The sequence below is a fragment of the Myotis brandtii genome, unplaced genomic scaffold, assembly GCF_000412655.1.
Source record: "Myotis brandtii unplaced genomic scaffold, ASM41265v1 scaffold927, whole genome shotgun sequence".
NCBI classification, from domain to species: Eukaryota; Metazoa; Chordata; class Mammalia; order Chiroptera; family Vespertilionidae; genus Myotis; species Myotis brandtii.
In genome coordinates this window covers 2,178,812-2,250,900 of record NW_005371823.1, presented here as the reverse complement: position 1 = coordinate 2,250,900, position 72,089 = coordinate 2,178,812, and positions in this window count along the sequence as shown.

Here is a 72,089-nt window from a genome sequence, read left to right as displayed (position 1 = left end):
TACTATGCACTATTCTAATCAACTTCTTTAATATTATATCTTTACTCATTCTAGTATCCCTGTGAGGTAGGTAATCTCATACCCATTTTCAGATAGGGAAACTGAGGCATAGAGGTGTTAACTAAACACATTACTAATAAATGGCAGACCGGGGAGTTGAGCCCAGGCCGTCATACCACCAGGTCCACAGTGTACATACTTAAATTGACTTCTATACACACAGAGAATTAGCTAACACTTAGCCTCAGAAATGAGCCAAGTATATCTGAACAACAGTGAGAAGACCAGCAATTCAGAGGGATGGTCATTTGGGTCTCTTCTCATGGCTATGGAAACAATATCCAGAAAGCTGGTAGGCAGTGCTGTGCTCACCAAGAGGTCAAGTTCCGGCCAGACCCAGGCAACCACTGCCTGAACTTCCAGGGAAATGATACGGTCATCCCAGAAAACTGAATTATTCCCCAAAGGCTACCCAAGCCCAATCCTCTCAACAGCTTGTGGTTCACAGTTTTACACGATTTACCGAGGACTGATTTTATATCTACGTCTGATTCTCTCCTGCTTTGAAACATTTTTCATAGACCATATTACAGATCTTATTTAAAACTAACAACGCATTTGAAAACACACACACCATCAAACGATTGCCATTTTGGCCTTGAGAAGCAGCAGGCCCAGGCTTCAGTCTGTTTACTGTGCATTTCCTGATGCAAAGAAAAGCCAGCCCCGTCGAGAAAACATCACAAAGCATTGTATGACGACAGCTCGTGTACTTCAGAAGAGAAATGGATACATTAGGGAAAGTTTTCTCCCTTTGATGTAGAATACACTATCTTTTTTTTGGTATTAAAATGGGAGTTAACTTTAAATAAATAAAATTCAGCCCGTAGGCGTCAGAAAACGAATGTTGTATTTTGACAGTGTCATTTCTCTGATCCCTGAACGCATCATGGCCGTTAACTTGGGCCTTCATCATGATTTTCCTTTATGGCATGGAGAGCACATTATTTTTTCATCTCTGTTTTATTGATTTCCCCTCGCTTCCTCCCACATTTTCTCTTTGCCAGCTGTTAACTCAGCCCCTTCTGCTCCCCACGCGCTATGGGGGCAGGGAGAGAGTTTCTCCTGCCTTTGACAGCGGCGGTCCAGGCACTGGCCCGGGCTCCGTCCTCTTCTCTGCATGGTTTCAAAAGGAAGATAAGTCAAGGGCATTGGACCTGCCTTCAAGAAGAGATCAGAATGAGCCTCCTGTCCCTGATATGAAGCAATGAAGACCGTGCGGTTTGTAGTTATCTGGACTTGAACATGTGCCCCTTCGTTTGGAACACAGAGAGCGTGAGCCGGGCAGACGGATGAAACTGCTGTTTTCTTTCATGGTTTTTATTTTCCCGAAAGAGCACTGAGTAGTCAAATAGCAGGTGCTGTGAGCCACCTAGAATTTGGTAATAAAATGAAGCTTTTTTGTTTCCTAAACAAAATTACTTTTAGGTAAATGAATACGTAGAAACCTCAAATAATGTGTGCTTTGTAACATGAGAAAAAAACACTGATGACGGGTGTCTTTAGCCTTGTCATTTTCATTTTGGCCATCCTTAGGGTTCTAGGAATTGTTTCTAAAATGTATTTTATTTAAAAGAGATAAGCCCTGGCTTGTGTAACTCAGATGGTTGGAGCATCATCCCATGCACCAAAAGGTTGCGGGTCCGATTCCCTGTCAGGGCACAGACCCAGGTTGTGAGTTTGATTCCTGGTCAGGGCACATTCACAAGGCAACCTGATGGATGTTTCTCTCTCACATTGATGTTTCTCTCTCACCCTCCCTTCCTCTGTCTCTCAAATCAATAAGAACATATCCCTGGGTGAGGATTAAAAAGAAGAAGGAAAGAAAGATATAAGACTACAATTGTAGAAAAAATTCTTTAATATAAAAATGTTGCCATGATTAAAGACTTTTTCAGAATTTCTTGGGCATTAAAAATTTTTTTGGAAACTTATAGTTTCAAGAGCTTAAGTTTTCAAACAGCAGTCATGTTTCTGTGTAAGGGAGGTGGAGAGTCAACAAATTACATGCAAATTTGTGTGTGCATGTGCATGTTTGTGTTCTGGAGAGAGGCTTCCTAGCTTTAGTCAATTCTCAGGAGGGTTCATGACAGGAAGAATTCCCAGTTTGCCTGTCTCACTTTTCTTTCTCTTGTTGCTGCTCTGCAGTCAGCAGCGCTCTCTCACGCCAGCTTCCTAGTTATCCCCTCCCAGGTGAATTGTTCTTTTTGTTTTCTGATCAAGCAAGGCTGAGCCGGGGAACTCTGGAGCTGGTCCTCTGATGGTGGTGGTGGCAGGAAGATGGCAAGAGTGCTGGGAGTGCTGCAGTGAGTGACCTCTGAGGGAGCTCCTAGGAGGATGGACACGTGGACGGTGCCTTCTTGACCCACCCTAGGAGGGGAATGGGAGAACCAAGATGTCACCCTTGTGGTAAGATTTCCAGGATAAGTTGAAAGAGACTGTCAAGGGGAAAACCTGAATTGGGAATAGCTTTCCCTGAACACTTCACTGTTATCTATTTTCTCCATTCAGTTTTTTTAAAATATATTTTTATTGATTTCAGAGAGGAAGGGAGAGGGAGAAAGAGATAGAAACATCAGTGATGAGAGAGAATCATTGATCGGCCTCCTGCACACCCCCTACTGGGGATCGAACCAGCAACCCGGGCATGTGCCCTGACTGGGAATTGAAACGAGACCTCCTGGTTCATAGGTCAATGGCCAACCACTGAGCCACACCAGCCAGGCTATTCAGTTGTTGTTGTTTTTTGTTTTGGGGGGATTTATTCTTTTTTTTCTCTCTCTCTCTTTCCTTAGTTTCTATACCCCTTCCAACATCCTAACATTCTAATGAGCTGTCTATGGGACAAACAGGAGGTCTTGCTTCTGGCAGGATAGGATTTTCTGTCCTGTTGATTGATGGGTTAATTTTTATTGAGCACAGTGTGCTACCAGCAGAACCAAAACTCCAAGACACAATTCCAGCTCTAGGAGTTTATGTTCTAATGAAAAGTGAGACAGATAATATATTCAAGCCTCCCCATCTCTTTCTCTTACCAGTATTCCCTTCTATTTCTCTCCTTTCAGACAAGTCTACTACATAAGCAAAAAGTGGATATTGAAACAACTAGACAGATAATTTAGGGCCCAGAAACAGGCTATTTAAAAAAGAGAGAGAGAGAGAAAGAGAGAGAGAGAGCGCCCTGGTTGGTGTGGCTCATATGGTTGGGCATTTCCTGTGCACTGAAAGGTTGTTGGTTCAATTCCGGGTCAGGACTTATGCCTGGGTTGCGGGCTCCATCCTCAGTAGGGGGTGTGTAGAAGGCAGCTGACTGATGTTTCACTATTACATGGATGTTTCTCTCTCTTTCTCCCTCTCCCATCCTCTCTCTCTAAAAAAAATCAATAAAAATTAATTTTAAAAAGAGAAAGAGACAGCCAATTGGGTCGGGCAGCCTGTTGGGTGATAGTTTCATTGGAAGTACTTCAGTAATAATATTCAAAACTGGATTTTAGAAGACTCAAACATTTCTCCAGATTCTTTCGGTTATGTCTTTATGATAAGTTAGATTAAATTACATCAAATTAGATTAAAGAAAGTAACATTCTTGGACTATGTAGTCGCTTAACCCCACACGGAAATACCTTCACTGGAAGACAGCTCAATACAATGCGACTTAATTTTGTGACGGGCCAGTGGTTTTTACACAGTCATTTGAACAATGTTTCATTGTTCCTCCATGGCCATGATGTAAGGATCCAAACGATCATTTCTTTAATAAATCATTGGCCCCCAAAGAAGTCTGCCTTTCCAAACTATTCTCTTTCCTTTTATCAAGCCCTCGAGGCTAAGTAACCCAGGGTATTGTCCAATTTGCTCTGAGCAATATGTAGTGCTCAGATGAACTAATTGTTTCATCTCTGGGTCAGTCACAATATATCTGAGCCACCATCTCCTCATTTATAAAATGAAGTGGAGTAGAGATGATGATCCTTCCAGCTCTGAACTGGGTGGCCCAGTACAAGCAAACACACACACACACACACTTTCTTATATGATTTCTGATCTCATTCATATCCTCATTTAATTACAACAGAAGCTGTATAAGAACATGGCCCATGTCTGTCTTGTTCACCCAGGCACCCCTACTTCCTATCACACAGAATGCACTAAAATATATCTTGAATGAAAAATTACCCTATGTTCATAGTAATGTGTGTTTTGCTACATGATGCCTCGAATCCTTCTTTGGAAGAAAGTAGAGTCCATATTATCAATTCTCATGTTTTATTTGCATACAATTCTTACACCATATTTAAAACTCTAACATTTACTCTGCTGTGTAGCTAACATTTTGCCATTTCCTTCTCCTCCTTTTTCTCTTTTTGAACACATTCTCTTGCATACTTTTTCATGAAAGGCCCCAATTTAGAAATAAGGCTAAAACATATAACAGGAAACTTGCATGCAGGTGGCGAGAACCTGGGCTGTTTAGAAAGAAGCCAGCAAGTTCCCACAAAGGCCAGGTCTGCTGCCACCAAACCTACCAGCTGACACTCAGTCTAACACCACATGAAAGGAACAAAGCTCCTTGCTCTGTAGGCTAAAAATGTTCCACAGCTCCCCCAATACTGGGTCTGATCTTAAAGAACTAGGCAGAAGGAGCCAACCACCACCCTCAGGGGACCCAGAGACTCCCATTGTTGCCCACTGAAAGAGTCAGTGAGGGGTAGGGTCAGTGAGGGGTAGAGTCAATGAGGTTAAAAGTGCTGACTTTATTTTCCCCTAATGAATCAGATGTTTTTCTCTAAACATAAGCTTAGCCTGAACACTGAGGCTATTTGTGAAGAGGTAGATGGCAGGGAGTTAAGGTGTGGATTATGGGGAAGATGGGGAAGACAGAGGAACAGAAAACAGAGACTGGAGAATAGATGGACCTGTGGGATTGATGTTCTCCCTCTAAACCTCTGCCCACAGCATGGTCCTTGGGCACATTTGATAGGCAATGCTGCTATCTAGTGGCCAGAGGGATGAGCAGCACAGGTTCCAAATAAACTCCAGTAAAATTTTTTGTTTTGTTTTGTTTTGTTTTGTTTTGTTGGGGGTTGGGGGGTCATATTCAGTTTAAGATTACTTCATTTATTTATGTATTTATTTAGACTTACTAGATTTCCAGTTTATTATAAAAGGATCTAACTCAGGAGCAACCAGATGGAAGAGATGCATAGAGCAGGGTATGGGGAAAGGGCTTGGAGCTTCCCTGCTCTCTCCTAGCAGGATGCTCTTCCCAAATTCCCAGGTGCTCACCCACCCCGAAGCTCTCCAAACCTGCTCCTTTTGAGTTTTTATGGAGATTTCATTACACAGGCATGATCGGTGACCCAAGATTACCATGGTTGTGTGTGTGTTTTTTTAATTAAAAAAAATGAAAAAATAGACATTTTATCAAAGAATTCATGTGACTTCTCTCATCTTCCTTTCTTTCCTTAATTTCCCATGATGTTCCCTTATAGGCAGTTTTGGGTCCTCCCCATAAACCACTTGGCCCTGGCCCTAGAAATGGCCTAAGGAAAATTGGCATCTCTCTTACGTCTGAGATGCTGACTGTTTGAGGACCATGGGAAAAGCATGGGGTGCACTACTGCCCCTTTGATGTGGAAGGCTCTGCCCTTCCTTCCTCACATGGGTGGTCAGTTCTTTCCCATCACTTAGCTCAGCTCAGAGGCCACCTGGTGGAGCTGCCCCACTCCACAACCCCCTCCCAGGTGTCAATCTCCAGCACATTACAATTCTGCTGGCTTCATATAGCTCATCACTTGGCAGAATTGTGTTGTTTGCTTGTTTCCTTATTTACTGTCTCTCTCCCCCATCGCAATATAAGCTTTATAACATCAGGGACCTTATCTATTTTTTTTTCCACTGATATATCTCCAAACACTAGAAAACGTTGCAGGTGCTTGCCACACAGCAGGCTCTCAATAAATATTTTTGAATAAATGAATGATAGAGAATATTTATCCCTTCAGCCTTCTCTTCCAATAGCTATATTTTTGTCTAGCATTACCATCTCCAGTATTAGAAAAGTGAGACATGGAGATAGATGCAGAATTTCACTAGGAAACTGTAGGTATGAAATCTCTGGCCATGTGTCAGTGGAGGTAGTAGATTAGGATTGCAAATTACTAGTAGTAGGTTTGATTTAATTTTTTTTAAAGTCCAACGATGTCTATCCTTGTCTACTCAGCAAAAAAGTCCTAATGTATGCAGGTACAGTTTTCTAAAACAATAGCAATACACAGAAAAGCTAGAAAAAAAATGGATGATAAAATTCTCACAGGCTTGTTAGTAATCAAATGTCAGTTGGTGGTATGATTTAATTTAACCAATTTTAAGAAGAGACATAAATGTAAGGATATACAATCCCATTGCACTGGGACAGTTTTTAAGAGCACTCTTCCCTTTCTTGGAAATACCAGTATATACTATGTTGTAGCGACCACCATAACTGCCTCCATTATAGTATCTTTTAAAGCAAACCTTTCAGTTTCCTGAATGGCAGACCCATATGTACAAGACCTGTTTTGATAGTCTACTCCTATAAGGACATTTTTTCTTTCATTTTTCCTTGCTTCTTTTTCCCATATAAAATATAACCTAAGGGCATAAAAAATTCTGAGCTGCCCTAACTGGTTTGGCTCAGTGGATAGAGTGTCGGCCTGCGGACTGAAGGGTCCCAGGTTCAATTCTGGTCAAGGGCATGTACCTTGGTTGTGGGCACATCCCCAGTAGGGGGTGTGCAGGAGGCAGCTGATCGATGTTTCTCTCTCAGCAATGTTTCTAACTCTTTATCCCTCTCCCTTCCTCTCTACAAAAAATCAATAAAATACATTTTTTTAAAAAAATTTCTGAGCTGCTGAGTCCTGCCCAGTGAGCGTCTTCCACAGCTCTGTTCTCCCTCTCCCACCCGCCTCTCATTGTGAAAACCACTGAGCTCCTTCTGTGGGGCTCTGGGGCTCCTGAAAACACACAGAAACCAACCGACATAGACCATATCTATTGTGATCCCAATACTTTTTAAAATTATTCAAATATCCTATTATTAATCCTGGCTAAAGAGCAGCACTTATGAAACAAGTTAAAGTGTGATTTTTATACATTTGCTCATTCAGTCAACATTGTGGGTTGTGATCATACCATGTGTCAGGCTCTGCTAAGTACAGGGAGTACCTATGAAACAGACAGGGCCCCTGCTTCAGAGCTCAGCTTAGTGGGAGATACTGATATATAAACAGACGATTATAATACATCACAGCAAATGTGATGATTGGGGAAATACATAGGGGGGCATATGGGAGCATGTCCAACAGGAGCTTTGCAGATCAGGGAAGGCTTCTTGGAGGCAGAGATATGGGTAGAAGAGGGGGGAGTTTGGAGAGCAGTTTTCCACCCAAGAGGACAAATACACAGGCCCAGTCTGGGAAAGAGCATGGCTAATGTGAGGAACCGGAAGAAGCTCTATTTAGTGGAGCATCAAGTGTTTGGGGACAGAACGGGGAGAGGAGGCATGGAGGAGGCTGGAGAGGTGAGCAGAGCCCACATCACAAAGGGTCTCATTAAGTCATTGTCAAAAGCCTGGACTTCAGCTGGGGAGCAATGTAAACTTGTTGAAATGATGTGATCAATTTAGCTGTGGTGTGAAGAATGGCAACAAGACTGGTCCAGGAGATGGATGAGAATGTTGTAATCAAGATTAGAGATGATGGTGGTCTGGTTCCAAAAAGGCCACTGAGATGGAGAAGACAGATGGATTTAAGAGGTAGAATCAGCCAAAACCGGTTTGGCTCAGTGGATAGAGCGATGGCCTGCGGACTGAAAGGTTCCAGGTTCGATCCGGTCAAGGGCGTGTACCTTGGTTGCGGGCACATCCCCAGTAGGAGATGTGCAGGAGGCAGCTGATCGATGTTTCTCTCTCATCGATGTTTCTGACTCTCTGTCTCTCTCTCCCTGCCTCTCTGTAAAAAATCAATAAAATATATTAAAAAAAAAAAGAGGTAGAATCAACAAGACCTGCTTGGCTGAATATGGCGGATGTGGACAAAAGGAGCCTTTTTATGTGAACAGGCACTAGGGCAGGGGTGGGCAAACTTTTTGACTTGAGGGCCACAATGGGTTCTTAAACTGGACCGGAGGGCCGGAACAAAAGCATGGATGGAGTGTTTGTGTGAACTAATATAAATTCAAAGTAAACATCATTACATAAAAGGGTACGGTCTTTTTTTTTAGTTTTATTCATTTCAAACGGGCCAGATCCGGCCCGCGGGCCATAGTTTGCCCATGGCTGGACTAGGGGAAAGAAAAGAAAAAAATGATGTGCACGTTTCTGACTTGGGCCACTGACTGAATGGTGATTCCATTACAAAAATAGGGAAACTAATGCAGAAAATGAGGTTTGAAGCTCAGAGAAAATGTGGGCTAAAGATCCTGATTCAGGGGTCATCTGCATATGTGGTAGGTGGTAATTAGTGACATGAAAATACATAAAATATCCAGATTTTGCAGACAAAGGAAGAGAGGCTCTATCCTAAGACCCTGTGGGACAACAACCCTTGTGAGGGGCGAGCAGAAGAAGAGGGTCCCACAGGGAAGAGAAGATACAAGGAGGCAAAAGGCGAATTCTTGGAAGCCAACAGAAGTGAGTATTTCAAGAAGGAGAGAATTGTGGGCTATGTTGGATTTCTCTGAGAGGTAACAGAGACATGTTCTTTGGATTTAGCCAGAAGGTGGTCACTGGTGATCTTAGTGAAAAATCTCAGTGTAAATTATAAGAGTAGAAGTCACATTCTTAGGAAGATGGGGAAGTAGAGGTAAGCATGAGACAATTCTTGGGAAACTTTGCTCTGAAAGAAAAGTCAGAGATATGTTGATAACTGAATAGAAATATGAGGTCAAAGGAGCTTCTTTAGTTCAGTTTTATGTAGAAATACTGATGAAAAGAAAACTATTATCATTTCCATTTTATAAAGAATCAAAGATGTTTAGCAATTTGCCCAAAGTCATGCAACCAGCAGAGCTAGGATCCAAACCTGGGTCTGTCTGGCGCCAAAGTCCTTGTTCTTAACTATAAAATGTAGAGAATACAGCTCAATTCTAGCTACTGGCTTCCCAATAGAATTTACTAGATCAGAATCGTATTCCAATTAGTACCGGGGCAGGGGGAGCATGTGTCACATACCCCAGCCCTATTTAGCAAACCAAAAAACTGAAGCTAAAAGTGTTGACTGAAGTTTGCACAGCTCACTCACAAGTAACAAATCTCAGCTTTGGAGGAGTTCAATGTTCTTTGTCTCCTTTTATTCTAACTCTCATAGCATTTCCATCTGGTTTAAAAACAACAGATTTGGAGTTGGAGAATAAAGTGTAAAGTATCTTGACATGACAACCGATTGGGCTGTGATATTTAGATTTGCCACATGAATATCTGTGTCACTCTATGTGAGGCTAAAATGGTCTCTAAAAACTCTGCTAAGCATGCTAGCATAAATAACTAGAATTCTGGAGATATATACTGAACCTCCCATATATTATATTTCTAATAACAGTTATCAAAATCAGTGCTTTTTAATTCTTTCTCAGTTGGTGATATTCATCTGGTTAAACAAGTGTATAACTATTGCCAGAGTTATGCTCAGGGGAATAAATGTATCATTTTTGCATTCCTTGTTTGGTTTACCCAAAAGTTGTGTTAAGTACAGATTGGATAATTAAGGAAACTTTTGAAAATGGGAGACATAAAACCATAATAAAATAGAAAACAACTATATGCTAAATTGTACAGTAGAAGTGGTCAACCTTTTGTAACACAAAACTCTTAAATCTATGCCTGGATCACATTCAGTTCAGTGAATGGTTTAGAATATGGAAATTAATAAGTAGCTAAGGGGTGCCAATCCAGACAGGATAATCCCTTAGTGCCTACCCAAGTACCTCTCTTTTTATTATACAACTCTATAAATTTATTTTAAAATCATTAAATTGTACATTTAAAATGGATAGATCTTATGGTATGTCAATTATACTTAAATAAAATTCTTTTAAAAGCATGCTTATTGTTATTTACCTCATGAGATGATCTCCATATCAACAGTGGCATTCGGAAGGTCTGGAGGATATCATAATCAGGCTGTGGTCTTGGAATTGCCAAGTACCTCTTAAATAAGGAGGTACTATTTCAGATTCAGCTTTCCGGTGATCTAAACTGAAACACAGTTTATGCAGAGCACCTGTTCTGGAATCAGATTGCTTAGTGCAAATGCTATTCTTACATGTGCTAATTTGTGACCTTAATCAAGTTACTTAATCAGACTCTCTAAGTCTCAGTTTACTCATTATAATATAGGGATATTCCCAATATCTATTTTGGTGAGAAGTTCTCCTCAAGTCTCACATTTCTCTACATATCTTGTAAGACACTGACTGCCCTTCATTCCAGACTACCTTCTCAAGGAGTTTGTATAGCAAGCAGCCTTGAAGATGAAAATGGTGTCTCCCTTCAGAGCAAAGGGCAGGCATGCTTACTGCCCATTATAAAAGATTCAGGTTTACTACATTTTGAGTTCCTCTCTTATAGCACAGCCCAGGTGTATGCTGGCATCCCCATGGAACTTCAGGGCCAGTATAACTCTACAAATGTGCTGCTGTCCATGCTGCTGGATAACTTTGTCTCTGACCCAGGGGTCTCGTGCCTTCTGCCAGCATCCAAAAGCTTGAAAATGGAGCAAAATCTCAGATCCTTCACAGTTCTTGACACCTTGTAGAATTTAAAGATAAAATGAGACTGTTCATTTAAAATGCATAGCACAATTCTTAGTATTTGGCAAGCACTCAATAAATGCTAACTCTAATTATATTATAACCATCAAAAGATGGGTATGCCCATGGGAGTTACACATAAATAAACGTATGTGTATGCTTGAAATCCCACTAGCAGAAATTCAATTCTGTGTGTTAAGGCTTTATATATTTCCAGATGTATACTTTTATATATTTCAGGTACAAGTGCTTACTGGACGGTAACTTATATAACTGTATTTTCCCATCAATACCTCTGTGACTACCTATATTCATTAATAATCAATAGTCATTTCTTATACCACAGCCTAGCAGGGGAAGTCTTAGATAACATATACTTCATATGATTGGGAGAAAGATTAGAACACAAGGTATTGCCCAGGTAAACAAGCTTGAAGAAGGGCCTCATAATGAGGACAGGGTCAGTATCTCTCTTGCTCAGTACTGTATTTCCAACATACAGCACGAGACATAGCGTGTAGCGGAGGCCCAGAAAATCTTTGTTGAGTGAATGAATGCAATCCTGAGAGAAGTGTGGGGAGACTTCCTTTGCCATTCAGAAGTAGACATCTGATTCATTTAAGTGTCCCTATCCTTAAATTATCCTCACCAAACTTGACAACCTACATTTTACCTACTAAAAGAAAACTTCATCAAACGTCTAAGATAAAAAAGAAACAAGAAAATAACAAAACAAACTTTGACCCACTTTGTTATGCACTGAAAGTCACACTTTGGCAGACAAAAAGGCTCAGTGTTATATAATTGTCATCAGTGTTTCACTTAATATTTTAATGAGCTGAGCAACTGACATCCTGGCTGAATACATGCTTTTTGTGGGTCTTATTGCTAAGCCAAAAAAAAATTTATAAAAAGATTGTCATTAAAAAAAAATACCCTACATAATTCCTTCAAACATAAATACATCCCACCTGCCACTATGACTTATACAAGAATGATTTCTGTTATCCTTCCTCTTTCCCCTTCCTCCTTCCTTCCTTCTCTCGTTTTCCTTCCCTCCCTCCGAGTTGCTGAGTTGGGTTCCAGACTTCCGCGCTGGTTCCTGGATTCAGCACAGAACTTTCTGAGCCAGGATGTGTCTGCCATGACAGGCAGTGACATTTTTAGCTATGTCTCCTCTCTTCTGCCCAACCCTCCCCAGAGCAACACTGATACATTTACTTAAATATTCCTTGTTTTCCCTACAGCTGGCAAAGTTTTCTCTATATCTGACTATTTGCTCCAGGCTCTCTCTCTCTCTCTCTCTCTTTCTCTTTCTTTTTTCTCTCCTTTCATTTTTCTCTCTCTGGTGAGGAGTGATTGATTGGAAACCCCAGGATGATCAATAGGCAATTTTAGAGAAGCAGGGAGACTGGTTATAAATTGGGAGGCAGCAGCAGCACACTGAATACTCTTTAGGCAATGTGTTGTTTACATTTCTTCTTTACCAGCCCTTGAAGATAAGCATCGGAATTCTCCCCACAGTACAGATGGGAGAGGACTGAGAGGCTAAGCCACCACACCAGGTCTAACAAGATACTTGGCAACACCAGGATTGGGGCCCAGATGATGTGGCTCCAGGGCCCACTCTTACCAGTGGACTCCCCTGTCGCCCTTGAGCTCGAATCTGAGGGATGAATAGGAGTTACTAAAACAAATACATAAAAAAGAGGGCAAGCTCTTCTAGGCAGAGGGTACCGCATTATACAGAGGCCTAAAGATGTGAACCAGCTTAACAAGTTTGGGGAACCACATTGTCCACAGGGAAGTAACTAGGAAACAAAACTAACTCGTAGCAAATCTCAGAGACTTATTTGCAGCATAGTTTGGGAGTGAAAAAAACTTAGCGTTCATATTTAGGAGACTCCGGTTGAATCGACAGCTCCTTTCCCCGTTAGGGCATTATGTAACCGTTCTAAGCCTCTACTTCCTCATCTCTAAAACTGGGACAGCACACATTTCAGTTTAATGGCAAATATTTTTAAAAGATAACATGTGAAAAAGCTTTGTAAAACTGCAGCAAATATTTCCACACAAATATCTTTCTCTCTGTTAGCTCTCCCTCTGTTACGGAAGGTAGGTTCAGAAAGGGACTGGGGAAGCAACTATAGAATAATGGACATTGCAGAGGCCTGGGGAAATCTTGCACAGCCTTCAGTGTAGGAGTTATTCTTTCCTAGCCTGAAGTCTGGGAGGTTTATGAGACACGTCTTAACCAGCAGCACAGAGAAAACGGTTTGCCAAAGGCATTGGTCAAACATTTTTCTACTAGAGGAAAACCGCACCTTTGACCTCCAGCATGTTATGGATTTTATGAAATACGATAAGAACAGAAATGACTAAAATAAATACCAGATTCTATATCTTTAAAAAGTGAACTCTGAGTAAATGCAGAGACCCTCCAGAATGTGTATATCTACTGTAATCCAATGAGCCAGAGTAATGAGGGGTTGGCACGGACACAATGGCGGCCGAGGCTGGCTAGTGGATGGGGAAGTGGCCTGTGACAGAAGATCCCAAGCCCAACAGAAGAGCCACCTCTCCCAGCCGCCACTGGGTTTCAGTACATGGCATAGTTTGGAGACATATGCAATGCAAGCAATGCTAGCTGACAGAAAATCCAATCTACCCCATTTTGAGGGTCCCTTGCTGTCCCTCAGCTTCATTCTGGGTGCTGAAGATACAGCAATAGGCAGGACAGGCAGTATCACAACTCTCTTGGGGCTTACATTCTAGGGCCCAGCTGGTTGGGGATGGAGAGTCAAAATGAACTAGATAATGTCAGATAAAATGCTAAGTGAAGCATCGGAGGTGGTCAGAACTATTTGCAAACTGGATGGATAGGTGAATGAGGCCTAGGATTCTCTCAAAAGATCACCTTTGCGCAGCAAAGAAGTCATGTCACCTGTCTTCATTGGTAAATGTCATTTAGAGTAGTCATTCAAGGCCTCGCAGATGGGGGCGCTGGGCGCGGGCCAGCGAGACCACCCCCGGGACTGCAGGCAGCCAGCCCCTCAGAAGACCTCACTGAGGCCCAAAAGGGGTTGAGCGCCAAGGAGATGGAGCGGGTTTAGGCGGGGAGGGGGTGGGGAGTGCCTGCTGAAGATGACCGCCATGCCCCCTGCAGTCTTCCAGTTGCTCAATTCCGTGTGTGCCCGCAGAGGCTGGCGAGCGAGCCCCAGGGCCCTGTGGCAGTGTCCCTGCCCAGAAACAATGGCAGCTCTGCTCTTGGTGGAGGTCCAGCCCTGGCAGAACACAGCGGCCAGGAAGGATCCAGCCAGATGGTGCCTGGACAGCCCAGGTCTACCAGGTTGACCAAGGGGGGCGGGCCAGGAAAGAGCCCCACCTGCAGCAGCACCTGAGCCAATCAGAGAGACTTGTCACGCCCACCTGCTGGGGCTCCCCCAGCCTCCTAGCAGAGGTTACGTGTTATTTCCTCCAGTTGGCCATAAACTTTTTGGAAAACCTGAAATAATAAAAATAGACATTCAAATTCAATCATTCAGCAAATAGTTCTTAAGTATCTATTCCATGCCATGCACAATGCTAGGCACTAGGGATATTGAGACAAAACATGTCTCAGATACTCAATAATGCTTTTGTTGAGGAATCAGCTTGGCTCTGTTCTATCCTACTCTGATCTTGGCCACTTTCAGATCAGCTTGAAGGTACCTCCTACCAGGAGAGACATATAAGGCTTTATGCAGGGCCTGTGGGGCCCAGGCTTCCATGGAGGAGAAGTGGGAAGTGACATTTCACAGGGCAGGCGGCTCCTCGCTGGAGTTTCCCATCACCTTGAAAACCTCCTGTGAACCAGTAATGATAATGAAAGTTAATCATCAGGCAAGGCAGTGACCAATTCTCTCCCAATCATGAGCACACATGCTATTTAACTGGAGAATGGGTGGCCCAACTACAGAATGTTCTACAAGTTTACCTTCTGTAAAGAGCAATGGGAAGTCATCACAGAGAAAGAATCGTACTGGCTGCTATTTTCACAGCGCAAAGAAGAATTCTGTGACTACAACACAGGTCCCCTAACTGCTGGCTCTCTTGGGGCTCACAAACATGTAGAGAGACACACACAAATAATTAGGACAATCTGGGACATATTGTTATTAATATTTAAGGCATGTGAGGAAACAAATTTGGCCAGTTGGGTAGGGTCTTTTCTTCTCTAAATCCCATGATAGCTTTTGGAAAAGTCTAATTTTTCTTGCCAAGATATAGAGCTCTCTTCCAGATGCCTGTTAATCCTCTTTTATTTTAACTTTTTTAGGTGAAGAGAACTTATTAAGCTGACAAGACCATTTAACTTGTGATTTCAAAATTGTGCCCAGAGAAGACTGAATTTGTGGGCTGCTTAAAGATTTGGAAGGTGGAAAACAGCCCAGATGAGCAGCCAGAGCTGCTAAGGAGGAAACACTGGTGATGAGAAAGGAAAATAATCTATTACCAAAGGTTGAATAGGGAGCAAATACAAAAACACAATACAGAACAAGAAAGAGTGCTTTGTGTCTTGTTGAAAACTAGCTTTTTTGGCTCAGTGTTAATTGTGGATTCTAAGAATCATCAGATCAATTCTTCTAGAAATGCTTTGGTTTGACTTATTACACTTTATTCCTTTGCTTTAAGTGATGGGCACCTATTTTTTTATTTGAAATTTATATGTCCTATCACAGGCCATGAGTGAGAAAGCTAATGTAAATTTTATATTCTATAATATTACTAGCCCGGTGCACCCAGGTGCACAAAATTCGTGCATGGGGGTGGGGTTCCCTCAGACCAGCCTGTACCCTCTCCAATCCAAGACCCCTTGGGGAATGTCCGACTGCCGGTTTAGGCCTGATCCCGGGGATCAGGCCTAAACCGGCAGTAGGACATCCCTCTCACAATCCTGGACCACTGGCTCATAATCGCTCACATGCATGCCTGCCTGGTCACCGCTAACTGCCCCACCCCCCGCCTGCCTGATCACCCCTCACTGCCTCTGTGTGCCAGCCTGATCACCCCTAACTGCCCCCACTGCCAACCAGGTCACCCCCAACTGCCCCTTCCCTGCAGGCCTGGTTGCTCCTAACTGCCCCCTCCCACTGACCTGGTCACCCTTTACTGCTCCCCTGCCAGCCTGGTTACTTCTTACTGACCTCCCCCACCAGCCTGGTTACCCCTAACTGCCCCCCTCTGCTGGCCTGGTCTCCTCTTACTGCCCCCCCCCACCAGCCTGGTCACCTCTCACTGCCCCTCTCTGCTGGCCTGGTCACCCCCAGCTGGCCTCCCCCAACTGCCCCCCCTGCCAGCCTGGTTGCCCCACGCAGCTGTTTGTTCAGTCATTTGGTCATCCCTCACTAACCCCTCTGCTGGCCTGGTCGTAGGCAGCCATCTTGTGAGGGTGTGAGGGTTGATTTGCATATTACCTCTTTATTATATAGGATTAGTATGGACTTTAATAACTCTACATGGTGATTTTAATTTTGTTTTGTTTTAGAATGTGAGGAGACCCAAATATGACTTAAGCTCTTCTTCAAGATGGAAATTCTAACACAAACCCTAGATGTAGTACTCTACACAGGAACTTCAGCCCTATTTTTGGATATTTGTTAAGATTGGTGTATTCCTGGTTAGTTGGCAAGGAGATGGAGTTTCCCCTGAACATAACCATCCCTTCAAATCAGGAGCTTTATATAGGGGTGTAAATGACAACATAGTTGCAATGGTTCCTTCTGAAAAAAAAAAATGCAGCTGAATATTGTCTCAAGAAGAAAGCCTGGAGGAGATAGAATAGACCACAAAGATGAAGGCTGTCCTTTCTTATGCTTAGCACAGTGCCTGGCATGGAGGAAATGTTTACAGATAATATTTTGAATGGCTACATGTACTCTCATCCTCATCGGTATATTCATCAAGCATCTGATGAAACACCAAAAATTGAAGTCATCACTCTATTCATACTTTTCAACTTCCTTTACTAATGACTGTTTTGCCGGTGTTCCCAGTGGATGGCAGAGTGAACTGACTGGATTATTCTATGCTGACACTTCTGTCTCATCATTAAAAGCTGAAGGATGCCTCACTGTTAAGACCTGGACTGGTCAGGCCTTGGATTGAACTTTTCCCACAGTCCATCACCTCATCTTGACATCTGCAGAAAAACAGTGACATGTCTAAAAGCCGGAGAAACAAAGATCTGCAAAATTTACAAACCACATAATTATCCCTTGAATCATAAAATGTCCAAGGCAAAGCATGGGTCAAGGGGAAAAGATGGGTTGGTTTGTGCTTTACTGTGGTGTGTGTTTTTTTAAAGAATTCCTTATTTGGAACGTGGGTTCTGTACTTTTATCCTACTAAGAAGAGATGCCTCTGTACTTGAAAACACATTTACTTGCTAGAAGCAAAAAATATATATATTACTAATCCATTATGCTCTTCCTAACCCTTTCCTTTCTTTGTTTCTTTGCAACTGTTAAATATGTATTGCCAAAATGCCACCAAGATGGTGAGCACACACTCTGCCCCTCCATACCTACGTTGGCCAGACTTGATACTTCACTGCATATGAAAGAAAAAGACATTCACACTTCCTACGCATTAATGATTAGTCTAGATTTTCTGAAGAAGGTTCTAAGAGTACAGAGATGTTCTATGGCACAGGAAAATTTCATCAACAAGCACCAACCACCAGGTCTTCCTTTCTATATACCAGTTGTTCTTTAAGAAGAAAAAAAGAAAAGAAAAAAAAGTACACCAGTAGAACCCACCCAGACTAATTGAATTTGATCTCTGAGAGTGAGACTCGGGTTTTTAGTTTTAAAAACTGCCCAGGTGATTCCAATGTGAAATCAAGGTTGAAAACCACTCTAGCCTCTCCCACATCTCTTTTCTTATGCAAAATAATTTAGGTCTCTCTTCACTCAAAAATTACACCTTTACCCACTTTTCCACACTCCACAAACCAAGACTCCTCATTAAGATCCATTCTCCTTAAAAGGCTATAGATAAGTAGAAAAGTAGTTTTCCTCATGACAAATAATTTTCTTCCGGTCATGTGTAGAATTAGTACCTTTTAGAAAGAGCAAGGCATGTGGCCTTGTATTGGACTCGGGGGGGAGAACTTGCACATACAGCAAGGAACTTGCTGTGATATTTTACAAAAACATCCTTGGACTAGACTTGAAAGATGCACTCATTCAGTAAGTGTCAGGCAGAAGAATTTTGCACCTGAGTCATGTTTGTAGGTCGCTATATATCCACTTTGCAAATACTCAAGAGAAGAGATTTTACATTCCTTCAGCAAACTCTGATAGTGTGGAACGAAAATTCTGCAAACATGTTCATTACCTGTTCTTGGAAGAGAAAAGCCACCAAATCAGATTCCTTCTTTGTATTCTTCTCTTTGTTACCTTATTACTGCATTAACTGCTGTGTTTCTGTGCTTAGGAAGGGCAATGAACTACGGTAGAAAGGACAAGGAGCCAGTCAGAGTCAGGGGTAGTAAGGTTGCAAGGAACAAAATCTACTCCAGCTAGTTCAGGATTCTCCACTCTTGTACTGCAGCATCGCCTAGAGCTCCAAAAAACTTGTGGGTGGTTTTCATTCCGTGTGTCTGAGGGAGGGGGACACGCACACACACCTGTCCCTTGGTGGGCCCTGGTCTCTCCTCCTCTCTGCATGTGCTGCATCCCTGCTTAAGGAGCTGACTCTTTGGCAACCACCATGTCAGAGGACCTGTGGCTTTGGCTTGCCAGGGCACCAATTCTGGCCCCCACTCTGCAGAACCCCACTCAGTTCAAATTACAGAGCAAACGTGCCTGCACACAGCACAGTAAATCAATGGGTTCATCTTTGACCTTTGTTCATTTACTATCCCTTGTAGATATCTGACTTTGACCATGATACAAATTTTCCATTCATTGGTCTGTTGTGAGGATTGAATGCAAATTTATGTATTGTAACTATCATAGGGCCTGGCACTTACCTAGTTAGTTTCCCTTCTAATACTGGTAAGGCTTAGAGCCCGATTTGCTGTTTCTTTCACATTGACACCAACATCACCCCCACAATACAGAGTCTTTCCACAGACACCCACAATGTGGTCACACCTTTCCTCACTTCTGCCAAAAGCCATTTTCCTACCTCATTGGTATAGACAGGAAAGTATCTGAAACTCGGAGTGGTTGGTTTAATTTTGTTAGAGTCTGTGTTTGAGAAGAAAATTTAAAGGCCAAAATAAAGTGTCGGGGCGGCTATCTATGGATTTAATTTCTCTGTGCTATCTCAGTTTGGCCTACAGAAACCACTTACCACGGACTGGATGGCTTAAACAACGAACATTTATTTCCCACAGTTCTGGAGGCTGGACATCGAAGGTCAAGGTATGGGCAGATCCAGTGTCTGGTGAAGCCACTTCCTGGTTTGCAGAGGGCTGTCTTGCTGAGTCCTCACCTGGCAGAGAGCAAGTTCTCATGTCTCTATACTTAAAAGGACACTAACCCCACACATAAAGGTTCTAACCTCGTAATCTAATTACCTTCCTAAGTCCCCAGCTCCTAATAAAATCACATTGGGGGTTAAGATTTTAGAATATGAATTTGGGGGTGGGGGTAAGGGGCACAAACATTCAGTCCATAACAGTGCCATCTGTCACTCCTGTGGCCCTGAAAAATAGAGGCTGTGCACTAAGCAGGTAGTCAGTAACCACATACTGATCTGTTTTTATTAAAATATACTCTATATTCTCATTTTTACTTGTTTTTGTTTCTGTAAGCCTTCTAAAAGTGAATAAGATTAAACATAGATAGTGGGCCCTAACTGGTTTGGCTCAGTGGAAAGAGTGTCAACCTGTGGACTGAAAGGTCCCAGGTTTGATTCCGGTCGAGGGCATGTACCTTGGTTGCGGGCACATTCCCAGTAGGAGGTGCGCAGGAAGCAGCTGATCAATGTTTCTCTCTCATCGATGTTTCTAACTCTCTATCCCTCTCTCTTCCTCTCTATAAAAAATCAATAAAATATTTTTTTAAAAAAACATAGTGGGTCTTGAGTTATTATTTTTTGGGGGGAGGGGAGTCTTTTTCTCCTCTGTCTCCTGACACATTTCCTATTTCTTAGCGGGTGGACTTAGCATCTTCCTTTTGTTTCTTAATAGCTCCATAAACTCTTAGCCTTACCAGCCCTACTCTGAGTTACTCTTTTTTTTTAATATATATATTTTATTGATTTTTTACAGAGAGGAAGGGAGAGGGATACAGAGTTAGAAACATCGATGAGAGAGAAATATCGATCAGCTGCCTCCTGCACACTCCCTACTGGGGATGTGCCCACAACCAAGGTACATGCCCTTGACCGGAATCGAACCTGGGACCCTTCAGTCCGCAAGCCGATGCTCTATCCACTGAGCCAAACCAGTCAGGGGCTTTGAGTTACTCTTGCTCCTTTTTGCTCCTGGTCAGTGGGGAGACCCTACAGCTTGTCAGGATGAGCCTCTGTAGGACAGGAGCTAGAGAGGAAATTCTGACAAAGAGAGTTTTTATTTGAGAAGCTTTCTCACGTCAAGCCCAGTCCTCCCCTGGCCTTACCAGGGCAGGTGGGAGAGAAGCTTTTTAGATCATTTTTCTTCTAAGAAACCTTGCACATCTGGAGCAAAGCCTTCTTATCTTTTGCCATTTGTTCAAAGCTTTTAAGAAAAGAAAGGGGTGGGGGGAACAGCAAAGAGAAAATTGGTTTTCATCCAAAGGTGGCTCCTAAAGGAAGCCCTGGACTGAGAGAGATATTTAGGAGGCAGAGGTCACCTTCTTTTGAGGTCAGACAGCTGTCTCTTTATCATACTGACAATTTCTGGCCAGGAAGAACATCTGAAAAACATATTTCCAAACATAAAAGTTGAGGTAGCTCCTCGCCCTGCCATTTTTTGCTCAGGTCTCTACAGGAGTCCGCCACGCAAACCTCTGTTGCAAGCGTGGCAGGCCCACTCCTTGCATCTCCTTCTGCTTTGCAGCCTTTTGAAGGGCCTCTCTCGTCTGCCCATCTCTCACAACCCCACTTCCATTGGTGTTTTGAATTTTTAAAAAATAGATGAGAGAAAAGTCTGTCTCAATGACAATGTTCAAATGGCATTTTGGCCCCTGCAGGAATAAATAAATCATCTGATTCACTTTGAAACTGAGAACTAAGGGGGATTACAGGCCACCTGAACTCTGGGACCTCACTTGGACCTTCAGTAGGGTTCTGAGTGATGCCTTAGGACGGCATCTTTATGGAGACGTGCCATGGTCCTGACTCTGACCCTGAAATGACATAGAGTCTCCATTTCACAAGTCAGAGGGCCCCGATATGAGCCTCTCTGGGGGAAGAAAAAATAATTTTAGAATCAATAATATTCAAAAATAATAATGATAGCCAATTTTATTTAACTTAGTTCCAGGTACTATATTAAGTGCTTTTATAATCATTATCTCATTTAATCCTCTCAGAAATTCTATGATTTTTTTTATTTACAGATGCAAAAACAGAAATAAATACAGCAAACCAGAAGTACCAATGTATATGCATTACATGCAATGGCCATAAACTGGAAACAAGCTATCCATTAATAGAGAGAAACTTAAATACTTCTTTTAGTTTGACAAAAAAAAAAAGCAATTGACAATATAATATTGATTTTAAAGGCATCACTTTTCTAGCCAGAAGGAAAGAAGACATAGAAAAATCAAAAGAAATTAGGTATAATTTAAATTAAACACATAATAGAAACTAGGAAATCCACTGCTTCTCAAAGAAAGCTCGTGCCCAATTCTACACCAGTTTCTTGATCCTTAAGAAGCTTTATATATGGTTTACTGGTTGTCAATCATAGCACCTGATGGGATGCTGACTGAATATCTAGTGAAGTGAATAGGTAAGGTGTCAATAATTTATCATCCAAATCAGGATGCTGTTAAGAGTGAAAGGGATGCTATCAACAACTGCCCTGGGCAACAGGAATCCCACAACCATCTGGGACAGAGCAGGGCCCACCACCACCTGTTCACAGGAGACCCTCCAGGGAGCAAGTCCCAGGCACCCACATGTGACTGTGACTCTGATTCCAGGTTCCGCCCTTCCTTGTCTCCAGGGCTCCTTCCTGACATAACAGCTCGTTACTTCATCTGTGCTTTCAAGTGTTATGTCTCGTTCCTTCTCATCCCCTGGCTGACTTCAGGTACCTCTGCCCAACAAACTCCTGGGGTTAATAGCTTCCACCATGTCTCCAAGGAGATGAGATCATCCTCTCCGAGGACAGCAGAACCGCAGACACTGCCTCACTCTCCTCCTGCATGGACTGCCACATGAACACCGCTGTCTCCCAGACTAGCAGCGGGGAGAACAAAGCTGGAGCGCAGGACTCCGTGAGGAGGAGCCCGGCTGACAATCTGCTCAGCTTTGCTCAAGAAGACCAGGTAGACTAAAGAGAAAAAAAAAAAAAAAAAAAAAAAAAAAAAAAAAGCTGAGGAAATCCAGAAAGTAAAAGGCAAACTCTATTCCATTCAAATTGTCTCAAACATTTGTCAGGAAGAAAGCACAGAACCCTGACCCTAACAGAAAGCAAATCCTCATTTTTACCCTCTTCAAAATGAAATACAATGCCAGGGGGAGATTCATCCTCTCCCCTCGGGGCTCACCACCACCCCCATATCACATTAGTCACCGGGAACCTTTTATGCCACAGACAATGCAGCTCAGGAGACACCAGGCCCTTCAATTCATGAACATGCATTTGTATCTATTTTATGGGGTCCTAAGGAATTCTGTTTTCATGGAATAAAAAAATGTCATTTATAAATATTGCACAACTTATTTATTAAATCCCCTTCTCTCACCTTTTTAATGGTCGTTTCTTCTACTATGAGTTGCTTGGATCAGTTGTAACAAATACTAAATGTTTTGCCAGACAGAAGTCCTCCTTACTCAGCTGGTTGTTACCCGGGTCAACGTGCAAGTCAAATCATGTCCCATGAAAAAGAACAGCTTCGTGTGGAAATGCCCCCATGACAGCTGTAAGCAGGTGTTTGCCCTGAGTTTTCATCCTGGTTCGGGTGTGTGCAGTGGAGAATGGGGGAGAGAAACATCAGAAGGAACCCGATGATTTGGCTGTTCTACCCAGAGTCCCTTGCTCGGTGCGTATACTCCCACTCTCAGGCCAAAGGCAAATGTGGTGCGAAGGGTAAAATTAGAGGAAAATCCCATTTCCTCACCCCGTGGTCGGGCACAGAGGAAGCTAAGTGGACAGGCAGAGTGACCGGTGCTTTCCCTTTTCACACACCATCTCCTGTGCTTTATAAATGATCCTTAGCTGAGCTGTCTTCTGTGCCTTTAGCCATAGCTGGGCACAGACGAAGATTCACAGAGACATCTACAGGTCATAGTGGGAACTGGAATAAATAAAAAATGATATGTCTTCTCAATGTGTCAATACTTTAATTTGGATGATCCCATCAAACACTTAAAGTCAATTTATTGGGAGTTAATTGGACTAAATTAAGTAGGAAACAATTTGCCATTTTTTTTGTCAGTGTGCAAATGATTCCATGTGGGAAGAAAAGGAAATCGACATGTGTTGAGCATTTACCACATGACAAGACCTGCACTGGGCACTCTATGTTCAGAAGCCATTTAAATTCAGAATCGGCCTCTGAGATAAGTAGTGTTAAATCCATTCCACAGATGAGCAGGACTCAGAAGTGTGAAGTAGCTCGTCCCAGTTCCCACAGGGAGGGAGCAGAGTGGAAGAGCCGGGTTCAAAGCTAGATCCATGTGAGGCTGGCACCCACCCTCTTTCCACTATCCCAGATCGGCCAGAAGCCGTGGAATGCATGCACTTACCATACACAGGGCGATGAAAACTCATGCATATATTATGAGGGTGTCATTTATTCACTCTTCTTATCTGATGGGTAAAAAGAAACTAGACAAACATCTTTGTGAACTTCCAACTGCAGAGAACAAGGAGAAAAATAGCCAAAGGTTTAAACTTTGGTTCAATGCAACAATTTAGAATTCCTTGGGTTAATACTTCAGCTCTCTAGATAAAAGTCCGTGGTAATTTTTCAGTCTTCCATGCCCCTTCCTGGCTCCTGTCTAAGATGCTATCTGAGAGTTGAGTTTTTGTCCCGAAGTTTTGCAACCTTGTGGTAGGAGGGATCAGGGACCTCAGGCATGACATCCTCTAGCTCCCTGGTCTGCAGAACCTTGTCATTTTTCCATCCAGTTGTCTTAGCCTGGCTAAGGCCCACCGCTCCTGCTGCTTGTAGCTTGTCCTCTGGTTGCCCTTTGAGTTTGGCCAGAACCCAGTGGCACCTGGAAGCCTCGCCTGCACTCTTGCTGGAGCCTCTGAGGAGGTCTTCCTATAAATGTCACCTGGGCTCCAGACTAGTGCTGCCCTGAACTAAAGGGCAGTTTTTCTTTTCTGTCCATCTTGCCTCCCCCAGACATACACCCTGACTCACATAGACACACTTAGCAAGTGTGGCAATATCAGTGTGGCAACATCAGTGTGACAACATCAGGTTTCACTCAAAGTAAATTAGGAAGCAAATTAATCACTGAAAAAGGCAAACAGATGGAACAGGATGAGGAATTTGGAAACTATTATAATAACCCAAACCATTGTCCCAGCAGGGTGGTGGTGAGGGGTGCTTGTGGGTTATGGGTGTGTATTGAAGGTCTGCCCACAGGGTTTGCTGATGAATCAAATGTAGATATAAAAGAATGAGAAGAACAGGATGAAACCAAGGTTTTCAGCCTGTGCAACTAAGAAGATGGAGGAGAAGAGAAGTATTAACATGTTTTAGGGAGGAATGTCAAGTTGAATGTCAGGCATGGGGATTTCTCTCTGGCCTTATTCCTCCAGAGTCCCAGTCCAAGGCCTTGTCGCTGGGCTCCTCTCTTCTTGTTCTTTTTCTCTGCCCCCTCCTACAGGCTTCCAAATGCCTGCCTTGAGATGCTGAACTAGAAAACAAGATTCCTGTTTTATATTGTGAGCGAATGAACAATGTAGTCCTTCGCATGTGGGACTACATGAGAAAACTGAAGAAAGCAAGTTCTGGGACAAGTTGATTACAAGAAATGTCAGCGTTTGGTTTCCAGCTTGCTGCAAAGGGCTGCGACCTCTGAGCAAGCCAAACCAAAGAATTCTCTCTTGCGAGAAACATTTATGGAAAAGAAGGAAAAAGGGGAAGATGGGAGGAAGAGAAGGAGAAGTTGCAAGAAAGAAGACAGGAGAAAGATGAATAAATAAGAGCCTGGTTGAAGATTGTCGACTCCACACTGTCAGTAGGTGGGTGGCTAACCAACTTTCCAGATGAGGTTCTCTTCTCAGCATTTGATTAGGAATGAGAGGCCCAGTGCCCTTTAAACCAGGCAAGCACAGTTTGGTCCCAGCCAGATTTAGGACTAATTTCTTTCTGTCTTATTTTCCTTCTCTCTATCCACAATCAATAAACCCCATCAAGTCTGTTTTGTTTTTATCCTAAAGAGAGATGAGTGCTGCCCCTTCACTGCAATGTGCAGAATGATAACTATTTCTCTGCGTCTAGCCATGATTTCTCCCTTCTATCATGTTCCGCTCTACAGGAAAGGTTTTCACCGACATCATATTATGATGTGACAATTGGCATCACTGCCTTCCAGCCTGCTTGTTGGTGCTCTGGGCTCCTGCGCTGGGGGCTCCAAGAGTTTGGCCAAGGGAGCAACATCTCAGAGAATCAATCTTTGTTTTTTTTGTGTATGTGTGTGTTTTTAAGTTTATTTTTAAATTACAGTTTACATTTAATATTGCTGTTTTAGGTATACAGCATAGTGATTAGACAATCATATACTTTACAGTACTCATCTGACACCATACCTAGTTATTACAATATTATTGACTATATCTCCTATGCTGTACTTTACATCCTCATGACTATTTTGTAACTACCAATTTGTACTTCTTAATCCCTCCACCATTTTCACCCAGTCCCCCAACCCCTTCCCCTCAGTCTGTGTCGATGAGTTTGTTTTAGTTTTGTTTGTTCATTTATTTTGTTGTTCAGATTCCACATATAAGTAAAATCATCTGGTATGTGTCTTTCTCAGAGAGCCAATCTTGCTGGCATTATTTTATTTAAACTTTTTACTAAAGTTCCCACTATAAGCAAAAAGTGAGCAAACTCATATGATGAACTTTCACATATACATCACCTAGCCTCAACATTAATCAACTCAGATTAATCCCATTTAATCTATATCCCCTCTCACTTCTCTTCTTCTTATACTATTTTGAAGCAAATCCCAGAGATCATATAATTTTTTCTGCAAATTTTTCATTTATGAATCTCTAAGCCTTAAGGTTGATTTTTAAATTTTTTCATTGATTTTAGAGAAAGAGTAAGGGAGAGAGAGAGAGAACATCGATCAGCTGCCTCCTACATGCCTCCACTGGGGATCAAGCCCACAACCCAGGCATGTGCCCTGACTAGGAATCGAACTGATGACCTCTTGGTTCATGGGTTGACACTCAGCCACTGAGCCACACCAGCCAGCCTAGGTTGATTTATTTACATATAAACTCAACACTATTATCACAGTTTAAAATTTAATAATAATCCCTTGATATCATTAAATCTCAGTAAGAGTTCAAATTTTCAACTTCCTATGCCATAATTTTATTTTATAGTGTCTTTGTTTGAATCAGGATCCAAGAAAGATCTATATGCTGTGATTGATTAGTGTTTCTTATAGATATCTCTCTCTCTCTCTCTCTCTCTCTCTCTCTCTCTCTCCTTGCAATTGGTGGAAGAATGCCGGAAGCCAATTCCAGCATGTCAGCAGGGCTGAATCATCTGGAGTGGCAAGGGCATTTCCCCAAACCTGAAAAGGGATGATTGCTTGCTGCCAGACAGCTCAGGGCATCTTAATCTACATGTTATTGCCTCCTACTGGACAAACACCTGAACAGCCGTAGGCAAATTCTTCCAATCTGACAATACATTCTGTACCTAACCCTATCCTTTGAAGTGTATATCTCCACCTCGCCTTAGGACAAATTGTGTTACTAAAAAACTAGGGGTCCTGAGATGAGGAGATCTTAGTTTCTTTAGCTAGGCTCCTCTGACCCCTAATGCCTTTCAAAATTATGCTTTGTCTCTGGACTCTTTATTAAGTTACACACAGTCCTTCTCCAGATTTCCTGAACCTTTCTAGATGCTGGAACAAGAACACCAGCAGAAGAAACCAGGTTTTTAGTCCTATAGAATTTCCATGCTCTGGATATTACTCATTGTCCCCTCCATGGTATGTTTTACCATGTATTTCCTATAAGTTTGTAGGTAGATCTAGATTCTAGACACTACTGGCTAGTTTTAAAATCACATTTGCAGCTTACTTTAGTGCTCTATCTGTTATGAAACTCTACTGTTTATCAGAAGTGTTGCATTTGTCTGACTTTCACATTTTTCAAATCTTGCAACATTATTTTAGAGGTACGAAACATTTGACAGTTTTATTCCCAAAAAAGGGCTAACCACCTTAAATCAAATATTAAGAAAAAATATTATTTTAGAAAAAAAACTGCTGGTAATGTTTGGTACAAAAGTTATATTCCAATTGAGAATAAAAATCATCCTGAATTTAGTCTGGGGAAGAACTTTTTTGCATGGTATAATTCACAACCTCCTCTGGGAAGTAATCGGCATTGCTGTTAAAATGCTTGAGCACTTTTCTGATAGACCTAAATGAGATTAAGGACTTCTGGGAAGCCAGGGTTACCCACCTAGCTGACTGGTTAGCCTAATAATTTTTAACAGACATTATTTTTTCTTGTATCCAGTTTAACATGATTAACCATTCTCTTTTCCTATAAAATCCCTAAGAGAATCTTCAATCAGCACACATAAAAGTCTTTTCCCTGTGGCGAGCTGGAAATAAAGTTTGGCTCAGGCTTATAATCCATTAATCTAAGAAGTTGTTTTAACAACATTTGGAAGAAATACTGAATTGTTTCTAGTATTACTTTGGATGGTTAAGAAATTTCATGTACACACAAGAATCCTTAAATATAAGGAAAATTGGTTTCTTTGAAAGCTCTGAGGACTTTGATTTGACTAATAGACAAATTTTTTCTTCGGATAACATAATCAAATTTAGCTGCCATCATAGAATAAAAGATCTTCCTTCAGAATCTTTTTATGAGCAAATTGGTGCCTTGAGCATGGGATCCAATTGCCTTTAGGAAGCATCTCTTGATAAGTGGTTCAACATAATGATTTAATTGTAGCATCAAATTCATCAAGGATAATCTATGGACTTTAATGAATCTAATAGGTGAATCTAATAGGTGAAGGTGAGTTGGTAAGAAGTGCATTGAAAAAAATACATATACTAGTAACTCAAAGAGAAGAAAAAGATGAATGCTTGGATAAAGGTCTAAATTTGACCACAAATAAATAAAAATTGAATGAAAATATAATTAAAAGGATAAATCGTAAAGATAAATATGTATTTTAGAAAATTATTTTTATGTCTATACAATAATTTTAGTAACATTATTTGGGAACTCTTTTCATTATCAAGGAAAAATATATAAGCTTTCAGGTGTATATATTACAATGGAGTTGAGCCTGCACTCCTGTGGCCTTTCAGGATGCTGGATTGTGCCAAATGGACCTAAACTAGACCTGCAGACCTCAGCGTCTGAGCAGAGCTACCAAGAGCAGGTTGGGCTTACGGCTGTCCTCAAGAGCTGACGAGCTAAAAGTCTTCACACAGGATTAGTGTTGATTACCAAAATAATAGGCCCATTCTAGGAGCCAGATCTGTAATTTACTAGTATACTAGTTCACCTGTTTTCCTCAGCCCTGAATCTAAACAGAATAGGACTCTCATATTAAGGAAATCAGCTCTAGGAGCAATAAGAAATAATAATAACAACTATTTCACATAATCTTTAGAAGGATTAAAAATGATGATGTTTAAGACTTATAGATACAGAAAGAGAATTGGTGGTTGCCAAAGGGGGAAAGGGTTGGGACACTGGGTAAAAGAGATTAAGGGACTAAGAAACACAAATTTTCAGTTACAAAATAGTCACAGGGAAGTAAGTAAAGCATAAGGAATACCGTCAATAATATTGAGATAAGTATATATGGCGCCAAATGCGTGCTGGAAATATCGAGGGGATCACTATGTAAAGTATATGATTTTCTAACCATAAACTGTTCACCTGAAACCAACATCATAAAAAAATGAATTAAATAAAAATAATGGTGTTTATAAAGTACTTAGCACAATATTTAATGGACACAGGAGATACTTAATAATCTTAATGTTTATTTATTTTATTATATTAAATTATTAACGATAGTAAATTATTATTTAATATATAGAATTAATATATTTATTAGTTCCATAGATCCACACATGCCCAGGGTCAGGGATTGTCAATGAAGAAAGCATGACACAACCAAAAGAAGTATGTCTGCATAGTGCTTTATAATCTACAAAAAGCTCTAACATGTATTACTGCACTTGAAACTCAGCTTGCCCCCAACCACCCCAAGTGCTCTGTGGGACAGGAGTAAGTGTGTCCAGTTTATCGATTCCTGGGAACCTAGTGAAGGGATCTCCAGGACCTCAAACTTCCAACGCTAAATCTGGGACAGTCCCAGGCAAGCCAGGTGAGTCAGTCACCCTAGTTTCTAGAGAAATGAATAGTAACCCCCATAGAACAAGGGTGCAAAAAACATTAGCCGTCAGAGCCCTAGGAAACATGCCGCTTAGCACATGGTGCAGAAGCCCATGGTTTTGTGGTGTAAGAAACTCAGGAGTTGCCGAAACCATTTTGGCTCAGTGGATAGAGTGTCGGCCTGGGGACTGACAGGTCCCAGGTTCGATTCCGGTCAAGGGCATGTACCTGGGTTGCAGGCACATCCCCAGTAGGAGATGTGCAGGAGGCAGCTGATCGATGTTTCTTTCTCATCGATGTTTCTAACTCTCTATCTCTCTCCCTTCCTCTCTTTAAAAAATCAATTAAAAAATATATTTAAAAAAAAAAAAGAAACTCAGGAGTCTCTCATCCAGGGAAGATAGCTTCTCGAGGCCCTTGGCTCGCCAAGGGAGGGCAGGAGAGTCTCTCAGCAGGGCCCCTGTCAAAGGGTCAGCGCCGGGCTGATCTCCCTCCAGGGTTTCATCATGCTCCTTCTGAGGTTTGGCAGGTGTCCCAGCACGAACCAGCCATCTCCCAGCTTGAGTTTCCCCTCACAGAAGCAGATGCCTGCAGGAGGGGCAAGCGGCCCTGCCACCGCTCCTTTTCAATCGCTGTGGCAAGAAATTGTGTCATAGGAGAGGTCACCATCTCCAAGCCTCTCCTTTAGAGATGTCTAAACATTCCCACTTGACAAAGAATTAAAGAAGTGTATGCATAGAGTGACACACTTTGCTTTCAATGTTACTCCCCCACATACACACACCGTGTAAGTTTTAGAGTCTATATCTGCAGCTAATAGTACGTTTCTCTGATCCAATAGTACATTGGGTCTGTGTATGTAGAAGTTACTGAATTATGTCCAAAATAAATGTTGAATTATAAGCTACACACACTCATAAGAGGCTACATGGGTCTCCTGATACTTAATTCAGCAATATCTCAATCCCAATCCTGAGGGTCTATCTCTCTCTCCCAAGATCAAAAGGACCTGTTTTCAAGTTATCCACATAGGGGTGTGTGTGTGTGTGTGTGTGTGTGTGTGTGTGTGTGTGTGTTGAGGTGAGTGAGGAGGGCTGAATCCTTCTAAGGCTTTCAATATAACTAGACATGTCTCATAAACAAGGTTAATTTCTAGGGAAAGAGAGTGGAGGAGAGGAATTTGGCTGTGGTTGGATATTCATTGCTAAAAGGAATACAACTAAAAAGAGCATCAAAGAAAACTGCAGATTTGGCATCAATGCACGTTGACAGGGAGCAACTTCCCCAAGATGCTGGTGGCTAAGAGGCTGTGAGATGAATCTGCAAGCCAAAGACCCAGGGAGACCCTGCATAGTATCAGTGTCTAAGAGACTTCATGGACCCATTCCATTCACTCCCATGGAGCCATCTTATGGAGTAAACAGGCAATGTCAGCTGAGGATCAATTACCCGTGTGCTACACAGCTTCAGCATCAGCGCTCCGGAGGCACTTTCCACACTCCCCATCCTGCTCTGTCTCATGGGAGGCTGGCCTCTGCTCATTGGCTCCTTCTAGCTCCTTTTCCCTTCACCTTTTGGTTGGATTCAACTAATGGGAGGCACTTGGAAGAGATGTTTAGGAAACATGAGGATGGAAGGAGAAGGAGGCAGAATGAAATCAGAAGTCCTTCCTTGAGTGACCAAGAGTAGATAGTGGCTCCTTCCCTCTAGAAAAGACCATAGTCCCTACTATGGTATAGTGACAGCTATTTCTCAGGGTTCTGGTAGTATTTCCCTCCTTCTGCTCCTTCGAGCCTCTGGTGAAGACTCCCATCTGTTGCCAGTGCTGGAGATACCTCACCATCTTTTGTTGGTTTGTCTACACCCTTATGAATAGCCTGTTTGTTGAACTCTCCTGAATAAGCCTCCTTTGAATGTGCCTGCTGTTTCCTGTTGGGACCTTGACTGATCCCCTCCACATATTAAGTGTGCGGCTAGTCTCCATGGGGCAAGACAGCAAAGTATAAAGGCCAATGGTGAGCAAGTGAGAAACAATGCAGAAGCAGACTGGGACTACCTTCCTACTCTTTCCCACTTGCACCTATCAGCTAAGGAGTGCACACAGTTGAGGGGGAGGCTGGTAATAAATCAGGGCTATAAGACATCCTTCTGAGGTTTTGTCAGACGATCTTGAGTTCCTGGACGTACTGACCTCTAGATGAAATGATTCAGAGGAGCTTTCTTCATGCTTTTCAGTATAGTTAAAAAGTTCTTATGAAATCATCATTTTCCTGATGAAACCTCTCTTTTCCCAATAGAAGAGCACATCTGGGTTTCTCTTACTGTCATAACCAGAACTGAGTGGGACAGCCAGACAAACTGAGAACGCTCAAACCATATGGGAAGAATTGAGACATTTAGAGTTGAGGAGATCATCATGACCAGAGGAAGTGGGGCTGAAAAAAAATCACCCTGAAGGAGCAAAGACAAGGAAGACACAGTGCAGACTTCTGAGGACTAGAGAGCAGGTGTCTATGCAGGCAGACACAGAGTAGGCAGTGGGGAGGGTCATTTTCCCAGAGGGCACTCAGCCCCTGGAAAATGGGAGCAAAATGACTAAAGCCCATCCTAGTAGAGTCAACAAAGACCAACTCAGAGCTGGCCTGGGGCTCCTCATCAACCCCAGGACTAAAGACCGCATTAGATTCCCCACTTCTGGACAAGGAAAGCCCATACTGCCAGAACCAGAGAAATAGAAATAATGCAAACAGTGCATCTAAATCAATACATCACCAATAAAGGGAGTGTTGAAATTTATTATTCTATTCTATATGGAAAAAAGAAGCCATCATATGAAAGAGTCCTTTAGGCAGAGTCTTCACAAAAAGAAACAGTAGCCTCATCCTGTTTACAGAACTTAAGTAAAACTACATGAAGTCCAACAGTTCTCCAAATATGACATATCAAAGAGCAAAGGAAAGGAATGAATTCCTGTTAGAAATTTGACCCGGTATTTTCTATGCACTTTACAGCTAAAAAAAAAAAAAAAAAAAAAAAAAAAAAAAAAAAAAAGCAAGTTTCCGAGTTCATACTTCCTTCTTTATTTCTTTATGTTGGACTAATAGCTCTTTCTTTGTCTCACCAAATTGGCAAACAAATAGTGTTAGGATGGTGGTCAGCCAGCAGCAGAAGCTGAAGCAGTGAGCAGTTGAAGAAAATACACAGAAAACAGGAATATGGCAAAAAATAACTCCTGAGCGGCTCTTCCCTGACTGAGGGGTATGCACACTCCTTTGGGCTTGCCAGCCCTCCCAGGCAAGGAAAGGGAGTGCTAATGTAAATAAATAAATAAATAAAAACACACCCATTCAAACCTGTAAAAAAATAAGTCAGAAGTATTTACTAATTGAAGATAGAAGATACTATGGGCTCCTAAATAAGATGTGAATTTTAGTCATGTTGGAAAGGAAGAGCAAGATTGAGAGACTTGAAAGATCTCACTCTTCAAGATTTATATGCATACTAGAGGCCTGATACACGAAAATTTATGCAAGAGTAGGCCTTCCTTCCCCAGCTGCTGGCACTGGTTTCCCTCTGGCACCCGGGACCCAGGCTTCCCTCGCAGCCCCGGCTTCGTCCAGAAGGTCCTCCGGTCTAATTAGAATATTAGGCTTTTATTATTATAGATATGCGTAACCCATGGACACAGACAATAGTGCTGTGAAGGCCTGGAGGTGGGGGAGTGGCTGCAGAGTGGAGGGGTCAATGGGGAAAAAGGGGGACATCTATAATACTTTCAACAATAAAGATAAATTTTAAAAATAATAAAATAGAGAGTAGTTTTGGAAATTGTGAAAAAATAGAATGAAAAGAAACTTGGGAATTTGATCTTTCTTAGTAGCCTGGTCTTAACCATCATTGTTAAATTATCATAAAGAGTTGAAAACTAGTAGAGTGACCTATTATATATTGACTTTGTATTAACACAAAGACAGTACTTCTGTTGACAAAAAAATTTTCCCCCATATTACTTAAAAGACCCTCTTTTCTGAAATTTTAAATTTAAACATACATTTGTTAAATATATGTATTTTTATATATGTACATAATATGTAATAATATATGTATATTTTATATATCATAAATGAATGCATAGTGTCTATATATGCATTTATTAATATAATATATATATATTTACCAACTCAGAGACACATAGATATATAGACATTCATTTTGTTCATCCATTCATGGAAGAGTAATTGGCTACTATGTTCAAGTACCTGTGTTTGATGCTGGGAATTTAGAGATGAATGAGATATCTTTTCTATCACAAGTTAGCAGGAGAAACTGAGTTATTCAATATATCACATTAAAATGCAATGTGATAAATGCTATCAGAAAACAATATAATTAATAAGTAGGTACCCAGTGTCCATGCAGCACCTTATATATGCAATTATTGAAGTTCATAATACATTATTCTCTCTAGAATTATTACATGTGCCCCTACAGTCTCTCTCCCAGCTGTCATTGTTTACTCAATAGAGTTGAAAATAGAGAAACCCAAATAACATCATTAAAAGATAAAAGAGTGCTAACGCTTAAAAAAAAAGAATAGCTCCCACAAGAAGGTAATAGCATATTAACATGTCCTGGCAAAATGAATCAAAATGAACCGAAGTCCACTGAAGACCTGATGGTCAGATTTTAAATGATTATTCCCTTTGAAACCCACCCTCATTCCCAGGGAAACTGTGAAATTTTCATTATCCTAATAATTGTGTTATGATAAAAATGATTAAATAAATCACCACATTCCAGCTTGCTTAATATTTCCACAGCAGAAATAAATGATAACATAGGTTTTACTGAAGCTTTCCATTTGTTGGACACAGTAGGCAAGTTAGTGGCAGCTGAGCTCTGTCAATGAGAAACCAATTTGGGTTAGACTGATATGAAAATTAAACTACTGTAGTGTATCAGAATGTGGTAATGTGCTTTTAAATCTTAGCCTTGGTGATTTGTTGAAAAGAAGGAAGTGGCTTACTGGAAAGGAGGAAGTAAAGAAAAAGAGTACAGAGAGGAGTTAATGATGATGAAAGACCGGAGAAAGGATCATGAAACCAGCCAATTCCTTCCTTCAGTTTTTGCACCTGTGTTTTATTGCACTAAAAGGGAGAACACAAAAGCTGGATATTTTGTTTTATTTTTACTCTTTTTTAGGCATAAGGGGCAAGGGAATAAGAGAAAGAGTAATGGTGAGATAGAAATAAGGAAGAGTTGTGAGTAAAAATAAAAGAATTGGTAAGGAAGAGCCAGGGATGAAAAACAGAAACATGAGAACTTACAAAAGAAGAGGAGAAAAGTAAGAAAACCATCCAGAAAACAGACAGAATAGGTCTCTTTGTGGAAAGTATTTTTGCTCCTCAAAATCGTAAGACAAATCTATAATAATAAAAGGGTAATATGCTAATTAGACCGGACATCATTCCTGACAAAGCCTGGGGCCAGAGGGAAGTCAGGCTGGGTCCCGGGTGCCTGCTGGTGGCCAGAGGAGGGTAGCCCGGGTCCCTGGTGCTGGAGGGAAGCCGGTGCTGGCAGCCAGGGGAAGGAAGGCCTACTCTTGCATAAATTTTCGTGTATCAGGCCTCTAGTATCTTGATAAAGGTTTAACAGTTTATTTTTTCTCCTTTTAATGCATTATGCTTATCATCCTATTTCTTGTTTTAAAATATTAAAAACTAGCATTATTTGTTCCTTCCTACTCTACCCTTCAATGTTTTAAGTTCTCTTTAGGCTAAAATTTCAGAATCCATCTATCTTGAAGTTTGGAACAAGTAGGTTGAGTTTTGTTTGTTTTTTTCAGAACAAGAATAAGCAATTCTATGTGAAAAGACAAATTGATCAAAAATTGAGAGTGATCCAAACTGTTGGAGTCCAAGCCATTCTAAGATTTTAGAGATGGCTGACTCGTAGGCATCATCCCTAAAATTGGGATGAATATATCCATGGGTTGCTGTCTCTATAAGGATGTAAGGAGTGAATGTTGATCAAGCACCAGCAGGGATGAGGCTCAGAACAAGACCGAAACAGTTGGATTTTGAATGAAGATTTGTACTTGAATTGTTTTAATAACTAAAGATTTAAAAACTTAAATATTAATTTGGTGAAATGCTTATTGTTAAATACCTTCTCATCCTTATTATTTTTAAATTTTTATCTTTATTGTTGAAAATATCACAAATGTCCCCTTTTTCCTTCTGTTGACCCCCTCCTCCCTGCACTCACCCCCACCCCTGCCTCATTCTTATTCTTAAACATCTTTGAGATGCAAAATCCACAAAATAAAAGCCACTCCAATAGGGATGCTCAAAGAAGGAATGATGGGAACTTCCCTCCTAATGAAAACCTGGTCGGAAATCTCTGTCCCTTTCAAAGAAAAATCTGTCCTTGCACTCATTTTCTGGCATCATGACCTTATACTCTTTCCTGTCAAGAAAAGATCTTTAACCTTACACTCTGTAAGTCATTTAAGCAGAGGCATGATGGCGTCACTCCAACTCTCTCCCATCATTCAGCTTTTCTCTTTCAGTTTCCCTATAAGTGGACAGAATGGAGATCATGTAGGTACATGCTTTATACATCTAGCTGTCTTGCTAGAGAAATATTGTAAAAATAAGTTCATGATGGCAATTTCCTCAAAGCAGAGGGTCAAAAATGTGCCAAGTAATTTAATTTTACAAGTGACTTTAAGCCAGGAAAGCAGGAGCTGGTTTGTGGGTAACTCAGGGAAAGCTGAGGATTGTGATGAAGGTGCAGACCCTGTACCACCGCAAACTTAGCGGGGGCTGACCCCCCCGCAAAGGAAAGCTTGTAAGCCCTTTGCAGAACAATATCTTACTTTCAGGCCTCTGACTGTCAGGCCTCCTCTCTGGTTAATATCAGCAAGGGAATCCTTGCCTGACAGAATGTAATTTAGGATCTATTAAATATGATTACTTGGCCTTGAAAATGATGGATATTGGACAGAATTATAGAATCACTTTACAAAAGAAAGGTCTCTTTTACATCCTTTCTTGTGGAGCTTAAAATGAAGCCTGGGGAAATCCCTCCGAGGGGTTGTGGCATTTATAGGTTAGGTTTATGAAAAAGGGAATTGATATTCATATTAAAAACTGTAAAAATTGCGCAAGGTGAAGATAGTGAGCATGCAGACAGCTGTGACGTGTGTCTGAAGGGTGAGTGGCATGTTGCCCAACTGATTTACTTGCTTTAATTATATTAGTAATGTGAAAGTCGACATGATTTGAAACAAGCTCTTTGGGTTTTTCATTCAAATAGTAGCCCCCAGTGACTACTTTTTATGGTCCTCCCAATTTCCAATTACTTAAATGTTCATAGCTGAAATACTTCAGAGTTCATTGCTGGGTTTGCTTTGGAGGTGGCCTGTGCTTGAGTTTTTATTTAATTACATTTTGTTCTTGGTTATAAAAGTAATATATGGTCACTGAAAAAAATTACAAAACATAAAACATCACAAAGGAGAAATTAAAATCACTAATAATTCTACCTAGAGAGTGCCACATATGCATATATATTATTTTAATATAGTACATATATATTATTTTTATCACTTAATTGATGTAACATTACATACACTGTTTTCTAAAGTCTTTTCACCTAATACTATAGCATGACCATACTCCCATATTTTAAGTATTATTCTATAAGCTACTTAGTGATTATATGCTATTTATTGTATATATGTACAATCAATTTTTTAATATTTTCAAAAATATACTTTTATTGATTTCAGAGAGAAAGAGAGAGAGAGAGAGAGAGAGAGAGAAACATCAATGATGAGAGAGAATCATTGATCTGCTGCCTCCTGAATGCCCCCTACTGGGGATGGAGCCCCCAACCCCAGCTTGTGCCCTGACCAGGAATTGAACTGTGACCTCTCCTGGCTCATAGATTGACGCTCAACCACTGAGTAACACTGGCAGGGCAGTACAATCAATTTTTAATCCAATCTATAATTGATGGGAATTTAGAAGATCTAGTTTCATGTTGTTAACCATTTTCAGGTAATTCTTTTTACAGATCCCTAGGTATTTATTAGGATATATTTTCAGGAAAAAAATGCTTTGTCCATAAGTTTGCAAAATATTAGGCCTTTTTACATGTGACTAAATTGCAAGTTTCTTCTATAATATGCAAAATCTACATTACAGTATTTTTTTTTTTACCACATCTTCTGACTGTTTATCTTGCCAGGACCAAATCAATGGAGGTAGCAAATAGAACTGAGATTACCACCACTATATTCTGGTCAGCAGTGAATTTTGTGTTGGGGATAAGGTGCAAGCAGCATTAGAATTCTAAATTATCTCAAAAAAAGGAGGAATCAGGAAGGAGAAAATGGGGAGTTAATGTTTACTGGGTAAAGAGTTTTATTTGTGTAAATGAAAGTAGTTCTGGAGATGGACGGTGGTGATGGTTCGCAACAGTATGAATGCACTTCAAACCACTGGATTGTACACTTAAAGTGGTCAGAATATTAAATTTTATGTTATGTGTATTTTATTACAATAAAAAAAAATTGGGAGGTGGGGAGACAAGGAAGGAAATGAAAATAATCCTCAGTACTTGTGTTGCCGAAGAGCACTTTTGGAAAAAGGAACCCGCTCCTCATATTCCATGATGTTTTCCTGATGTTATGTAGATGAAGCCATAATCATAACTAACACTTACATGGCACTTTACAAGTGCTTTTGTGCATGTAATTTAAATGATGTAACCGCCTCGTGAAATAGTTAATTATCCTCACTTTGTATATGAGAACTCTGAGACTAAAGTGGAGTAACTGCCTAAGATGACAGCGGCAAAGAGCAGAAGCAACGGCCCCACTTCCTGCTCTGTCCCCTGTGAAACGTGCTGCCAAGACTCAGCGAGCTCTCATGCTGGCAAAGCCATCAGGGGTTTCACTTGACAAGTCAAATGTTTCATATACACACTGACAAGGGCAAACATTAAATTACACTTCAAGAATATATTTCACAAAGAAAAACAAGTTTTTGTAACAGTTTTTGGTAAAGTTTAATAAAATAGTGATTTTGCTAATATTAATAACAAATAATACCCCACTGTTTGAATCTTTATTTTGTGTTTTGTTCCCTTTCAGATATTGATTAAATTTTTTAATTAACATAAAAGGGGAAGCATGTGACACTATGAGTTACCAATGTGGCCAGGCAGGGTTGTAGGCAAGGGAGCTGAGGGAACTTAAAGCTATTTAGAGTCACATTACCCTCTTCACTACTTCTTATCCCATCAAGATACGAAGTGAAAAGTTACATATTTCCAAATTAAATATTAACATAAAAATAGATTTTTAAAATGTAGATTTTCCCTAAGTTTTCTTTGCTTATTTTTGGATACCAGATCTGGTCAAAGATTAAAAAGTTGTTATTGAATCTTATTTCTATTCAGTATCACCTTAAGTTGTAATAAATGATTTCTCCAACTTTTCAAGACTTCTTAGAGTTTTGTCTTTGGATGATCCCCAAATAATTTATTCTGACAAGCAGGTGTTTTTGGTAAACAGAAATCTGACCGTGAGATTTACTTTGCCTGTCAGCCCATTTATCTTCGGAATTAAATGCACCATAGAAATCATGAACATTTCTTGTTCTCATATATTGGCTAACACATGCATTTAATACATATTGTTATGGACTTGTTATGTGCCCAGTGCTGCAAAAGTAAAAAAAAAGGCAGTCCCAATGAACCCCGGGCATATTATTAGAGAAACTAACACATACACAAATTATTAGAATGCAATGAAATAGGTGTGATACCAGAAGTATATGCACATAGTCTGGGGTCACCAAAGTATTATTTTTGCCTCTATGAGTATGAGACAGCTACCCAGAAGTAGAATCATCTGAATTGAAACTAAACAGGTGGAAATGTTTTTGTAAGAAAGGACATGGAAGGTTTATGTACATATTTTACTTTGTCTCTTGCGTCACTATTAGATATTTTTCTTCAATTAATATGGAACCACACAGAATCTGAACATGTTTAGATTCCATAGCCAGTTCTTCATTCTCTTGTAAAGTCTGCATTCTCTTTAAATTCACCAAACTATCATGTTCACTGTGGCTGCCATTGAGTGGACTGACAATGATTCATTGTTGATCAAGGAACATTCAGCTTAACTTTGAAGGTCCTTGATTAATTTACCACTGGCAGTATCAGGGTGCCCAGCCATAGGGGGCGTCCCTCATATGAACATTATCCCTGAGGACCTTGAGTAGTCATCTGAACAACTCTTTCATTTAAGGCATTTATCTCCATCTCCCTGTGCACAATTCTATTTTAACTACTGCATTTTCCTTCCCAGTTGAACTTTCCTTACAGTAGAATTTTTAGGGGAAATAAAACCAATTACTTATGCTGGCCACTTCTCCAGTTAACTTGTTACATAGAATTTCTAGAATGGCAGTAATGACTTTCTAAGAGACTGTATCATCACCTGTCTTAATCTCTTACTGTATTGATGTAACAGGGATCACTAAACAATGTAGTCTTCATTGTACAGTTGATATTGATGGTTTCTGGTCAATTGATAAATTTCTCATTTATTTAGAAATCATATTAGCTTTGAGGTTCCTGATCAATTACGCTGTGTATTATTCATTATTTTTTAAACATTAATAGGAATTTGATATATCTCTAACTTCCTTTTTGGTGGTAAATCAAGTCACAAATGCTCTATTGTCTAGAATTCTGAGTGACATCTACTTAGCTTGCTCTTTGCTAATAAATATTTCAGGTTATGTGGTAAATCAAGTCACAAATGCTCTATTGTCTAGAATCCTGAGTGACATCTACTTTGCTCGCTCTTTGCTAATAAATATTTCAGAGTACATTATTTTTATTTTTATTTTGTTTTATTTTTTAAATATATTTTTATTGATTTCAGAGAGGAAGGGAGAGGGAGAGAGAGATAGAAACATCAATAATGAGAATCATTGATTGGCTGCCTCCTGCAAGCCCCTTACTGGGGATTGAGCCACATGTGCCCTTGACCAGAATCCAACCCAGGACCCTTCAGTCTGCAGGCTGATGCTCTATCCTCTGAGCAAACTGGCTAGAGCTCAGATTATTTTAAACTATACTTAAGTTTTTTTTTCTTTTTTCAGGTTTTACTTTGGATCCCCTCTACACCATTAGATTCCTTTACCTTTGATGTGTCTGCCCGGCAAGGATTCTAAACAAAAGCATTTTCCCTGGTTTAGATTTTTCCCTCATCAAAGTCTAGGGACCTTTCCTTTAAAAAGAAAAAGAGGAAGTTCCTGTGAACAGAGTGGTTTGCACATTCAGTATTCACTTACAGGAGTGAGTTCTGCAGGACGGTCCAACTCTAGGACTTTGTACAATGGCAGCATAAAAACAACAGATCATAGTTCTATGAATGTCATCTATATTATGTCAAAGAGAAAAACATCAAATTCGTTCTGAATCAGATCAAACCGAACAGTTCAATGAATGTTATAGAGGTGGAAATGCAGTCAATTTATTGAATTGGGAATCACAATGTTCAGTGTTTAGATAGAATAAAATGAAAGTTTCTGAAAAATATTTATAGAATCTTTCCAAGGACTTTTGGATCCCATTCCATTATTTTATTTTGGGGGATTTTTTGCAATGTGGCACATCATTGCTGAGGTGTCCGCACGGAGTCCTGTGCAGTTGCACTCCTGTAATGCCCTGTGTGGGTCCCTCACGCAGTGCCCTGTCCTCAGCCCAGAAAGAAGGCTGTGACAACTAAGGAACCAGTGGTTGTGTGTGAGTACAAACAGAGAAAACAGATTTTTCTGTCAGTGAATCTGCCTCTTTCAAATTTTTGGAAGAGAATCTCTCTGCCATTTATTCAGTAACAAATGGGCACTTGGTCAATACAGCACCAAATATATCAGTGAACTTTTTTTAAAGCCAGTAAAGGAGTGCTTTTTTCCTGCACCCAGGAAACTATGTCCACCTTCTTATAACTGATATGCTGCTGTGTAGAGCTGCCTAGAGTGTCTCATTAGCAAAACATAGGTCATGTTTTAAAACTACAGGGGCAATAACCCACCTATACAATTTTGTTCTCTTCATAAGCAAATCTGAGGATAAAATATAGTAATTTCTAAAATAATAAAACTATTGACATCAGGGTGATAATTAGCTCATAGCCATAGCATCTTCCATACCTCTCAGTAAATGCCAAATCTCACCTCAGCAGCCTGTTCAGTTTAGATGCTTCCTAATGTTGAATGAACTCATATTAAATCTCTTATATAATAATAATAAAAGCTAGCCCTAGCCAGTTTGGCTCAGTAGATAGAGCATCGGCCTGCAGACCAAAGAATCCTGGGTTCGATTCCAGTCAAGGGCACCTATCTCAGTTGCAGGCTCCTCCCTGGCCCAGGCCCTCGTCAGGGCACGTGCAGGAGGCAACCAATCGGTGTGTTTCTCTCACATCGCTATTTCTCTCTGTCTTTTCCTCTCTCTTCCACTCTCTCTAAAAATCAATGGAAAAATATCCTCAGGATATCCTCAGGATTTAAAAAAAAACAAACAAAAAAGTGAGTAATTAATATGTATTGTCTGAAACATATATGTCTATTATCTCATTTAATACTACTACGACTCTACAAGGTACATACTATTAATAGTCTATTTTACAGATGAGTAAATTGAGGCACAAAGTAGCTAAGTGACAGCCTGAGGTCACACAAGCAATAGTACTAATGTATTAAAAGACAGATTGTCTGAGAGATGACTGTTACCTGTCAGAAAAGAAAACACGAGTCCTATGAAGCAAACAGGAAATTAAAGTTTTCCTTCTGCCACAGGAGGACCATAATGGAATTTTTGCTAAAAGATTATTTTAGAAAGCAGGAGATGGACCATAACACTATATACACTAAATTTTGGGGGGGAAATTCCCCCAGGCATTGACCTTTATTACTGAGATTTGATTTGGAAGCCAATTTTTATAGCTCAGTTAAAAACTGCCAAACCCAGGCACTTACATAATAGAAATGCTGACATGACCTTAATTCCAGAGATGCAAAGGGTATAATTGAATTTAAGAACAATGTATCTCATCCATTAAGTCATTAAATAGATCTTAACAGCTTGACACATTTGGTAAGTACTCCCTGAAAATGGTTAACAATAGTATGCAAATAAATGAGCTTGCATTATTAGCTACTGCATTTTAGGTTGTGTTGCCAAATATAACATTAAATTATAATAGGCGTTTAGAAAATGTTGTGGCAATGCATTTTAAATGCTCCTGAACACAATGCCAACATAGAGAAAGGGAATGTTAGAATCTACAAGTTCTTGCCAAGTGCCTATGTGTGATTCAGAAAAGTTATATTGACTGTTGATAAAATTATACTTAATCAGAAATACATCTCTTGACCCAAATTTCTGGAATTACACCAGTGGTGTGTTGCCTCTGGTCGAAGAGCATATATAAGGATGCTAACTAAATGCCAAAACCAGAACATTGCTCTACACAGATGTATATGTGGCACTGTTGAGAAAAAACATCCAGATGTTTGGCATCCTACAACCAAATGCCTAAATTCAAGTGAAATCAAGAATTTAACACACATTCAGGGGATTTAATCAATGTAGACATCCAGTTGGGCTCATTCTACTGCAAAATAAAACAAAGCCAAACCCTGCCTTCTTTTTTTTTAAATATTTTATTGATTTTCCACAGAGAGGAAGGGAGAGGGATAGAGAGCTAGAAACATCGATGAGAGAGAAACATCAATCAGCCGCCTCCTGCATACCCCTCACTGGGGATGTGCCCGCAACCAAGGCACATGCCCCTGACTGGAATCGAACCTGGGACCCTTCAGTCCGCAGGCCGATGCTCTATCCACTGAGCCAAACCGGTCAGGGCTCCCTGCCTTCTTTTTTAAGGTCAGGGCTAGAGACCTGGATTTTCAATGTACATTATCTCGAATCTTCTTCTACTCTGACTGCTTATAAAACCCGTAATGAAGTGTATAATGATTTCAGTGCAACCGAGAATCCAGTAGTGCAAAGCTTTGGCCCTCAGAATCCAACAATTATTCTAAATCACCTGCTTGTTTTCTTTTCTTTGCTAATATAGCAAACAAGGGTTAATAAATAAGAATATAGCTAATAACCTTTCCAGGTAAAAGTTGGTCATACTAATTGCAAACATATTCAAATATCTTACTTTAGGCTTATATATAGGCAGCAAGTCATGGATAAAAATAGTGCCCTTATATAAAAAGTTATATAACACAGTGACAGAAAATTGAAAATGTCAGAAATCACTGCCACAGTGAAATAGATCAAAACAATCAAGGGTTTTAATTGAATGTAAGTAATTCAATGTGATAGATCCATTGCAGAAATGGCTTCTGTTTTTCCCCCTCCTTTCACCACGTCTATACATCTCCTCCAACCGGGATGTGCCATTTATTTGTTCCACATGCCCATCCTTTGAACCAGTCTGTTTTGCAACTTGTGTTGGTCTCTAGATTATGGTGGATATGAGGGGGAGCCACACTTAGCCGAGGCCTTAAGAGGCAGCATGTGCACTTATTTGCACTCATGCTCCTCTACCTTTGCCGCGAGAGCCACTCTGGCCCACCTGCTGAAGAATAAGAGACCATATGAAAGAGCCAGATCATCCCAGCTGTGGCCATCCTAAACCAGCCGGCCACAACTGACCCACCAGCTGGCGACAGATGCACAATCCAGCTCAACCGAGCACTGACCAGGCCCTGACCAGCAGGACCCACCGGGCTCATTTGTAGGCTTATGAGAAATATAAGTGGTTGTTTTAAGCCAGTAAGTGTTGGAGTAACTTCTTATGTAGCAATAGATAATTGATTTAATTAATGTCAGACAAATTTTTTACAGCGAAATAATGCAAATATCGTGATTATCTAAATATTAATGATACTTGAATTTACATACATTTAATATTTTTAAATGCAGTGTCATAGTTTAGACAAATACAATTGTGTGCTAGATGAGACACATGTGATTCTTTTCATTTTAAAGATGAGAAAATGGAGACAAAGAAATCCAAATTATTCAACCAGTTGGTATTGAGGAAAGAAGGGGGGAGTTAGGATAGATTAAAGAGTAGAATCCACTTTAAAACCTCATCAATTTCCAATAATCCTTAGGGTCTTAACTGGCTGTATTGTGAGTTTGATTTAAGGGTTTAAAATATCAGCACACTGGTACCCCAGGTAATATGGCATGTTCTATTCTCACCATTAGGGAAACAAAGTATTTCTGCCTCTAATAAATTTGCTAAAACAACAAAAAAAGAATGTCTCAATACCCGGCCAGTGTGGTTCAGTAGTTGAGCATCGACCTATGAACCAAGAGGTCACAGTTTGATCCCTGGTCAGGGCACATACCCAGATTGTGGGCTCCATCCCCAGTAGGGGGTGTGGAGGAGGCAGCCAATTGATGATTCTCTGTCATCATTGATGTCTCTATCTTTTTCTTCCTCTTCCTTCATCTCTCTGAAATCAATTTTTAAAAAATGCCTCCCAGAAACCTGCGCATAATTTAATAGTAATCGTTTGTCTCAGGCTTCCATGGTGTTTATCCTTCACTGAGAAGAAAAGGGAGCAGGGAGAACATTCACCTCTTACTTTGGTGTCAACCTTTAGACTACTTAATAAACTAATTAAATTAAAGATTCAGAATGTACCAATCTTTACACGGAGATAACCACTGAGCAATCAATGATAATTTAAAAAATCAATTGGTCTTCTGTAGTAATTAAATTTGCCCACTTAGATATAATTGATATTGTTCGCAACTAATTATCCAACTAAGGGCTCTGAGGGACTTTTAGAGACTGAAGGATTGAGCCAAAGATTCTTCCTAATGTGAAATTGGACAGAAGGCCATGTTTTCTCAAAAACTGATTTAGTCTTCCCGGGAAACACAGTATTGAACAAACCCCAAAACAGTCAGGAAATCAGTATTTCATTAGGGGCAGTTTAGCGTACTATCTGGGACTCCATGTGTGACCCTGGGCTAATCATTTAATCCTCGTGTTTCAGTGCCCTCATCCATAAAACGGAGTTGTAAGCATTAAGTTATTAGTAATAAAGTATTTAGAACAGTAAGCTTTGTGTTGATATCATTATTAGCTGTCTCTTGGTAAGATCTTCAGAAAGAATGGCAAGATAGTCACCAATCACAGGTTTATTCCATTGTTTCATTCTCTCTTGCACCTAATTTCTGTAGGCATTTTGCAGTTAAGGGTTACCACTGCCCTTTCCCATATTATGAGATTCGATTGTTCTCCATGGGATTAAAAAATGGCTAAACTAGGAAAACGGGAACTTCACATTTGCTGTGTAGCATATCTGATTACAAGTTATTAAGCCAATCCTCCCTTCCCTCTCATAAGCAATTCATTTCTCAGCACCAGAGGGGAAGAATAATCATAAAATAAAATACAGGATGATCTTATCGCTGATGCTTAGCATTTGTATATTCACTTAAAAAGGTAGCAGAGCAATTTACGGCAGCCCTCAGGCAGCCTAAATGACATGTTAGCAAGTTATATAGATATGCTATTACCTATTTATTCTGATATTCAATGCAAAAATGTCAGGGAGATCGCTCCTTAAGTACACTAAATTACTGACTCCTGGGGCTGGAAAGTACCGAGAGAAGCTATTAGCTATTGAACCTATCGCCTGGATAAGAATCTATGGCCCGTGTAGATGTGAACCTTTCCAAATTCTAGAGAAAGCTATTAAACTGGCTTCTACATTAAGATTCTCACTCTTCCAGGAAATTCTTTTCAAGGTGTTCTGGCTTCAGCATTAGTACATGTGCACTTGTTCTATCATTTGATGGAATGAAAACAGCTGAGGAGCCTTCTGACCCAGGCAGCACTTCCTTCAATGCTCTCCTTTGTCCCAGAGCTGTATTTGCCAGCACCAAGGAGACCACCCTCTTGTCCTGGAACCTACCTTCTCATAGGAGATGAAATTACGAATATTCTACGCACTCTGTTCTGACAATGCAGGAATCGTATCTTGAGCTTGGCAGTTCATGTTTGTCTTCTTTGACCTTCTGAAATACCCATCAGTCCAATAAGAAAAGGGAATAGCTTTGAGATCAAACCCTCCTTGTTACCGCCCATAATGGGTGAAGCTATCTAGCCAAGGATCAGAATTTAAGCACAAAGGCCAGCAGCAGTTCTTGGCACGTTGTAGCTCCTAAGTAAACGTAGAATGGATGAAATGCAATTCGTATGGATGAAATGCAATTAAAAATTAAACTCTTCAGTTTCTAAGTATATTTTTAATTAAGGTAGTCAACCACTAAGCAGTCCAACTCTCCCTCATCCAGGCCTTGCTTCCCTTGCGCTCTTACTAGCGATGTTCCCCAGAGCTCCCTCCTTTCAGACCTGTGATGTCTGTCTCAGAATCTGTTTCCCAGGGAACTGGCCAATGGTACTTTCCCACATGAAATAAACTTCAGGATAACAAAATAGTTGATGAGGGAGATTTTTTTCAAAAATAAGTAGAAAAAGAATGATATAGTAAGACTAGCACCATTTCACAGATTTCTGATCAAATAATGGATCTAGGCCAGTGGTCGGCAAACTTCGGCTCGCAAGCCACATGCGGCTCTTTGGCCCCTTGAGTGTGGCTCTTCCACAAAATACCACGTGCAGACGCACATGTACAGTGCGATTGAAACTTCGTGGCCCATGCGCAGAAGTCGGTATTTTGTGGAAGAGCCACACTCAAGGGGCCAAAGAGCCGCATGTGGCTCGCGAGCCGCAGTTTGCCGACCACTGATAGGCAATGATCCTCAATGACTGCTGACAGCACAAAAAGAGAGACAAATGGATATTACATGTCTCCTGATGGAAACACACCCACCACCTATAGGGTATTCTTGCAAAAAAAAAAAAAAATTAACCTGAATTAGGCTAAATCTCTAGATCCAACTATAAGAAATATAGGGACAGAGAGTTATGTTAAATGATACCATGAGGATACAATTTTTACTAATAAAATCCAGAGTGTAGAAAACTCAACTGGACAGCCCAATTTCTACAATAAATAGCTTATAAAGGGGGAGAAGGAGGAGGGAGGGAGAAACCTATTTAATAAATTACAATAAGGAGACTTTAAAAATAGGCTATAAAAAATTGAGGTGATTGGGGAAATTTTAACCTTCATTAGATACCTGATAAAATTAGACATTCTGTTGATTTTTGGGTGGATTATAGTATTGTGAATATTTTTAAAAGATCTTCACCTTTTACCGACATATACTGAACTTGACCAATGAAATGACTTGATGTCTGAGATTCACTCTAAAATAAGCGAGGTGGCAGTAGGGATGAGGAATGAGTAGAGGTATGGATAACACAATTTTGGCTGTGAGATGATAACTGGTAACGCTGACTAATGATACATGGAGGTTCGTAATAATATTCCTTCTACTTTTGTATACATTTGAAAATTTCAATAAAAACCAATATAATATAAAAACAATCCCACTGAGCACTAAGCAGAATAACTGAAATGCAGTGCCCGAGATTCCCCACTGTGAAAAGTGGTGATTTCTTTTATTTCACCACTTTCAAATAATACATTGTAACTCATGGTATTGAACTATAATACAATAAAAGGAGCATAATGATAAAATTCCTTATGGATTTAAGGTTAAAACATAGAAGAGCCCAAAAATACATAAAATAATTTAAGAGGGACATTACATCCTAATCTATATAAAAAGTGGAAAACAATGGCTATTTTTGAAGGAGAGTGTAATTTTAAAGACATTAAATGGTAATCAACTCATTTAAGCAATGATACTACAGAATAAATATTTCTATAGAACATTTTATTTTTTTCATTATGGAATAATTAGAACAGACTAGGAAAAGGAGAAGTCTTCCATTAAAGGTTTTCTGATAAAATATATGACACCAAGTTACATGTGAATTTCAGATAAACAAGGAATAATTTTCTTCTGGTAGGTATGTCCAAAATATTTTTATTTGCTAAATCTGCAATCCTACTTCTAATTCTTTAGCTAGTTTTCTCCCAGCTTTATTGAAACATAACTGATATATAACATTGTATAAGTTTAAGGCGTACAAGTGATGATTTGGTATATTGTGAAACACTTTTGCTTGTTTTTGTAGTTGATTTTTTTCGTTCTTACCACCATCTGACCGCCTGTCCTAAAACGTTGTCCATATGGTACTTCATTAAGGCGACTATTATTTAAAACCTCTCATGTTAAGAGGCCAAGGGAGATTTCCAGCACTGTCACCTTGGAGATTGCAGTTCTGGTACAGGTATTTAATTTTGAGATCTCAAAACACCAACAGAAAAATTATCCCCTAGAGAATGAGGAATCTGGAAAGTGTTTTTGACAGATCCACCACATTCTTGCAACAGCAAAGGCTGCCTGCCACTTTGTTCTCTCTCCTCCTCCCCTTCCCCTTGCAATAACACACAAACTGTATTAATCAACCAGATAATGGCGGTGGTGAGTGGGGGGTGATGAGGGCTCCACTGTACTTACTGCGCTGATTCAACCAGACATATGGCTAGAGGTGGGAAAAATGGGAACCAGAATGTGGCTCCTTCGTCCCAACCACAGTCCTTTAGAGATGACCCCATCTCTCCTACGTCTCCACGACTATGTATTCATATTTGGGCTGTTTTCAGAGTTCTTTCCTACACTTTCCTTTGCTACTCAGAGAAACTCTGAGAGATTAAGCAACTGGCCAAAGGTCACACATTTGGGTGAACCTTGTACTCCTGATCCTCATCTCAGGATTCTTGGCACCGTAATTTAAATAAAATTGATCTTTGATAGAGTTCGCTATTCTAGCCACTGGAGTTCCTGTGAACTAATAACAGTTGTGGACCCAACCTTTGATCCATCTAAGTGAGGGGCACCCTGCGTACATACCCTTATATTCTCAGTTCATTCAATGCTCAATACATCTTTAACGATCATTGGGGTAGCGTTGAAGAAACAGTGCTAGACAAGATAAAAACAAGTATCTGACTTCGTTGAGCTCACAGTTTACGAGGAAATGGGCAATTAGATATGTAATAACAATGACCCCTGATCAGTGCTGTGACAGAGTCTTCAGAACACACACTAAGAGTCTCTAAGCTCTAAGCTCTAAGCTCTAAGCTCTCAGAGGAGTGCTTAAACAGAGACCTGCAAGACTTGTAAGAATAAGAAGGTGTTGGGAATACAGTACTCCTTTATCCTCTGTTTGCTGCACCATTGTTGGAGTACTTACTCCTCAAACCCTAGGTCCTTTATCCTGTCCAACTGCACCAATTGCTGGAACTCAGTTCCTTTATCCTGCCCCACTTTGCCAACTGTCAGGTCCAAGCCCCTCTGCGAAGGACTTTACCTCCTAGGTCACCGGGTATCCGGTGGAGAAGCCATGGGAAGTTGTGGGTATATGAGAGAGTCTTCATTGTAGAAGCCAGTGGCCATGTAGCCATTGCTAACAAGGAGCCACTAGACAAAACAGTTCTTCAAAGTACAGTCCCATACTGTAGCCATACACTGGATAGGTAACAATACATCTTTCCCACACAGCAGCAGTAGCCTCTGTACCTTCAGCAGCAGCTTCCTGGTCAGTAATACATCTTCCCTGTAATACAACCCCGTACTTGCTGGTCAGTAACAACTTTATACTACTTAGACAAAAGAGGCTTCTTTCCAAAATAGTGACTTCACTATTTTGGGTTATAGAAGGGCATACTTGTGCAGTGTACAGTGCGATAGCTGTGGCCTTGCTGTGCACTTGCATATAGCAACTCAAGCTTGAACACTTTGATTAGGAGTCCCACACTCAGAGTGGCCTTGAACACCCGGCATACTCTGAACAGGGCCTCCACACTCTAACTGGCCTTGGTCATCTAGTGTACTTTAGACAGGGCCCCACAGAAGGGAAAAAGGGTGAGCAAGAGCAGAGAGTATTGCAAGCAATGGGACTAGACATGCAAAGACCTGGAAGAGAGAGGTGATGTGGGGATGGCAGGTCCAAAACATGGGGATGTCAATGATTTTATGCATCTTCAAACCATTATCCTATATAATAAAAGCCTAATATGCAAAGTGTCTGGTCATCCGGTCGTCTGTTCAACCAATCGAAGCGTAATATGCTAATTATATGCTAAGGCCGCTCAACCGCTCACTATGACGTGCACTGACCACCAGAGGGGCAGGCAGTCGACCTGTTGACCAGTCGCTATGATGTACACTGACCACCAGGGGACAGATGCTCTGACTGGTAGGTTAACTTGCTGCTGGGGTCCGGCCTATCAGGACTGAGCAAGATGGGCCAGACATGCCCTGGAGCCCTTTCGTGGTCCCTCTCTGGCTGGCCAACCTCCCGCGTCCCTACCCGGCCCTGATCATGCACCAGTGGGTCCCTCGGCCTGGCCTGCACCCTCTCGCAATCAGGGACCCCTTGGGGGATGTCAGAGAGCCGGTTTTGGCCCGATCCCACAGGCCAGTTTGAGGGATCCCACTGGTGTACAAATTTGTGCACCGGGTCTCTAGTATTTAATATATTTGTTAAATATTTACTTAGAGGAGTGGATTAAGCCTGGAGAAAAAGTAGTGGGTAGAACACTGGTGGTCATTCAGCTACTCTTCTGTAGTCCTAAATAGTGACAGGCTTTGGCTTCGACCCTGAAAAAAAAAAAGGTCTGCAGGACCTGCCTTCCTTAGAAGCAACTTAATGACCACCTTTTGTTACTGAATTAAACTCCCTGGTGGGCTCATCTCCTTCTTCCACTCACTACCACAGAAGCTTCTTTGCAACTATAAAGGCAGTTGTCTCTGGAGTGTTTACTAAAAACAATTTCCTCGGTCTTGTTACATTTGCATGTTTTGTTTCAGCACCCTTCCTGATTGGCTGGCTTTCCCTAAATCTGACCTTGAGAAAGGTCAAGCTGAATAATCAACAGGGGTCGAGAGGGGGATTTTGTGCAGGGTGTGAAGTTCACAGTAGCTGCTCCAGCATCGCTCACTCACTGGACCCAATCTTCAGGTCCATGCACACCCTGCCTCATTGTTCCTACGGGAGCAGCAACATGGAATGGAGCAGCGGTCCTCGAACCTTCCTCTTTTCAAAGAGGCTTTTAAAATACAGACTTCTTGCTTCCATCCTTAACCTACTAAATCAAAATTTCTAGGGCATAGCATTTAGGAATTTGTGCTTCCAAAATTCCCCTTGAGTGAATCTGGTATCCTCATTGGACTATTGTAGAAAGCACAAATTTCAGAGCCAATAAATGTGAATTCAAACTCCAGCTCTAGCATTTATTAACTATGTGATCTTGGACAAGCCTCTTTGGCTTTTGTTTTTGGTGTGATTTTGTTTGGGTTTTGTTGGTTTGTTTTTGTTTTGTTTGTTTGTTTGTTTGTTTGTTTTGCCTCTCTGAGCATCAGTTTCTCCAGTTTAAAAGACAAATAAAAAGTAGGAGGAGAAAGAAAGAACATGACTCACCTCATATCAGAAGACTGAGATCATCATTATCAAGTACCTGACACACTCATCCATAACTAGTTGTAGTCACCTACCCTAGCTTTCCTTACCCTACCTTACCTTACCTTTCCTTACCTTACCTTTCCTTACCTTACCTTTCCTTACCTTACCAGGATGCCAAGCTAATTCTGGACCCAGCCCACCTCCTGCCCTACTTGCTGCCTGTTTTTATTTTCCATGAATCTTAACCCTCCTATCAGCAGCTTCCAAGGAAAATAGCATCAGGTAGTAGTCACTGCCAGTTGAGAAGAGGAGCTGAAATTGAAGCCACAGAAAAGTATGTTTGCACACTTCCCACCCTTCCCTGAGGCCCCACATCAGGCTCAAAGACTTTTCAGAGCCGGCCATTGGTTCTGATGACTAAATGAAGGTGCTCCATCATGAGCAAAGTCGATAGGACTGTTTCTTGGACATCAGCACCAGAACACAGAAATAGGTCTAAAGTGGTCGTGGCACTGTGCTGTGCTCCACTGGGGGCTGGGATGGTGACTCCCAGGCACATCCATCCACTGTTAAGAAGAAGCTGTACATGGAGGTGCAGATCAACATTTTCCTTTAACATAAATAATAATTGGGTTATTTAGCACATGTTGGTCAGAATTCAGTTTTTAAACATATTATTTCATTATCTTCACAACATCCTTATGAATTAGGCTGGAACACATTGTTTCTATTAAAAATAACATCTTTCCTGATGGTAAAATTAGTGTATGTTTATTAAACATACTTTGGAAAATAGTGAAAATACTATATAAAGAAGAAAATTAAAACCATCTCTAATTACCACTGAGAGGTAATAAAATTAGCATTTTGATTATTTGTTTCAAGTATTTTATTATACTATATTTTATAAAATTAGCATAGCACTATATATAGTTTCTGAATCATGCTTTTTGCTCAACATTATATTGTGATTTTTTAGTATATTGCTAAAAATTTTCAAAATTGTAATTTTTAATATTGACAATATTGTAGCATATAAATATTTCATTCTTTATTTCCCTGTTGTTGACATTGGTTTTTTCCCCTCACATTTTTTTGCTATCAATGTTAATAACTAGCTTTCTTATTTACAGTTTACCTTTGGGAAAACAGAACTACAGAGGTTAAATAGCTTGCTGCAAGGTCAGGACTGGAATACAAATTCTATACTCCAGTCTAATTCTCTTTTTCATGGGCCACAATATTAATTTCTTTTAAAACCATCAATCAATGCTTAGACCATACTTACCACTTTAATACATTTTATTTCCTGCCCTTTCTTTTTAAAACAAACATTACTGACAGTGTAGTAGGGTATGGATGGAGTTGATACTTAGTCCCAAAGTGAAGGTAAATGGGAGTGAGGGCGTAATTCAGAGTCCCTAAGCTTCCTTCTTCATTTCTACCTTTTCTCATTGCACCAACTTCCACAAGTGGTGGCCCAATACCCGTAACAAACTCATAGAAAACAGAAAGCTTCTCTGATGCTTAGCATCCCCATCAAGCCATCTACCCCTACATTATAGTGCTTCCCTTCTGATCCTCCCATCACACACACACACACACACACACACACACACACCATACAATTTGCTGACCAGTCTTTGATTTTCTGTAGAAACTGTTGGTATTCTGCTCTGTCACATCATTAAAAAGGTATACTTTCAGTATAAGATCTATCCTGTGGCCATCATTCTTTCATGTTGCCTCAAGTTATGCTTCAAAGGGATTTGGTACCAGGTCATGCAAAACAAAACAAAACAAAACAAAAAGTGCTGAGAACCTGGAAGCCCAAATTCAAAGCTTTTGCCTAAGCTCCATTGCTAACTTGCAGTCCGACTTGGACAAGTTGCTTGTCTCTGTGGTCTCATTCTATCTTTGTTAGATGATCTTGAAGATTCCTTCCAGTTCTGACATGACATACTTTTGAACAGTCTTATTCTTTTAGATGCTCTTTTAGAACATCTCTGGAATTTTCCCTGTTAAAAAAATATATAACTTGCTTAAGGTGGCTTCCTTCTGGCCATCAAACATCTTTGCTTCCATTCCTTGTACAGGTCCAACCCAAGAGACAATGCCCATAGGAGGGCTCTGTCCCAGAGTTTTCTTGTCGGCAGTACTGCCCTTGATCCAATCAGCCAGGACTTCTTTCCTGAGTCCCATGCTTTAGAGGCCCCTATTCTGGACCTCCTTGGGCCCTCCTCTTCCCCAGAGAGTGACAGGTCTGTCAGGATTTGCTCACCTAGAACTTTTCTCCCTCTTCTAGGCCAAGCTCTCCCTACCCAGGAAATCAAAACTCCTTGATTATAAAGCCCTAATCCTGCTTGGGCTTCTGCTCTTCCCTGTCCTCTTAAGGGCAGACTGTATTGTCCAAGGTGTGGTCCAAAGGAGACTGTAGAATTTGTGTTTGGAGTTATGGCTTAGATATGTAAGGTTGACTCTACACACTTATACACAAGTTCTTTGAGGTCAGTATGGAGAGAAAAGTGTGTGGTTCATTGGAGGGGGTATTGGAGACATAATTGCACGTTTGCCTCAGGCTCACAAATGTCAGCGATGGGCCTGCTGTGGGACATGCTGTCTTGCGCAGAGAGGCTTAGTGCAGTCAGGAGAATGGGTCTTCAAAGACTCTATGGGTTACTTGTGGCCATACAGGCGACCTCACTAAGTGTAATGAATGGGCAATAGAAAGAGCAAGGGGAAGACACATACTTTTCATCTTAGACTCTAGCTAGATGTATGTTCTGAACACAAAGATAATGTATAATTTCTTGTCTGGTGTTTACATTGCCAAACTAGAGTTATGGCCTTGTGAGCACAATGTATGATATTATATTAATAGTAATGACAGTAGATTATTAAGCCTAATCTGATTCCCATGTTGACATTATTTCTCTCTGTTTGTGTTGGTCCATTTTCCCTCAATTTCCTCCCCTGTGAAAATAAAGATCATAAGATAAAACAAAGCAATCACTATAGGCTGATCTAGCCACCCCTCAATGAAGTACTACTTTTGAGACCAGAGTAGTAATAAATGGCCTATTAAAAAGCATGTTAATCCCAAACCTCATTCAATTATTTCTCACATCACAGTGTTTTTGTTTTTTAGCATTAGGGGTCATGATTTTATAAATTTGATTTTGGTAATTATAGTTCAAAAGACTCAAGATGGAAAAGTATGTGCCCTTTAAAATGGTTTTAGTTGTAATTCTACCCAAGTAAAAAATTACTTGGGAAAATTCTACCAAGTTTACAAATTAGCTGGATGGCAGTGAACAAGTTATTTACCCTCTTGGAGACTCAACTTTTTAATGTAAAATGAGGGGATTGGATTCAATGGTCCCCTAGTTTCCTTAAAAATCTGAAGTTTTATGATTGCCTATGATTTTATAAGCAGTTATGCCTAGAGCTGTTTGAAAGAGAAAATTGCAGTATGTGAAAACCTTTAGGACTTAGTGAAGAAATGAAAAGACGATTCATCAGGAAACTAGGTCAAGTTAGAGAGCAAAGAGTGTAGTTTCCTAAGCAACTGGAGTCTGAAAAGAAATTATTACAGAGTTAAACATGGTCCTATGCAGGCCACGGAGAAAGAAAAGAAAGGAGAGCCCCATCTTTTCCTGCTTCTGCCCTGGAAGAGGAATCAGATGATGACTGTTTAACTTTCCACAGCAAGGCGACGTGTAAAAGAGGCAAACGAACACATAAAGTACCCGATTATAAATTGCTGTAGTTGTATTCGCTACAGCCATACCTAGTAAACATAAGTAACCTAAGTCAGAAAGTTTGAAAGCCAACTCTCCATCGGTACTTCAGTGGCTACTCACAGCATGCTATTTTTTTCGACCTCTTTCAGCATCAGAAATCCCACCCCCCCTCAAAGTCCTACAAGTATAATTCTCTGCTGAAGCTGGGGTGAAAACTGGTATCGAGCCCCCAAATTCTATTAGTGATAATCCGAGGAAGTATAGTTGTGAAGCTAAATTATGATACAGCAGACAAGAACACGAAGCTACTTGGCTAAAGTGTTCAACCCAAAGCTTGTAGTCAGACTACTCCAGAGGATACAGAGGCCCCAGAGGAAGGACCCTTTAGTCCTGCATCTTCCTACTAAAGAGAAAGTAAGGAACTATATAGTTTGCCTTGGAAATCTAACTATATCACGAGAAACCAATTTCATACCTGACTACTCATGCTTTGCAATGGATCAAAAGGCAAAAAATTGCAGGGGGCCCTAACCGGTTTGGCTCAGTGGCTAGAGCAGCCGTGGGCAAACTACGGCCTGTGGGCTGGATCCGGCCCGTTTGAAATGAATAAAACTAAAAAAAAAAAAAAAAAAGACCGTACCCTTTTATGTAATGATGTTTACTTTGAATTTATATTAGTTCACACAAACACTCCATCCATGCTTTTGTTCCGGCCCTCTGGTCCAGTTTAAGAACCCATTGTGGCCCTCGAGTCAAAAAGTTTGCCCACCCCTGGGCTAGAGCATCAGCCTGCGGACTGAAGGGTCCCGGGTTCGATTCCGGTCAAGGGCATGTACCTTGGTTGCGGGCACATCCCCAGTAGGGGGTGTGCAGGAGGCAGCTGATTGATGTTTCTCTCTCATCAATGTTTCTAACTTTCTATCCTTCTCCCTTCCTCTCTGTAAAAAATATCAATAAAATATATTTAAAAAAATAAAAAAAAATTGCAGGGGTATGGTGGGGAAGAAACAGTCACAATAGACCTATAAAATCTCAGCTGTGCTAATCAGCTCTTGTATACATAAAAATTGGCTTTATTTCTAATAATATAGCTCACACTTTGAAAATGTGAGGCATAAATATATAATGTCAATGAACTTCATATCATTTTCTTGTGCTCAGAAAGTCACAAATTTCTGGAAAACTTAGACAATATTCACTGTACTGATGTTTCTGAAATGTGACTCAATTTATTTTATGATGTGTTTTGAAAATCTCCTCTTCTTGTGAGGATATTTTGTTTAACACAGAGAATATGCTAACAACTATCTAGAAAACAGACACCCAATATTTGTCCATTTCTTTTTTCATCTAAATAAAATATCATTTCTCATTAGAAGTTTAGACATCCAGAAGAGACCATTGAGATATTGGGCTTCTGTGAGCACTGAATAGAGAAACCTCTACAGTGAAGGGGCTGCTGAGGAGGAGAAGGGAAATTTTTCACACAATATTTTAGGCAATTTCAGCTTTGGAAAAGCTTCATGAACAGCTGCCTCTTCAGGAGACTAAGAACAACCACAGTGCCAATAACATTGCATTAGTTAATTTAACAAACAACTGCATAGAGTGTATTATGTGTCAGACCCTACAAATGCTTTATAAATATTAATATTTGATTTTTCATAACAATCCTAGAGAGTAGGTGATATCATCATCATCTCCCTCATTTTCACAGATGAAGAAAGTGAGGCACAGGGAGGCTGAGTCATGTGCTCAAGGCCCATAGCTCACAAGCAGCAAAACCTGGGGTATATGGCTGCAGAGCCCATGTTCCGAACCACCACACTCTACTCCTCTCAGAGGAGGTCATTATTTGAGGTGGAGGTGGAGGGAAAGAATTAGAAAATGTCCTGGAAGTCACAGCCCTTTAGCATGTCACTTGTCTAGTGTGCAAACACCACTTTTAACTTCTAGCAACTTCCACCTCTTTGACCCGGAGAATCTCTGCCTCCTAGATCAGCATTTCTCAACCTGTGGGTCTCAACCCCTTTGGCGGTTGAACAACCCTTTCACAGGGGTCGCCTAAGACCATCCTGCCTATCACATATTTACATTACTATTCATAACAGTAGCACCATTACAGTTATGAAGTAGCAACGAAAATAATTTTATGGTTGGGTCACAACATGAGGAACTGTATTTAAAGGGTCAGAAGGTTGAGAACCACTGCTCCTAGATGTTCTTAGGATAAAAGAGATGATGACATAAACACCAAAGAGGATTTTAAGAGTAATCTCCGGAATGACCTTGCTTAAGAAACTGAGCCGGTGAGCTAAAGGAGAAAATAGCAAGATCTGAATGGTTTCTACCAGATTAGAACTCCTTTGGTCACCTGTATAATTTGCATAAAGATCAATAAAATGCTTTTTCTTGTTGCATTTATAGGTTAATATGGATGACTTATCTTTGGTTTAAGAGAAAAAAAGGGATCAGTTCCTACAAAATATATACATTGGCCAAAGACCTTAGTGAGTGAGGTCCTTTATGTATGACCAAGAAGTAGTACAGGGATGTTAACCTGAAATATTATTTGTCGTATTAAAAACTTAAAAGTAACCGATTTAGCCTGGCTGGCGTGGCTCAGTGGTTGAGCATCAACCTATGAACCAGGAGGTCACATTCAATTCTCGGTCAGGGCACATGCCTGGGTTTTGGGCTCGATCCCCAGTAGGGGGCATGCAGGAGGCAGCAGATCAATGATTCTCATCATTGATGTTTCTATCTCTCTCTCCTTCTCCCTTCCTCTCTGAAATCAATAAAAATATATTTTTAAAAAGTAACTGATTTACCCATCAGTAGGAGAATGATTGAAGAACATCTGTACACTAGAATACAAAGCAATCACTAAAAAGAATAAGATCAATCTATACATACTATATAATAAAGAGGTAATATGCAAATTGACCCTCATGCCCTCACAAGATGGCTGCCTACGACCAGGCCCGCAGGGGGGTTAGTGATGTAAACGACTGAACAGCAGGCTGCATGGGGCGACCAGGCCAGCAGGGGGCCATTAGGGGTAACCATGCCAGCAAGGAGGGGGGGGCAATTGGGGCCAATTAGGCTGGCAGGGGGGGCAATGAGGGGCAACTAGGCCTGCAGGGGGGCAGTTGGGGGCAACCAGGCTGGCAGGGGGGGCAGTTGGGGGTGACCAGGCCAGCAGCGGGGGGCAGTTAGGGGCGAGTAGGCCGGCAGGAGTGGCAGTTAGGGGCAATCAGGCCGGCATGCAGAGGCAGTGAGGGGTGATCAGGCCAGTGATGGGGGGCAGTTAGGGGCAACCAGGCAGGCAGGCAGGTGAGCAGTTAGGAGCCAGCGGTCCCGGATTGTGAGAGGAATTTCATGCACTGGGCCTCTAGTATTTACATGGAAAGATATATGTAATGTTAAGTAAAAAAGACAAGTTGCATGATACTTTCATAGTATTATACCATTTTTATAGGAAAACAACATAAGAAACATTTGTTTTCCTATGTCTATAACATACAGGCATGTTTGAATACAAATTGAAAAAGTCTGAGAGAATACATACAAACTTTTTAAGAGTGGTTACCTCTGGAGAATGTGCTGGAGGGAGAGGGGCTGTGGTGAAAAGGAGATAAATTTTTACTTTATAGACGTCCACTTTTTTGTGGTAGGTAAGATTCACCAAATGCACATGAGTTAAAGCACAAGGAAGCATATGGAAACCATTAAACAATTGGAGAAAGACTAAGAAATAATCAATTATAAACAAGCTGTGTAGAATTTTGACAAACTGACTCATGAGATATGTCACATAACCAATTTATGTGCCAGTTCTTCCATAATTATGCATAAATTACTGTTAGCTTTACTAGACTTTTATTTTGCCAATGCTATAGATTTTGAGGTTTTATTTTCATTAAAACTTAAAGATAAAAAAAAATACCTCCCAAAGACTTATAAGTCAATAGCTAATTCACTGATCTTTTGAAATTATATGTTTCTTTTAAAAACTCAATTGCACATGACGTGGACCATCCCCACATTTCAGACAGATTGGCTGGCAGGCGCCGTGATAAAAACAACATGGTGCAGAGTTAGAAGACCAGTCCAGATTCTATCACTGACTTCTTGTTAACTGTTGCCCCTTGACACCTGTGACCCTCTGTGATTCAAAAAAGCGAGAGAATGGCACCTCTCTTGGTTGACTGACAATAAAATATATCTCCAATGCTGGCAAACGCCTTATTATGCAACTTACGAAGCAATGGTGAAGGTGACCTCAGAAACAGTTCTCAGTGTCCTCTCCTCACCCCCAGCATGTTTCCCCTACTTTCCCATGTTCCATTCGTGTCCCCTTGCAAAGTCTCGACTATAGATCCCCACCATTCACAGCCTGGCATGAAAGCCTTGTCTTGGCTGGACATGAAAGTCTCTTTTTGCCATGGCCTCAGTCCACCTTTCTAGCCTCCTTCCCTGCCTTCCAACCCCTACCCAATTGCACATATGAACAGATCTTCAAGCCATATGGAAAATGTCTCCAGTTTATTATATGCAGGCCTGTGTTCTCTAGCAGAAATCCCATAAGCCAGAGGTGTTTCAGAATTCATAACTTTTTAGATTTTCATCAAGTAACCCCATGCTTATATGTATATTACACAATCCTCCGGAGTATCTCAGGCATCAATTCATCTTCAAACACATACATATTTTTGCAGCAAACCTAGAATATTCACATTAATTATGATGAGGTTGCAAGTAGCCTCAGTTAGTCCAGGTCTGATTTTGCCCCTGAGTCACTTCCATTGGCCCCTCCAGGTCTATTACCCGACCACTCCCACCTGTGCTGTGCTCGGGAAACTGACCTCCTCCTTCTGGAGGACCATCATCTGTGGGCAGTTGCTTTTTTTTTTTTTTAATCCTCACCCGAGGATATTTTCCCATTGATTTTTAGAGAGTGTGGAAGAGAGAGGGAAAGACAGAGAGAAATAGCGATGTGAGATTGGTTGCCTCCTGCATGAGCCCGGACCAGGAGTCAAGCCTGGAATCAAACCTGGGACCCTTCAGTCCTCAGGCCAACACTCTTATCTACTGAGCCAAACTGGCTAGGGCTGAGCAGTTGCTTTTTAGGCAGTCTTCTTCCCATGGCTCTTTCTTTCTGGCTTGCAAGAACCACCTCCTCCTCTTGTCTCCTTGCCTCTAGGGGTCATAACAGCTCTGCTCTTACGAGTACCAGGGTCATGCTACCACAGTGCTACCCCACTTCCACATTCCTACACCTTGTGCCAGCTCTCCACCTACACCTTTGAAGGGGTCTCTATGAAATCTCTTCAGATGATCCCAATTGGAGATGCTATGTTTCTTGAAGAGTCCTTGACAAATGCAGCCCACAAATGAGTTCCGATTGAGTCAGGTTTTCCTGCCTAATGGGTTAAGAAACAGCGTCCAGCTTTTAGAACGTTTTGGATTTCAGAATTACATGTAAGATACCGTGAACCCATACACTGCTCCTTCTATCTGGAATGCCCTAGTCTCCTTGTCCAATTGGCTAACTTCAATTTAGTCTTTAAATGCCATTTGTCCAGTGAACTTTAAAGGTAAACTATCCACTGTCCAATCCCCGTTGACAACCTCCCATCCAACAGTCCTGGGCACCTGCAAAGTCACTGGGACAGCCTTGGGAAGCTTGGATGAGAACGGGGCTTGAAGGGAAAACCTACCAAGGGAGGCAATGAACTCACAATGTTAATGTTAATGTTACACACGTCAAATTTACATTGAATGAAAGGTTTTAAATTTTTTAATATTAGTGTATTATTTTAAAAAAAACACACCAATGGGTGAGTGTATTCATAAATGATATAGTGGTTTCTAAACTTGTTTTGATCATTTTGCACCAAAGACTCACAAACAGAAATTTCTGGAAAGTCCTCATCCTTAGTATGTTCAATGCATTCTGGCATTTTCTAGCCAATGCCACTTTTTTAAAATACCAGTCCTACCCTAGAAATGGATTACACCATGCACAGTGTGGGAGACACCAAACTAAATAATACTTGTCAACAAATGCTTCCAAACATGGTCAAACAAAGAACCAAAATGTAACTAAAATTGTAACCACAGTTCAGTTAGGTTTTTTTGGGCCATTTACACTTTTGTGTAGTTTCTCCCCATTTTCAGTGACTTTACTCCTGAGCAGGGGCAGGAATGACAGTTGGATGACAGCTGGCTCGAACCACACGCCGTGTGCTGAGACAGAAACCAGAGCAGCCTGCGATTGGGAGTTGGGGCTGTCTTAGCTAATTTGGAATATTTGGTCACCTTATCTGAGATTACATGTAAACTCGCTTTTTTTCAGTCCCTCAGAAGGCAGCTTTTATTGTGTGATTTAAAAAGAATTTTTTTCTGTGTTGTTTAATGATTTGAGTTAATTTTAAACTAGGGTTTGTGAAATGTGAGCAGGTGCCATGAAAATGTGGATAAATGGTTGCTTCCCTAGAGAGAGTAGTGGTGCTTTTAATAACGGATCCTAGTAAAGTGTCTATATTTCTTTTAGGACTTAAAAGAAAAGCAAAATGTGGGTTGGAAAGAGGGTCACTGGTGTGTATGCAGACTGAATGACACAAGCCTGAGTAAGAAAAGAAATTGTTCTAATTAGACTCTTATTTGTACCAAGCAGATATTTAGGTGCCTTGAGAGAAAAGGAGTTAATTGTATGGATGTTGTATTATTTAGGATTACCATTGGTTGCATGTCCCAGAAATCCAAAATAGCAGTCAACAATAGCCTGATCTTAAATAAGATAGTATTTAGCTTTCCTGTAAAAGACCAGGGGTTGGCAGTCCCCAACTGGCGTGGCTCCATCATGTCCAAGGACCAGGATTCTTTTCTGCTGCATTAACATGTCAGATGGGATTTCTGTCAATGCATTAACATGTCAGATGGCTGGAAGGAGGGAAGGAGGAGGAATGGCATGCCCCTTCCTTTAAGGACATAACACTTTATAGTTTATTAAACAGAATATAATGTGAAGGACAGATATCGGGGGGAAATGAGCAAATTCTCCCACAAATATACACATCCTGGGATTGATAAACATTTAGGCTCTACTTCTGCAGCCTTTGCCTCTAATTAAAGAGGCCTTATTCTCCATATTCTTTAATCTAGTGTTAAAGGGAATTACCAATAAGAACACCAATCTACTTAGCTTAGTTGATTACTTTGCCCCTACAGGGCAGAGCCTACCATACCAGGACATGGTTGGAACTAGAGCTGATCAAACTCTAACCACAAGATTGAGAAACAGGATCTAACTAGGACTCAGAAAGAGGGAAATGAATGCTAGGAGGTAATCAACAAATATCTTAGCACAGTGTTCAAGAAGTAGCTCTAGCCCTGACTGGGTAGCTCAGTTGGTTAGGAAGTCATTCTGATACACCAAGGTAGCAGGTTTAATCCCCAGTTAGATATACAAGAATCAACCAATGAATGTAAAAATAAGTGGAACAACAAATTGATGTGTAGTTTTTTCCTCTCTCTCTCTCCCCCCACCCTTCTCTCTCTCAAAAATCAATCAATAAATTTTTTTTTCAGGCCATGCCACCAGATTTTGGGGACATAATTTTTTTTTTATTGCTTAAAGTATTACAAAGGGTATTACATATGTCTCCTTTTTCCCCCCACCCTTGAAAATCCCTTATGTCCATTGGTTTTGCTTATATGCATGCATACAAGTCCTTCGGTTGATCTCTTACTCCCCTCCCTTCTGCCCCCCAACCCTCTCTGGCCTTCCCACTGCAGTTTGACAATCAGTTTGAGGCAGCTCTGCCTCTGTATCTATTATTGTTCAAAAGTTTGTAATGGTCTTTATTATCCATGTATGAGTGAGATCATGTGGTATTTTTCCTTCATTGACTGGCTTATTTCACTTAGCATAATGCTCTCCAGTTCCATCCATGCTGTTGCAAATGGTAAGAGTTCCTTCTTTTTTACAGCAGCATAGTATTCCATCGTGTAGATGTACCACAGTTTTCTAAGCTATTCATCTACTGATGGGCACTTAGGCTGTTTCCAGATCTTAGCTATGGTGACTTGTGCTGCTATGAACATATGGGTGCATATACCCTTTCTGATTGGTGTTTCTAATTTCTTGGGATATATACCTAGAAGTGGGATCACAGGGTCAAACCGGAGTTCCATTTCCAGTTTTTTGAGGAAGCTCCATAGTGTCTTCCATAGTGGCTGCACCAGTCTGCATTCCCACCAGCAGTGCACAAGTGTTCCTTTTTCTCCACATCCTCTCCAGCACTTGTCGTTTGTTGATTTGTTGATGATAGCCATTCTGACAGGTGTGAGATGGTACCTCATTGTTGTTTTGATTTGCATCTCTCGGATTATTAGTGACTTTGAGCATGTTTTCATATGTCTCTTGGCTTTCTGAATGTCCTCTTTTAAAAGGTGTCTATTTAGATCCTTTTGCCCATTTTTTGATTGGATTGTTTATCTCCCTTTTGTTAAGTTGTATGAGTTCCCTAATAAAATTTTTTTAAAGACAAAAAGCAGCAGCTCTAAGTTAACATGTTCAAATCAAAATTATTTATTTCTCTCCCAAATTGCACCTCCTCAAATGAACTGCCATCCACCTAGATGCTTAAGCCAAAAACCTAAGTGTAATTCTTAAACCTCTTTTTCCCTCACTCCTCACATCCAAGCAGACCAGCTATATGATTTGTGGAGTCCGGTGAAAATGCAAATGCAGGGCCCCTTGTTTAAAAATTATCGAGAATTTCAAGGTAGCAACAGCAGAGCATTAAACCACCTGTGGAGTCCTTGTAAGTATGAGGCCTGGTGCAAATGCACACAAAGTTAGACCTGCATCCAATATATATTTTCTAAATTCTACTTGTGGTAGTTAATTTTATGTGTCAACTGCCTGGTGCCCAGACATTTGGTCCCACATCATTCTGCATGTGTTTGTGAGGGTGTTTGTGGGTGAGATTAACATTTGAATCAGTATGCTGAGTAAAGGAAATTGTTCTCCCTAAGGAGGGTGGGCCTCATCTGAGGGCCTGAATAAGACAAAAAAGCTAACTCTCCCAAGTTAGTTGAAGGGAACTCCTTCTGCCTGACTCTTTGAGCTGAGACATGAGTCTTTCCCAGCCTTCAGACTCAAACCTGAACATCAGAAACTCTTGGGTCTCAAGCCTGCCGGCCTTCAGACTGGAACTCTACCATTGGCTCTCCCGAGTCTCCAGCTTCCAACTGCAGATCTCGGGATTTCTCAGCCTCCATTATCACGTGAGCCAATTCCTTACAATAAATCTCTTGTTTTCCTCTACATATCTACTTCCTATTGGTTCTGTTCCTCTGGGGAGCCCTGACTAACACAACCTCCAAATCATTTAAGTTGATACTGATACCGAATTTTTGGACTGGAACCTGGATTCTTTGTCCGCCGGAATCGAAGAATGAATCCGCAGACAGAAAGTGGTATAGCAAAGGTGGAGGTTTATTGAAGAACAAGTACAGACTCCCACGTGGGGAGAGGGAAGAGTTCCACAGAACTGACTCCCACATAGGGAGGAGGAAAAGGGTCCCACTGAACTGACTCCCATGTAGGGAGGGGTAAGAGTCCCATTGAAGTCCTGTTCCCCACGGCTTATAAAGGCTGCAGATCCTAGTGCCTTGATATCCCCTCTGATTGGTCACTATTCCCCTTCGAGTTGGTTACTATAGTAACTCCTGGGCTCAAAGGTTGAACCTCACATGGGACCTGTGAGCCTGTGAGGTTCTCCCCACTCCTTCCTTATTGTTTTCCTGTTCCCTCTGGGCTTTCTTTTTCTCCTTCTGAATGAAGGGTTTCCTTCTCTTTATTTTGTAAATATAGACCTTTCTTGGCTGCTTCCAGTTCCCTTGTCTTATGGAAATATACCTGTTGCTGCCTCCTTGTCTTATGGAGATGTAACTGCACCTGGCTTCTTTGTGTTATGGAAATGTACCTTTTCCCGGTCTGCAGCCCCGAGTTTTTCCATGGACCCCAATTCTAAAAAATCCCTAAGCCTGCCTATGTCCCCCCAAATTCCTGCTTCAATACACTTCTGTCCATTTTCGTGACATCTCTGGATCTCTGGTTCCAGACTTAATGATTTGTAACATGTGTGCCTGCTTTCACTTTTGCCCACTGCTTCAGTAGTGTTCACTCAGAGAAGCAGAACCAAAAGAATGGAGATAAATATAGATGATTAGATATAGGTATAGATTTAGGTATAGATGTAGATATACATACATATGCATAAATGACAAATATATAATACATAAAGTAGACACACTTCATATGTAATAAATATTTAAATATATAAAATATTAAATATTTCAAATATAAAATATATTTAGATTTATAAAATCTAAAACATATCACATACTTATATATAAAATATATTTATATTAAAATACATAAACATTTATATAAATATTGCTATATAAATATTTTATAGAGCTATAGAATAAATATATAAGTAAATTCAGATATGTATGAATTTATTATAGAGCTTTGGCCTTACACAAGTTTGGGAGCTGATGAGACAGTGTGTGTGTCTGGAGCCGGAGCCTGGAACTGGCACTGGAATAGATGATGAATATGAAGAGGGAGATGCCAGGATCAACTGGAAGCTGTGAGGATAAACTTGAACTTACAGGGACGAGTTAGAATCAATGTCAGTCACTCACCACCTCTGAGCCTCCAACTTTGATGAGTGCATGTGCCGTACAGAAGAAGCTGATGCCCTTAGTCATGGAGCTAAGTATGCTTTTGGCCCAGGATTTAGAAACACTAAAGGAGAAAAGTTGGCAGAAGTTGAAAGAGCTGTGGGCTGGATGTGGCCCCAGGACAGCAAAGTGAGCCAGCAGATTACAGGACTGTGGGGACACTGCAGTGGTGCCTTGTATCCTGCTCCAACCTTCCAAGAGCAAAAACAATGGAACACTGCTTCCTTTCTGCCTTCCAAATAGCGTACAAAATTCTTGTGAGGCTGGCCAACCCTGAGCCATGCGGAGAAGAGAATACTGGCAAACATAATTCTGGTTTAGCTAAACTGACAAACCGTACAAATCCCCCATACCCCTTCAATTAACTCCAACATGGCAGCAGTAGATATCATTTAAAAATCCAAATCAGCCCTGGCCTGTGTTGCTCAATGGTTAAAGTGTTGTCTGTGCACCAAAGCATTGTGGGTTTGGTTCCCGGTGAGGTCACATGCCTGAGTTGTGGCTTCAATCCCCAGTCGGGGCGTGTACAGGAGGCAACCAATCTCTCTCTCTCTCTCTCTCTCTCTCTGTCTGTCTCTCTCTCTCTCTTTCTCCTCTCTCTCTCTTTCTCCTCTCTTTCTTTCTCCTCTCTCTTTCTCCTCTCTCTTTTTCTCCTCTCTCTCTCTCCTTTCTTTCTTTCTCTCTAAAACCAATAAAAACATATCCTTGGGTGAGGATTAAAAACAAAATCCACATCAGACTAGGTTCCTCCTTAAAGCTTTCCAAGTGCTTCTACACGCATCTAGAATAAAACAAAAACTCTTCACTGTGGTTTACAAGGCTGCACAGGATCTGACCCTACCATTCTCTGAACTCGTTTCATCTTATACCACCTCCTCCTTAAGTGCCATTCTTAAACATAACGTGGTCATTCCTACCTGAGGGCCTTTGTACTAGCTGCAACATTTGCCTGCAACTCTCTCCCACTGATCTGTCCTCACATCACCAGCTCTTTCTTTTTCTTCAGGTTTCAGTTCATATGTCCTCTCCTCCGAAACCTCCCCTGACTACTTCATCTAAAGAAGTCCTCATACACCTCAATTCTCTCTCACATCATCCGATCCCAATGTCCTTATCTCTATTTGAAATTACTTTGCTTATTTATTATTTACTTGTTTATTTTCCATCTTTCCCACCACCATCACTATCAGAATGTAGCCCCTATAAGAGCAAAGACTGCCTGTCTTGTTTCCCTGCCTGGCACATGGTATTACTTAATAAATGTTTTGTCAAGGGAATAAATAAAAATACTTGGACTTATATTGGTTTCCCAGGGCTTCTGTGACAAAGGACCACAAATGGTTTAAACAACAGGAATTTATTCTGTCATGTTCTGGAGGCTAAAAGACAATATCAAGGCCATGGTCCCTCTGAAGGCTCTAAGAATGAATTATTTCTTGCTTCTTTCAGTTTCTAGTGGCCCCAGGCATTCCTTGGCTCCCATCTCTGCCTCCATCTTCGCACGGGCTTCTCTGTGTGTCTCTCTGCATCCTTTCCTTTTCTTATAAGGCCCTGGGTACTTGGACTTAGTGCTTACCTTAAATCCAGGATGATTTCATATAAAAATCCTCAGTTACAACTGCAAAAACCCTATATCCAAATCAAGTCACACTCACAAGTACCTGGGATTAGAACTGGAGCATATCTTTCTCAAGGACACGGTGCAACTCATTACAGGGCTGATGAAAACTTCCTATTATGCCTGCTTCTTCTATGAGGCAGGGTCCCTTGTAGATTCAAACTTGGAACTGCCTATTACGACTCCTAGTGAACACCATGTACCACAAGAAATATAAACACTTTCAGGTAATACATAAAGGAGGATTTTCACACTCCCCTGAAACATTAGAGGGGTAGCTGTCAGGATGTAGACAATAACTAATTAAAAGTTTGCAGGATCCAGAATTAGGAATTTATGTGATCACCAACTGCAAATGCATCCCTCGGGGTACACTGGGCAGCTGAATGCTTAACAATACTTAGCAATGTGGTAAATAAATCAGATTTTTGACCATGTAACAGCTGGAAGGGGAAATGACCTTTGCATTTGTGTTAAAAACATAAGAGGCTTTTGCAACAAATCAGTTCACATTGCAGTCCGGAAGCTATTTGGAAAAATCCAGGCTTGTTGGGGAAAGTTGCTATAGGAGGAATTTAAAGCAAAGCATTACAGGAGAAGCTGAGAACTTCCTGTGAAAATCTGAGGTATCCTCTCCATTTCTTGCTGTTAAAGAAGTTATTCAAGGGAAGGAAGACAGAAAAGACTTTGTTCAGGTTTGTAGGTAAAGGCACCAGTCCAGCTGTGTGAAGTGTGCAGCCCTCAGCCACCCCAGTTCAGAGTTCTAACTACCAAAGTTCCCTGACTAGGGCTAAGTGACCCCCTTATTTTGGGTCAGAGAGCACCCCAGAAAAAGCCCTGGGCCTTAAACAGGAACCGTGACTACTGAATGTTTATCTAGTTAGGAAGTCAGGCCCTAAACAAGAGATCAGTCATATCTCACATACATGCCCTTGGAATCTAGCAGCCCTCAGAGATGGATTTCAAACCCACAGCATTGCTAAGGGTCAGAGCTGAGAAGAGAAATGCCTTGGTCTGTTCTGGTTCTTCTGAGGATGGGCACTTTTTTGGTAGAGTGTCCCTGTGGGAAGAACTCTATCCTGTCCACCAGAAATTAAGGTCTAGAAACAGGAGAGAGATCACAGTGTCAAGCTCTCCTTACCCTAGAGGCAAAAGAGCTTGGTAGATACCACAACTGCTCCCTCCCTCCTTCAAAATACCACAAAATGCCACGTGCGGGTGCGCACGTACAGTGCGATTGAAACTTCGTGGCCCATGCGCAGAAGTCAGTATTTTGTGGAAGAGCAATACTCAAGGGGCCAAAAGTATCCTGGATTATCCAGGTGGGACCAATATAATCACAAGAGTTCTTATAAGACGGTGGTTCTCAACCTTGGCTGCACATTAGAATCACCTGGGAGTCTTTTTAAAATCCTGATTTCTGGGCCTCATCCTCCGGAAATTCTGTTTCTTTGTTATTAATGTTGTGGCCCCACCCTATAACAAAGAAACAGAATTTCCGGAGGATGAGGCCCAGAAATCAGGATTTTAAAAAGATTCCCAGGTGATTCTAATGTGCAGCCAAGGTTGAGAACCACTGGCCTAGACGCTGGTGTTACAGTAGTCAAAGGGCCATTTAGTGAGAGTCCAGAAGTCGACCCTGACTCTACCGGTGAACAAATGTGGTCAAAGCCTTATGTTAGGAATCCTGCCTGCCATCTGGGTAACTGTGGAACCCCGGTGCTACGCAGTGAGGCAATACATGACGAGTTGATGGGGTGGGTAGGATGCTGCTACATAACTAGACCCAGAAATCCAATAGGCATTATCCCCAGTGGAGCTTTAGAGAAAATTTCTGGCAATCCTGTAGGAGACTGAGACTAGACGATGACTTGGAGATGGTCCAATTGCCTTAAGTAAAATACAGCTGTACTGTGTTTTACTTTCTGATCCCAACTCCCCACTCCCCACTTCCACCCGCCTCCACTCTGCCTTCAGAGGTTGTGTAGAGAAATATACAAGAGGCTGCAATTATTTTTCTTGAGGAAATATATGCTAGAAATAAGATTTCATTCACCAAAAATCCTCTTAGAAAGGTAGAGCTGTTGTCTTTGTTGGAACATTTCTTTAATAATTGCTTGGGGGTAGAAATTGACACCTGAGGGGTGCAGATTTTAGTGGATTATCTGCTAGAGGCAAGTGGATGCTTTTATTGGTTGCTCCACAGAAAGAGGAGGAAGAGAAAAGAGGAAAGATAAGAGGTGGAATATAAACAGGAAATGTCAGCTCTCTGCTGGGCCGATCACATGGGGGCTGGGAGAGGCTTTAACAAGCATTAAAACTCAGTTTTAAAATTTTTGCCTTTAAAATATTCCAAAAGGCCTGTGAAAGATGCTTAAAGGGTGGACTCCTTTCAAGTGCATTATTTTGGATGCAATTAGTAGTGGCTCAGTTGCTCCCAAGCCCTACATCCTCTCACTTGAAGCCCTAACCCCCAGTGACTCCTAAATCTTCAATGAAATATTTTTCACACACACACACACACACAGAAATTAACATGAATGGATGTTTTTCCAGAAACTGATGAAGAAGCTGAGTTCTATACTCAATGTGTTATTTCATAAAAGAAGATAGCCTAGAGCAGTGGTCGGCAAACTTCGGCTCGCGAGCCACATGCGGCTCTTTGGCCCCGTAAGTGTAACTCTTCCACAAAATACCACGTGCGGGAGAGCCGCAGTTTGCCGACCACTGGCCTAGAGCAGAGGTCCTCAAACTTTTTAAACAGGGGGCCAGTTCACTGTCCCTCAGACATTCCACACATTCGCACTGCGGGCCCGGGACGAGCCGGCTGCTAAGCCCAGCCGTGGGCAAACTACGGCCCGCGGGCCGGATCCGTCCTGTTTGAAATGAATAAAACTAAAAAAAAAAAGACCGTACCCTTTTATGTAATGATGTTTACTTTGAATTTATATTAGTTCACACAAACACTCCATCCATGCTTTTGTTCTGGCCCTCCGGTCCAGTTTAAGAACCCATTGTGGCCCTCGAGTCAAAAAGTTTGCCCACCCCTGGGTTAAGGGCTACCAAGAACAGATACTAGGAGCAAATTGCAAGAACTTACAGGTATCATTAAGACTGTCACAAGCCACAGACTTGGATTTTCATTCAAATTATATGAGGAGTAGGCAGCCTCAGCCGACAGCATGGCTATTCTAATTTTGCCTCTTCCTTTTTATTATCAAGACTAGGGGCCCAGTGCACGAATTTGTGCTCCTTGAAAGGAACTGTGGGCTGCAAGGCTATGGTAGGCACAGGGGTGGGTCTCGGCCCATCCTCCACACCCCCGTCCAGCCCCTCCTGCCGTGGCCCCCCTGTCCCCTGTCTGCCAGCAGCCCTGCTCCTGCCGCTGCTGCTCCCACATGCTGACAGCGCAGAGCGATTGGGCCGGCGCCATCAGCAGGTGTGAGGGGTGGCTGCTGCCCCGATCGCCCCTCAGGAGCAGGCAGAAGTGGAGAAGTCCTGAGGGATGATCGGGGCCGGCAACCACCGCTCACACCCACTGGCAGTGCCGAGAGATCGGGGCCAGTTCCAGGCACTGGCAGCGGGTGCGAGCGCCAGGTGGGACCACGGCACGCGGGAGCAAAGAATTTTTAGTAACCACCAGAGGCTCACCCCGATGACAGCAAACGGTGCCCCACCTTGGTCTGGCACCCCTGCTCACCTGTTCCACCATCCCACCCTGGCCGATGCCTGCCATGTCCCGCACGTGCCCCCAGGTGGTCAGCCCACATCATAACAACCAGTTGTTCAGTTATTCGGTTGTTT